Raw genomic sequence first — 72,089 nt, forward strand, 5'->3', positions numbered from 1 at the left:
TTTAAAGATTTTTTTCTGGTTATTTATTGATTAATTCATTGTGTTTAGAAAACATACTTTATATAATTTCTATTATTTAAAAAGTTTTGAGATATATTTTATAGCCTAGCCTATGGATTATTTTGAGAACAATTTGTATGCATTTGTAAAGAATGTGCATTCTGTGGTTTTCGGGTGGAGTGATCTACACATGTTTGTTGACTTGATAGTGTTGTTTGAATTTTCATATATGTTCTCATTTTCTGTATACTTGTTCTATTGATTATTGAATGTTGAAATTTTCAACCATAGTTTTATCTATTTAGCATTTAAGTTTATCAGGTTTTCCCCCCCTGTATTTTGAAGCTCTGTTATTAAGTGCATGGCACATTTAGGATTTTTTACAATTTTTACATGTTTATTTTTGAGACAAAGAGAGACAGCACATGAGCAGTGGAGGGGAAGAACAGAGGAAGACACAGAATCCAAAGCAGGCTCCAGGCTCTGAGCTATCAGCATAGAGCCTGATGCAGGACTTGAACTCACAAGCTGTGAGATCATGACCTGAGCTAAAGTCAGACTCTTAATCCCAGGTGCCTCAGATTTTTACATATTTTTGATGAATTGACCATTTTGTTTTATGAAATGTTCCTCTTTATGCCTGGTAATATTCCTTCTCCTGTGCTCTACTTCATCTGGTATTAATATGGTCACTCAAACTATGTGATTAGTGTTTGTAAGATATGTTATTTTCCATTCTGTGTCTTTATATTGAAAGGGCATTTCGTTTGGGTAGCATATAGTTGCTCTTGCTTTAAAAAAATAATCTTATCAAGTGACCTTTGCCTTTTCATTGTATTCATAAACAACACTTAACATAATTTTTTAATTCTTGGATTTATTTTAATTATATTGTTATTTGTCTCATCTAATCTTCATTTTCTGATGTTTCTTGTCTTCTTTTGAATAGCCATTTTTTAGTGTCTATTTTATCTCCACTATTGGCTTATCAGATTTATTTATTTGCTCACTCTGAAGTTTAAAATGCATATCTTTGCCTCAAATAATATTATTCCATTTCACACATAAGGAAAGTATAACATTACACTCCAAATTTTTTCTACCTTCATCCTTTGTGCAGTTGTTCTTTATTTTCCTTTGACATCTTCCTAATCCCTCAATATGTTGGTACTATTTTTGTTCTTAAATAGTCAATTATATTTTTTTTAATTTAGAAAATGAGAAAAAAAGTCTTTTGTAATTACCCATATTACCTTTTCAACACATCTCATATTTTCCTTCTGTCTAATGAATATCTTTTAAAATTCTATGTCATACACATTTTCTGACAGTACATTCTACCAATCTTTACTAAAAATATCCTAATCCAGTGTACTGTTTGAAGGATATTTTTGCTGGTTATAGAATTCTATGTAAGTTTGTTGACTGTTTTTTTTGTTTTGTTTTAGCACTTCGTATTCTTTGTTTGCATTGTTTCTAATAGGAATTCTACCCCCTCCATGTAATGTGTTTTGTGTCCTCTGACTTCTTTTAAGATCTTATGTTTATCACTAATTTTTGGGTGAGTTTCTTGGATGTACAGGTTTATAGTTTTCATTAAATTGAGAAAAATTTACAGATAATTGCCAAATACTGCTTATCATTGCCTTGAGTACAAAGAAAACAATTTAGTTATTCTTTGGCTTCTGTCTTTTGGTGTTCTAAAACAGCTTATTATTTATTTTAAAAAGAATCAGAGTAGGGGCGCCTGGGTGGCTCAGTCAGTTAAGCATCCGGCTTCAGCTCAGGTCATGATCTCATGGTTTGTGGGTTCAAGCCCCGCGTCGGGCTCTGTGCTGACAGCTAGCTCAGAGCCTGGAGCCTGCTTCACATTCTGTATCTTCCTCTCTCTCTGACCTTCCCCTATTCCCTCTGTCTCTCTCTCTCTCTCTGTCTCTCAAAAATAAATAAAGAACATTTAAAAAAAACATTATATAAAAAAAAAATAAAAAGAATTAGAGTAAGGCTTAGAACAGAGATCAGTCTCAATCAGGTCTAAGATGAGTATTTTTAATATATTTGTCATAATTCTAGATGTAATAACTGTCTTAATGTCATGCCCCAATAGTATACTCCATGAGAAGTTAGGAGAAACAAAGAAGACACTCAGTAGGTTTTGGTTGTTTTTGTTTAGTGTTTGAATGAATAACACATGGGTTTTCACTCAAAGAGTGGAACAATATGGATTTCTCAAAAACACTAAAATGGATGGGGAGATAGTCAAGCCAGAGGAAGGTGAGATTTCAGGGAAACAAGGCACACTAGTCACATGTTAAGAGATATCTCTGCATCTCAGTCCAAACTCCAATAAAGGTGTCTAACTAGGTGTGTGGTATAAGAGCAGAAGAAACTCGGCCCACATGGGCTATGATCCAACCGAAAGGCACAGATTTTGGGAGCCCCGGCTATATTAGTATGCTAGGGCTGCCATATCAAAATGCTACAATATGAGCAATTTAAACAAAACTGTATTGTCTGAGAGTTCTGGAGGCCAGAATTCCAAAATCAAGGTGTCAATGAGTTCATTCCTTCTGAGGTCTATGAGCAAGAATCTATCCCATGCTTTCCCCCTACTTTTTATAGTTTTCTGACAATCTTTGGAGTTCCTTGGTTTTTAGACTATCACCATGATTCCTGCTTTCTTTCTTCATGTAGTATTCTTTCTGTGTACATGTCTGTGTCCAAATCCCCTCTTTTATAAGGATATCAGTCATATCTGATTAGAGATGCCCCCTACTCCACTATGCTTTCATCTTAACTTCACTAATTATATCCTCAATGACTCCATTACCAAATAATGTCACATTTTGATGCACAAAGGGTCAGAACTTCAATATATGAATTTGGGGGGGACACAATTCAATTCATAACACCAGTATACCTGAATTTGAATTCTATCTCTTTTTTCTTACTGATGTAACATGTTTTCACATTTGAAAATGGGGATAATGGTGCTTTACTTGTAGAAAAATTGTAGAGACTACATAATAAAATGTTGGCAATACACTCAGCTTGATCTTGACAGTGGTAAGCACTTAATACATAGTGGCTCTTATTGTTTTATGCTAATTGCTTATCGATTGAATATATTGTGCTCCTGAATATAATTGAGAAATGGGTTTATTTTTTATTTGATTCTCTTGTCCATTAGAAATAGATCTGGCCTCTGTGAAACTTTTGCCAGTTTTCCTCTCAGATTGATTTCTGGAAGGAAGATAACTATTGAATCTCAAGTACTTAAATAATTAAGCCAAAGCAAGAGAAAGTTGATAATAAACACTTTTTTTTGTACATTATAATTGTATAGCAATATCATGTAGATAGTTAACCCTGAAGGCTTTATCGATTTAACTGAAAACTAATCAACTAACAACTCAGAAATACTGTTGGAAGCACTTCTCCAGAGAGCGATTGTAATTAGCAGCTGGCACCCTTCTGGGCAGTGGAGCTGTAACCCTGCTTGCATTTGGTCAAGTAATTTTTCAGCTGAGTGATCATCCCAAAGGACATCATTTCCCTTAATACAACCCCCTCCATTTTACTGGCCACAGCATCTTAGTCCAATCTTGCTCCTGAAAATGGTCACAACTTTAACCTGAGCTTCTCTTCTCTTAGGATGTAAAGGGCATACATTTAGAAATTCAGAGAGTTTGAAAGAGAGATCTGATTATCTTGACTCCTTCTGTGTGGTCAGGTTAGAGCTTCAGTTGCCTGGATCTGCTTCTTATTAGTGTAACAGACTGGTTTTTAGTTTTTTTCCACATTTTTCATTTTTTCCCCACAATTTTCTGGATGGAATGTCTTTCATGAATGAGAATGATGCCACCAACCCCCCCCCCCCCCCCCCCCCCCCCCCCCCCCCCCCCCCCCCGCCGCCTCCCTTTTCATTCCTGGTTTTCATGTGGAGGGATAGTCCTTAGGAACTATCCTAGCCTATCTCAATATATTTACTGCTCCACCCTTACAATGATGGAGGGTTTTACCTGATTGTAAACTTGGAAAGAAATGCAGGGTTTGCTTGGCCTTTCTGTGCCTTTCTTTCTCTGAGACAGGCTGGCCTACAGAGAACATGTCTCAACTCTTCCTTTTCTTTTCTAGAAGAAGGTCAGCCTCTGTCTCGGTAGTGTTCACCTTATTTTGAGGTGGAGTTAGTAGGCCAACGTTGCTTTACACAACACTCTGTGTTCCAGTTTAATTTCTATCAGGAATACGGAGGATATGTGGGATTCCTTCTGATACACTCTTGGTTCTATTTCTCAACACTTTGAGGACTCAGGCAGAGTTGTCTTTTCAGCAATTTGCTGAAATTCTCCAATGGTATTATCATTTCTAGGTGTCTGCCTTTGATATATTTAAGGAAATTCTCTTTAACTGAATTGAAATAATCTGATCAGGAACAATTTTCGTGTATCTCCAGTTATAATTTCAATCAAGGATTAGAGAATTTCTACTTAGAAAGAACAAGTCCAGCAAAAAATTGAATATTAGCCCAAATCCTTAGAAAAAGCAGGAAGAAGAAGTCATATTTATGAGTAGCCATTTATTAAATCCTTGATCCCTGTGGTGTGCATGTTAGTCACATGATTTCATTTAATATTGAAAAGGATGTGGAGCCTAGTAAAAAAATCAGAAAAGATCTCACTTTGCCTTGGCAAGTCTTTTCTGGCTTGTGAGAAAAGTGTGGGAAGCTAATGCTTTGTCATTAAACATAGTCTAGCAAAGAGTGTGATAACTCTTGAGTGGACCATTTCAGACACAGAACCAAGGGTTTTTTCTAGTTTCTTTCTTACGTAAATGACTCTTCTTATACTAATCCTGAATTTGACGTGGTGAGTTCTCATGGTTTGGTGATGGAAAAAATGTCAGAGGTGATGAAATCCTAGTACTGAATTCTTTTTTACAGAGGAGGAACAGACTCAGCTGTTATGGAACTTGCCCACACTGCTTTGAAATAGGAGAGCTAGGATGAGAAGTGAGGTCCCTGAGAAGGGAGACCTCTACTGGTTGCTCATTCTGCTTCGTCCTGTTGTCTCCTTTACCCGGTACTAATCCACGACAATCAGCCACTTCCTGGTTTTAGGGCTATCCTCTGCAAGGGAATGGGGAAAAGTCTGAATCCAAGAATAGCACTATAAGGCAAGCCCTGCACTTAGTAACTATTTATTTCTCTGTAGCTGATAACATTCCTTTGTTGCGAAGAATTAGCATCCACTCCCTTTCCTTTAGGATGTCAGGTGAGGTAGCACACTGCTGCTACCTTATGGCAGCCACAACTTGTCTTTTTGGCAAGACAGATAGTATTTCAGCAGAATAATATTCTGTAGCATTGGTCACTGTGACAGGATATATGATAATAATTGGGACACTCACCGTGCACTCCATTATACTTTTAAGTTGTTCACTGAGGTTTACATTTTTCCTATTACCCTGTCATGCTGGTAATATGTTGACATTCTCCCATGGTATAATCATTTCTTAGGTGCGTTGCCGTTGGTATATTTAAGGAAATTGGTGCATGTGTGTAGTTGCTGACTTATTTTGGAATGATTTGAGAATAATTTGGAAGTAAGTCCCAGCATAAATGCCACCTTCTTTGAATGTATTGAGAAGCTGTTCTCAGTATCTCCAGACTGGACCAGGGCTCACCTTTGTGCTCCTATGTACTTTGCCATTTCCCTCTATCAGAGCCCTTACCACTTTGCACTGTTACTGCTTATGAGTTTTTACTCTTTGTTAGAAAGTGGGTTCCTTTTTTGTTTTTTTAATGTTTGTTTATTTTAGAGAGAGAGGGAGGGAGGAGGGAAAGAGAGAGAGAGTGAGAAAGGGACAGAGAGAGAGAGGGAGCTGTCAGCACAAAGCCTGGCATGGGGCTCAAACTCATGAACTGTGAGACCTGAGCTGAAGTCAGAAGCTTAACCGACTGAGCCATCCAGGCACCCCAAAAGTGGGTTCCTTTAAGGTAAGGTTTTTAGAGTCAGATGTGTTCAAATCCTGATTCTGCCACTTATCAGCAGTGCATTTTGGGGGCAAGTTACTTAAGCTGTCTAATTCCCAGATAGCTCATCTGTAAAATGGGTATAATAATATCCTTCATAGAGAATTTTTGAATATTAAGTGAAGACCCATGTGTCAAATGCAGAGCATTGAATTGCAGAAAGGAAGCATTCAGTGAATGCAAGACAGCATTTACTTTAGTGTTCTTGTTGTTGTCATTCTGGCATAATTACTAAAAATTTCCCTTTCACTCTCTGGACTGTCCTTATTTGAATCATAAGTTATGTGGTTTCCCTTTTTGACATAATCCATTGAAAACAATAGGCATCTTGGGGTAGCAGGGTAGCAGGGTAGCTCAGTCGGTTAAGCATCTGACTTCGGCTCAGGTCATGATCTTGTGGTTCCGTGAGTTCAAGCCTAGCATTGGGCTCTGTGCTGACAGCTCAGAGCCTGGAGCCTGCTTCAGATTCTGTGTCTCCCTCTCTCTTTGCCCCTCCCATGCTATGCTTTCTCTCTCTCAAAGAATAAACAAACATTAAAAAATTAAAAAAAGAAATATATATTATACTGTCCAAGAAAAGCATAAATGTACAGACCATAAATAAACATTTTAATACCTACTCAGATCAATGATTTTCTTGAAGTTAATTTATTTGGCTGACTGAATTTTTGCCCATATATGTTTTATTCCTATTCTGAAGTAAAGACTTAGATGCTGGCTTGTTTTGTTGGCCAGACTCCCATTAAATGCCCTCCATACCCAGAATATGTACCTATGTACAAACCTACAGCGTGGCAAACTAAATAAAACACAGGTAGCAAGACTTCATGCATTTAAGTTCTCATTCTTATACAGAGAAGAAGTCAGATTCCATATCACAGTAATCAAAGGGAGTTAATTTTGTCTGTCTTCCTGCTCCTAGGAAAGATTATACTTACATAACTGCAGATAGATGACTATCATGTCTCCTCTTTTTATTGCCAAGCAAGGCAATATAAAGTACTTCCTAAAGAAAATGAATATGGTTCACTTTGGAATCTTATAAAGTGTTTTGAGTTTTTTTTTTAATGTGTATATATATATATATATATATATATACACACACACATATATATACACTACTATCTTATGTACATATTAAAACACATATATTTATAATAAGCATTTTGAACATGATTCAAAATGTCTATGTTTATTTTACAACTGTTTTTTTAATAAAATGTTTTTAATTATTATTAACCCAGGGCAAAGCACATTGTCACATAGTAAGTGGTGAAAGTGAATGCACGTGAAATAAACAAATGACCTTCAGCACTGTTTGAACTCTTATTTCTGACATTATTTCCCAAACTTACCTAATATTATAGTTGTGTTTACTTATCTTGATCTCTTTCTTCCTGGAGCTTCCAGTCTAGGAGACACTGATTTCCTCCTCATCAAATGGGGAAGTAGGTGTGAGAGAAGTCACAGAAGTGGTGCAGGTGTGATGTCGTCTGGTCTGGCTCCCAGCTTCACCGCTAGCTCCAGCAGATATTAGATGCCTGTCACAGAGTTAGCTCAGCCACCTTCCACAGATGTGTGATAGTCAGGAGGACCAGGCTACAGCCAGTAGGGCTAAGAAGCCTATTCTTGACCCGTGTGGGCTCCTTGTTCCTTCTGAGAACTGACTGGGGTAGGGCTGATGTTCTCTGGTTCACAGTGAAACAACCATACTAGTTCTTAAATACTGAAACACTTTTTCTCCAGAGTAAATAGTTCTGCCCTTAGCTCCCTGAATAACCCCCACCCCTACAGGAACCCTGGCCACTGTCGACCCCCTCTAAGACCTCCTGGACCTCCCATGGCCCAGCAACTGAAGAGTTAATGCCTGGCTTGGCAACGGGCCTCAAGGACTGTACCCATTTTGCTTGCTCCGGTGCTTGCTTGCCAGCTCCTAAATACTTTGAGCACCACCTCTTTGCAGGGAGTAACCAAGCTTCTCCCTGAACTCCCTTTCGGTCTTACAGATTCTCCTTCTTTCCCAGCCTGCCAGTGTTCTGTTTTTACCCTGCCACCTCCACGTCTGAAACTTGGTATCACTCTTCCTGTCTGTACTCACCATCCTCCAGTCCTTTGTCCAGCCTGTTCCCAGTGACCTCCACATATGGCATATCTGCCAATGGCTTAAATCTCCTCCCTTGATCCAAGCTTCTCTCAAGGCTCATGTTAATAGTCTTGGCCTTGTTAATAGACCTTGGCTTATAATTATGGCTGCCTTCCCTTAGGACTGGCTTGCCGGTCATCCTGTATAGATAGCACATGTTCTGTATTTAATGGTTTTAACTTGCATTCCATGTTGACTTTGTCAGGACATTCTAAGTACCTGATTTTAACTTTTTTTTTTCCAAAATATCGCAGAAATATGATGGGCCATTTTCCAAATCAGGCTGGATATTCTGATTCCACTCCTTTCCCTTAAAATCTAACAACTCTACCTTCCTACCCTGAGGACCACAATTTTACTTTCACTTCTTTCTATTCCTATTAGTGCATGCTATTTTTTTTCTCTGTCTGGGCTAAGGTCTCTTCCCTTTGTCTATAATGCTGTGTGGTCTGCAGGCTAGGTGGTCAACACCTATTTCCTGCTAATTAGGACACAAGCAATATTTACTGAGTGAATGAATGAATGGATGAATGGGTGAATAAAAGAAAAGAGTTTGCTCCATAGGATTCTTCTTCCTTTTAAGATCCCATTTAGAATACAATGGGAACTTTGAGTCTGAAAAACAAGTAACTATATATTCTGGGGAAGTCAAACTGCTCTATTGTTGCTTCTCTCTATATTTAATTATTCTTTTGTTTTTCCTTAGCAATTAGTAAAGTGCCAGTCTGTCTCAGATGTGCTAAGCAGAACCAAGAGAAGGTTTTTTTTGTCCACACTTGAGCCAAAGTGTTAAAGGAACAGTGGCACACTTGGGTGGTGGCTGTGAGAGAGTGGAGATGGAAAGTAATTAATATTTATTGAGCAACCATCATGTACTTTTAAAGGTATGATCTCATTTTATCCTCACAGTAACCTTGCAAAGTATATTCTAGATAATCATAGTCAGCCAGGCTAGGTAGCTTGCTCAATTCCTTGACTTATTAAATAGCATAACTTGAATGGAAACCTAGGGATTGCCACAAAATACCATTCTGTCTTCCATTGCTAAAAGCACCACAGTGGTGGCAGAAGCAGGGATCAAAGCCAGAGAACTCAAAGGAGGGTAAGAGTCTAAGACAGAGCCAGGCCTACTCATTCTCTATCTCTTCCACTCGCTTTCTCTCCTTTCTGCCTTCCACTCATTCTAGACCATTGCTGGCATAGTTCTAGATTCTCAGGATAGTGAGGAGCTGGTGAAAAAGATGAACACAGCTTCTACAGCTATATACCAGGGTAGATTATAGAGATTGAAAAAGTAACTTCAAGCTTGATATAATTATTAAAGTTATTTTGGAAGCATGTAAGGAGATACTGGAAGATGGCAGTTGTTGGAGGGGTGGAGATCAGCAAAGGCCTTGTGAAGATAGTAATATGTGGGTTGAAATGTGAAGGATAAGAATAATTTAGCTATGCCAAGAGTTGGGGGAGCAGTTGTTTCAGGCAGAAGAAACTGCTAGAGGATGAAGATGAGATGCATTCATGAGTGTAATAAGAATGGTGTACCTTTCCAAAGTGAAAGCTGGAGCTTCCCAGTTTTATATCATTAAGAGAGGTAGCCTGTTGCAGTAGGGAGAGGTCATGAGTCCTGAGTGCTTAGGAAAAGCTATCACATGGAGAAATATTAACACAGAAAATGGGGCAGTCACACAGGCTGGTGTGATTACAAGCAGTTGAAGGAGGCAGAGGCAGAAAGTAGGGATAATGACACAAGCAAATGAAGGGCTGAGAAGGGACATTTAAGGTTAAGTAATTTGATAAAGAAAATCTCCAACTGCAGTGACAGCTCTGACTTTGCTGGTTTTGAAATTGCATTTGGAACGAGGATACAGTAAAATTGTAAGAAAGCCACTCTGCACTGGCAAAGAATATACTGAGTGGCAGTTGGGAATGTGATCAAATCCAATCTCCCCAGTTCTCCAATTATAAACTGTTTTTCAAAAGTGTAGGTAGGTAGGCTGATTAAAGTACATGCTCTAAAAGAGCCAAATGCTTCCTCCAAAGTTTAAAATCCAAGCAGGTCCTTTATCACAGAACACTCTCTGTGTTAAATATTAATCAAAATAATTTCATTTTGCAGATTCAATACTTAAAACCTCAATTTAGATGATGGATCATAGTCTTTAACGCTGGAAAAATAGTAAATGTATCACTCCCTCCACTCCTTACATTTATAGATGAGGGAACTGGAATCCAAAAAGGATAAGTGAATGCTCAGCATAACAAAGCTAAGTTATAGTAGCTAAAATAGAATATTGCATTTTTCTTAATAAAAGCAAGCAAAGCAGGTTGATACTGAGCTTCAGCTTTAACTGAACTGTCCACTGATAGTATATAGAACTTTTCCTGATATTTTTCCCCTTGATGAATTTTTATTTTTCTGATTTTTACCTCTAATGAAATCTCCATACTAAAGTGATTGTTTCTATTAGAAGTCTGGATGGGCATCTCATTAAAAGTGAGAAGAGACTGTTTGTAAACATAGCAAGTGGATCTGTGGATCATGGAATATCTCAGAATCACTGTGCTCTCCTTTGTGTCATGGCAACATGATCCATAAGCTTCAAAATTATCAGATAGTAGCATGCTTCCCCTCTTTTTCATTTAACCCGAGCTAAGCCCCTACTTTGACCTTAGTTCTATACTGGGTGCCAAGTGTTGGAGGCAGAGTTTAGGGACACACTCTAGTCTTAAGAAATTTACCATTTAGATAATTTGGTAATGAGTAGAAAAAATGGACATTTGTGGGGCATCTGGGTGGCTCAGTCAGTTGAATATCTTGGTTTCAGCTCAGGTCATGATTTCACAGTTTGAGTTTGAGTCCTGTGTGAGGCTTTATGCTAACAGTGTAGAGCCTGCTTGAGATTCTGACTCTCCCTCTCTCTCTGCCTTCCCCCATGCTCACTCACTCTCTCAAAATAAATAAATACATACACTCAAAATAATTTTTAAATAAATTAAAAAATGGACATTTGTATTGAGGATAAAAAGGGTATTTAAAATTGCTAGGAGAGTTGGAAGCAGTTTTTCTGCAGTGCAACCTTGATGATAAAGAAAAATGAGACCACCAGCACCTGGTACATTTATCTTTTTCTCTCTCTGTCAGAGAGGAGAGAGCTGAAAAGCACCTGGAGAAAGCCAGGCCAGAAGGTTCTGCTGGGACCTAATTTGAAGTTAGGAGGGGGCTAAAGGAGCCAATCAGAGCTTTTCCTATCTTCAGGACTCAAGTTACTCCACATTTCTTTACTAACACAGGAGAGAGTAATAGAAATGGGGTATATGAGCCACACACAGAGGTTATATGGAACCGGTGGCCAGGAGCCCATTAGTAAGTGCTAGGTAACTTCTACTTCCTGGTCCTACTGGCAGGTACCCAATCATGGCACTCTTTTCCCCTCTGAGGCTCAGAATCTTTCTCAACATGACTTTTAAGCTAAACCCTAACAAATGATCGGAGTTAGTGCATGAGATGAAACTGAGTTCCAATCCTTGTGCCATGTTGTATGTCACAGAGTGAAGGGACATCAGTAATGCTTGGCGTATCCTGTGTGGCCCAGCATAAGAGATGTCATGAGCTGGGTTTTAAAGGATAAGTACATTTTGGGTAAGATGAAGGTAACCTTGAGAAAAAGTACTCTAGGAACTAAAGTGTAGAGGCAGCAAAGAGTGTAACTGTTTTGGGGAGACTGAAGATGCTGACCTGAATAGAGAAACAGGTGTGTGTGAGGAGTATGAAGAGTGAGTCATATTGTGCCAAACATTCTGAATTTGTTGTGATAGGAATTAGGGAACCATTGCAGGCTGGGGTAGAATTACAAGTCTCTTCAATGCCGGGCTTCCTAGAAAACAGCTGGATTCTTCTATCCTCTGCATTCAGTTGGTACATTCATGAGAAAACAAGTGTGAAAAAAGGCAAATAGCTTCTTAATACTATTATGAAAATAGTTTTGACCTCATGAATTCACCTGAAATTGTGTCCGGGGCAGCGGTAGAACTGTTGTTTTTGACCCTACTAAGGAGTAGGAGAAGTTAAAACAAAAATGGTGACAGAGTTGGACATATATTTCAAAAAAATTAGTTTGGCTGGGTGTGCTGTGAAAAGATTATGGGCAGGCAGTCACACAAGTAGAAGCAAAAAACTTAGTATGTGGCTTTATCATAGTCCAGGGGCTGGCATAATGGAATGGGGATGAATGTGTGCCTGGTTGAATGTGTAAGAGATATTTTATTACTTTATTCTATTTTATTTTATTTACTCAATTTTTAAAATGTTTATTCATTTTTGAGAGAAAGACACAGAGCATGAGTTGGAGAGGAGCAGAGAGAGAGAGAGAGAGAGAGAGAGACATAGAATCCAAAGCAGGTTTCAGGCTCTGAACTGTCAGCCTAGAGCCCAACGTGGGGCTCGAACCCACAAACCATGAGATCATGACCTGAACCAAAGTTGGATGCTTAACCAACTGAGCCCCCCAGGCACCCCAAGAAACATTTTTAAAAGATTTTTTTTAAATGTTTACTTATTTTTGAGAGGGAGAGAGAGACAGAGTGTGAGTTGGGGAGGGGCAGAGAAAGAGAGACACACACACAGAATCTGAAGCAGCTCTAGGCTTTCAGCTGTCAGCACAGAGCCCAACGTGGGGCTCGAATGCATGAACCATGAGTTCATGACCTGAGCCGAAGTTGGACACTTAGCTGACTGAGCCACACAGGTGCCCCCCAAGAGACATTTTACCAGAAGATTCAGTGGTTCCTGAGTCAAACACTTCCTCTTTCTGTTGTTATTGAAAAGAATAAAAGAAGAATCAATAGTTATCAACTATTAATCAATAGTTACTCTACCATATTAACAGTGATTGTTTTGCTTTTTTTTTTCACATTTATTTATTTTTGAGAGACAGAGACAGAGTATCAGTGGGGATGGGGGAGGGACAGAGAGAGATGGAAACACAGAATCTGAAGCAGGCTCCGGGCTCTGAGCTAGCTGTCAGCACAGAGCCTGACGCGGAGCCTAAACCTACAAACCATGAGATCATGACCTGAGCTGAAGTCAGACACTCAACTGACTGAGCCACCCAGGTGCCCCTATTTTGCTTTTTTATATTAGTTATCATGCATAGGTATTTTTATAAAATTGCAATCAATATATATTTTGCCCTGTAATATGCTATTTTAATCTATCAAGTATGTGTGTATGTATGTGTGTATAATTATATATATAATTATCCATATTTCTATATAATTTTAGCTTTGAAGCCCTGTTTATTTGTTACTATGCCCTGATTTATAGAAACTCTCTCTCCGAGGGTTAACATTCCCATCATTTATTTACATTTTTCCTTTTCTAGATAATGCTGTTGGTATTCTCACAAATGTATGTTTTCACTTGTATTAAACCATTCTGTGTTTAAGATAGATTCTTAAGTGTGGAACAAGGGAGTCAAAAAGTACTTCTTGCTTTTTTGTGAACTTTCAAACTTGGGAAAACTTCCCTCTAGGTATTAAGGACTATCCACTTCAGCAAGAGAAATAGATTCCTTACTTCCAAGTCTCAAGCCCCAAGTCATTCTCAGGGAAAAAGGGTGAAGGATTTATAGATGCTCTTTGTACTAACCTTGCAATTTTTCTATAAATTTTAAAATACTTAAATACAAAAAATCAAACAAACCTTTTTCCTGAGGCAAAGAGGCCAGACATAAGTACCAGGAATATAGAGATACTCAGAACGTGGGTGAGTTTCTCTCATTATTTCATATCCTACATCTAGTCCATCAGCAACTCTTATCAGTTCACTTGGGAAAATAAAACAACCAGAATCTGCTACTCCTTCCTGTCTTTACCACTAATATCCTGCTTCAAGCGATCTCCTCTCTTGCCAGAGAATTTGCCCCTCACCCCCACCCTGCCTCCTTGCTTTACCCCTGTGTCTATCCTCATGCAATTCTATTAAAGGTACATTAGCTGATGTTATCCTTCTGGTTGAGACCTTTTACTGTCTCCCCATTTTGATCAGTCAAAGTCAGAGCTCTTAAAGTTCATAAGTAGGGTGATACTATATTATCCAAAGTGGAACTATCTGGGGGCAAAAGAAGATGCTACTAGTAGTTCTGTCCAGACCACAGCCCTGGATGTAAACTTCTAGGTACATAGCCACTGTTCTTTTTAAAGAGCTTTTAATGTATTTAATTTTGAGAGACAGAGTGCGAGTGGGTGAAGGGCAGAGAGAGGGGGAGACACAATCTAAAGCAGGCTCCAGGCTCTGGGCTGTTAGCAGAGCCTGATGTGGGACTTGAACTCACAAGCCATGAGACCATGACCTGAGCCAAAGTTGGACACTTAATCCACTGAGCCACCCAGGTACCCCTATAGTCACCCTTCTTATGTGGTCCTATCTGTGCTTTCCTGTTACCTCTTGATACTACCTTTATCACTTTCTCTGTCTCCACTCATCTCCTTGGGCCACAAGGACCCTCCTGACTCATTCCCTAACACACCAATATGATGCTTTTCTTCCAGACAGCTTCACAGTGCATTCCATTTCTTCCATCAGGTCTCCTTGCAAACATAACCTTATTAAAAATGGCTTTTCTGAGCATTATATATAAAATAGCATCCCCTCTTCCACCCATTCCCACATGTCCTAGCCTCCTTATCTTGCTTTATTTTCTTCATAGCACTTGTCATCCTCTGGTATACTTGCTTCTCTGTATATTGTTTTGTCTCTTTCCACTGGAATGAGTGCGCTATGAAGCAAGGAGATTATTCTGTTCACTATTTATTCCCAGCTTTTAAACAGGGCCTGGTACATGGTAGGAGCTCAGTGAATATTTATTGAATTAATGAAGGAATGTGAGATGTTCGGCTGCTTGGTTGGACCTGTAGCCAAGAATTGTAAACTCAAGGTTCAATTTCTGTTCCTAACCCTGTAGAATCATGTTCATATCACAGGGTGGTTGCACCTTGGTTCCTTCTATTCTTCATCCTGTCTTGCCCAAATATATACATACTCCTGTTTTTCAAGAACATCTGAGGCTTGCCTCTCTCCTAAGCACTTATAATTGAATAATCTGTGTTTCTACATAAACTTTTCCAATATATAGTCTTCATGAAAAGTATGTTATTGTAACAAGCAAACCTCTTTTTAGTTCATCAATTATTTTTTTCAAGTCAGGTTAAGTGTTTCCTAGGAGCCTTATGGAAGCCAGAATCACTCTTTTATTTTTATTTTTTATTTTTTTTCCATAATATTTTATTGTCAAATTGTTTTCCATACAACACCCAGTGCTCTTCCCCTCAAGTGCCCTCCACCATCACCACCACCTGTGAAGAGAGGGATGCAGAACTTGAGAGACTATTGAATGCTGAGAATGAACTGAGGGTTGGGGGGAGGGGGGAGGGGGGAAGACAGAATCACTCTTTTAACTTCTTTGTCACATTCCCTGCCATCTTATTTCATGCCTCTTATATTATAGAGGAAAGGAATGCTCTGATTTTTCATGCTATGGTATCTTTGTAATACTGTTCTTGTCTTGAATATTCTTTGAAACTCTGGTGGTCCTTTGATTCTTTAAAGCTCGACTTAAGTAACTCCATCAAATGCTTCTTTTGACTCACTTAAGCAGAATTGAATACTCCTTCCTTTGTGTCTTCAGTGTTTGTTATTATATATCTGATATACTGGCCCTATTCAGTTGCAAATGTTTCTAAAATATCACCCCCATTAGACAATATACCCTTTAAGGGAAAGCACTATACAGCATTCTCTTTGCTTGACAGTGTCTGGCACATAGTAGACACTACAAGGTCAGAGAAAGTAGAAATGAAGTATCAAGATGGCTCCAAGTTCTAGGAATAGTAGAGGTGTTTTAGCAAGCCATGATTTTTAAGTCTGATGCACATGAAATATGCTCTGTTTCTTTGAAGCTGAGGAGGTGGCATAGAACAAAGAAGAGCTCACCTTTTATGTAGTCCTTGATTTCATGAGCATGTGCAACCCATGCCCTTATTGACCAGACATTTTTGTTAGCTGGCTTTATTTTCCAAAAGTTTTACTTGCTGCTGTTTGTCCTTCATGGTTCAACAGATGATACTTCATTTTCCTGGTTTACAAAGTATTTTACTGTCTAATCTTTGCAAAATGGTATGCTATATCTATTTCTAGAAACAAAAAGCCTTAGCATATAATATGGTCTGTAACATCCAGTGTGAAAGACAAAGGGTATTGTGGTGAAGCAAGGGATTCTTGGTCAGACAGAGCATCAAGTTCTGGCCTTATAATTTTCTTGTGTGTAACTTTGGGAACCTCTGAGCTTTAGTTTCTTCACCTATTAAACAATAACTTTACTTACATAAGGCAGTTATAAGAATTTGGGATAGTGCTTGGCGTATAAGCCATTGAGTCATGGCTATCCCATTTTTTTCAGGGAGCTTGGATTTTAATGGGAAGACAAAGATCATGCCTGAAATATTTGGAAAACAATTATGGCACTGTGCAACTGAGAGAGTTTGTGGAATGCAATGGTCAAGAAAACTTCCCCAAAGCAAAAGAATTCATTTCTTTTGAGGATGAGGAAGAGGAGGAAGATCTCAAAGGGTGAGTAGGAAGGGACTAGGAGATAGAGCATTCCAAGGAGTTTATGGGATGAATAGTTTATGGGAGTTGGCTGAATAGTCATACATCCAGATGTAATAGTAAGATGTTTAAGCCTTGTCTAGTGTATGGAAAACACAGTCTGTTACTGCTATTTTTGCTGTTTCCCTGGTGAGGACATCTAAGGCCAGCAGTGCAGAGTACTGGATCAAAGACAGAACAAGTGTAGAGAGTGCTAGATTTACAGCCTTCCCCGGATCCCTCAAGGCTTCCCTTGGAGCTTCCTTGTCCCAGTGCATCAGAGCTATCCACTCCTCCAGCTGTCAGGCCAGATAGAGAATATCGGTGCTAAGGATCTGTGGGACTTCCTTTCAGCCTGGCCTGGTTACCATACAGAGCCAAGCTGTGCAAATGCTCTTTGTGGTCAGCTACAGGAAGCTTTAGGGTAAAGGTGAGGCGTTGGAGAGCATCCTTCAATTCCTACCCAAAAGAGGCAGAGATAAACTCATATATGCAGGTGGAAAAATACAGCATTAAGCTGTTCTCTGCAGGGTTGAAAAGAATAATGTATGAAAGTATTTTTTAGCACAAGGCAGTGTTGTAGCTCATGAAGTTTATCCAGAGCTCTGTGATCTCTGGGAACAAATTCTAAACTTATGTTTGACTAGAGATGCATGTTCTCAGGTATAAGCACTTACATGTTAACCCTTTGTGATCTTGTCCACAGCGATCTGCTCTCTCCAAGAACACTAGTCAAATAATCTCCAGGTTTCAAATGCAGGGATTTTTCCTCTGTTCTCAGATTCCTTGCTTGAGCTGCATTGGTTTTTCTCTCCTTTGAATTTATATTTTGGAAGTTGATCATGAACTTAGTCTTAAAGCTTTTGGTTGCTTTTCTTACAGTTATTTGAAAGTAGGGAATATATCTTATTCCTCCTCATAACCTGCCCATTACAGTAACTTCCATGTACAAATATTTGAATTGATAGATGGCTTGACTCTTCACAAATGAGTAAAGGAGTTATATAGTGAGTTATGTTGCTTTTGTCTTTCTAATTTACACTCATCATAAATTTCTGATGGGCCTCTTTTCTAACCCGTCCCTTTAATTATGTTGCTATCAACATAGACTGTGCTTATGACCACAAGGTCATCCATAATTTTGGAAGAGAAATATTCTTGCTTGTTTGTTGTTTCTTATAGAAACACTCAGCCATCAGGAAGGACAGAGTTGAAGGAGAGTTTTGAAGCACCTGTGTCTCAGGAGCCAATAGAATTGCAATGTCTCTCTCTCACACATACAACAAGAAAAAAAGAATTACAGTCTCACATCAGTTGATGACTTTCAGCAAGTCATTTGTTTTTACCCTTTCTGGGATGAGCAAACAAAGCACAGGGAAATATTTGCCTGGGAGGTTTGTCACAAGGGTTAAATGAAGAAGTATTTGTGAAAATACTAGGTAATATGTGAAGTGCTGTATAAGTTGGTTTGATGATAAATTGCTCAGGTCCCACACTGGACTATGTCTTAAAATAGAGAAAGTTCAACAGAGAAAATATAGGACCGAAAAGCTGTTCAAAGTACATTTTGATACAAGATATATACTGTTTTTATTAATATGACTTGATTTTATGGGGGAAACTATATTTGTTAGTTTTAGTCAACAATGTCTAAAATGTTTTCTTTAGATATATGTGAATTGGGATTACAGAAGGAAGTATTCTTTGGTTGTATAGACTTGGAAAGTATTGAGTTGAAATCCATCAAATTTCTATTCTGATATATCTTAGACCTTGGAATATGCCAATTTTATTGAGAAATTTCCAAAAAAATTATGTGTGTGTGTAGCACATCTTGCTGTATTTCCTAAACATTTATGAATATGGATTGCCTCCCCTTTCTTTTTTTTTCACAGAGCATCTTGGGTTAGAATTCCATAAAATATGTTTTAGAAAATGCTGCTCCAGAGAATAGCTGGAGCTTTTTTTGTGAACCACATATTTAGCTGAAATATGGACCTGGAGGAATGGTTTGATAACCACAGGTATAATCTATTAAAGTTACTATATGTTCTTGAGATGTGACCCAGCAGCTTGGTGAAGCTTCCATTTAATTTGGCAGAGGAAGTCATCACTAAGGACTTCATTACTCTAAAGCAAAGGAGATCCAGATGATTCAATGTGGATTAGACTGGTTGGAAAGAATTTCTAGGCTTTTCAATGAAAACTTCAATGTAACCATAGGAATTAGTCCTGCTGACTACCCCTAGCATTTACTTCTCAATACTTGACCTTCTCCACTAGACCTAAGAGACAACTTAAAAGAATATCATTTTATAGATTTTTTTTGAGGGGGCAATGTTTTTGCTGTAAAAAGCTACAAGATATATAGACAAAAGGAAGTCACAAGTCTTGGGCTCTCAAAGGCCAAGAGTAATATTTGGGTTAGGGTGGCTCTTACCGTATGACTGATAGGAAGACTTCCTGCCAAGACAAGCTGAGAGCAGTAAAATATCTGAAGAACGGCCACAAACTGGCAATCCACTGGCTGCATCTAGTTTTCAGAAATTTCCTGCTTGGGTCACATGATGTTTATAAAATGAGGCAATTATACTACAATTGAGATTTATACTATCTCTTGAAAATGTAAGAGATTTAGCAGTACATGGCTGCATTGCTGTGTGAAAACCATCAGTGAGAACTGAATAGCACTTGCCCAATTTACATGGGCTGTATGCTTCCAGTTTGCTACATTCCCTACCTCTTTCGTTTTGGGAAATGAGCTACTTAACTCAAATTTGTTTTTGTTTTTGCTTTTGTTTTATAGTTTATTGTCAACTTGGTTTCCATATACCACCCAGTGCTCTTCCCCACAAATGCCCTCCTCCATGCATCACCCCCCTTTCCCTTACCCCTCCCCCTTCAGCACTCAGTTAATTTTCAGTATTCAAGAGTCTCATGATTTGCCTCCTTCCCTTTTCCTAACTCTTTCTCCCCACCCTTACCCTCCCCATGGTGCTCTGTTAAGTTTCTCCTGTTAGACTTATGAGTGAAAACATATGGTATCTGTCCTTCCCTGCCTGACTTATTTCACTTAGCATGACACCCTCTTGGTTCATCAACATTGCCACAAATGGCCAAATTTCATTCTTATTGCAATGTAGTATTCCATTGTATATATAAATCACATCTTCTTGATCCATTCATCAGTTGATGGACGTTTAGGCTCTTTTTATGATTTGGCTATTGTTGAAAGTGCTGCTATGAACATTGGGGTACATATGCCCCTATGCAGAAGCACTTCTGTATCCCTTGGATAAATCCCTAGCAGTGCTACTGCTGAGTCATGGGGGAGTTCTACTGTTAATTTTTTGAGGAATCTCCACACTGTTTTCCATAGTGGCTGTACCCAGTTTATATTCCCACCCACAGTGTATGAGGGTGCCCATTTCTCCACATTCTCACCAGCATCTAGTTTCCTGATTTGTTCATTTTAACCACTCTGACCGGTGTGACGTTGTATCTCAGTGTGGCTTTGATTTGTATTTCCCTGATGATGAATGACACTGAGCATCGTTTCATGTGCCTGTTGGCCATCTGGATGTCCTCTTTGGAGAAGTGTCTATTCATGTCTTCTGCCCATTTCTTCACTGAATTATTTGTTTTTCCAGTGTGGAGTTTGGTGAGTTCCTTGTAGATTTTGGATACTAGCCCTTTATTCTATATGTCATTTGCAACTATCTTTGCCCATTCCATTGGTTGCCTATTAGTTTTCTTGATTGTTTCCTTTGCATTGCAGAAGCTTTTTATCTTGATGAGGTCCCAATAGTTCGTTTTTGCTCTTGATTCCCTTGCCTTTGGGGATGTGTTGAATAGGAAATTGCTGCGGTTGAGGTCAAGGAGGCTGTTTCCTGCTTTCTCCTCTAGGGTTTTGATGGTTTCCTGTCTCACATTCAGTTCCTTCAGCCATTTTTAGTTTCTTTTTTGTATGGTGTAAGAAAGTGGTCTAGTTTCATTCTTCTGCATGTTGCTGTCCAGTTCTCCCGGCTCTACCTGTTAAAGAGGCTGTTTTTTTTTTTTTTCCCATTGGATGCTCTTTACTGCTTTGTCAAAAATAATTGACCATACATTTGTGGGTCCAGTTCTGGGTTCTCTATTCTATTTCATTGGTCTATGTGTCTGTTTTTGTGCCAGTACCATACTGTCTGGATGATGACAGCTTTGTACTAGAGGCTAAAGACTGGGATTGTGATGCCTCCCGTTTTGGTTTTCTTCTTAAACATTAAGAAGAAATGGGTATTTGGGGTCTTTTGTGGTTCAATACAAATTTTAGGATAGTTTGTTGTAGCTCTGACAAGAATGCTGGTGCAACTTTGTTGGGGATTGCATTGAATGTTAGATTGCTTTGGGTAATGATATTTTAACGTTTATTCTTCCAATCCATGAACATGGAATATTTTTCCATTTCTCTGTGTCTTCTTCAATTTCTTTCATATGTTTTCTATAGTTTTCATTGTACGGGTTTTTTACATCTTTGGTTGGGTTTATTCCTAGGTATTTTATGGTTTTTCATGCAATTGTGAATGGGATCAGTTTCTTGATTTCTCTTTCTGTTGCTTCGTTATTGGTGTATAAAAATGCAACCAATTTCTGTACATTGATTTTGTACCCTGCAACTTTGCTGAATTCATGGATCAGTTGTAATAAGCTTCTGGTGGAGTCAGTCAGGTTTTCCATGTCATCTACGATAAGTGAAAGTTTGACTTCATCTTTGCTGATTTTGATGCCTTTTATTTCTTTTTGTTGTCTGATTGCTGATGCTAGGACTTATAGCACTATGTTAAACAACCTTGGTGAGAGTAGACGTCCTTGTCGTGTTCCTGATCTCAGGGGGAGAGCTCTCAGTTTTTCCCCATTGAAGATGATATTAGCTGTGGGCTTTTCATAAATGCCTTTTATGAGGTTTAAGTAAGCTCTTTCTATCCCAACATTCTCGAAGGTTTTTATTAAGAAAGGATGCTGTATTTTGTCAAATGCTTTTTCTCATCTATTGACAGTATATGTTTTTTATCTTTTCTTTTTTTAACATGATGTATCACACTGATGGATTTGCAAATATTGAACGAGTCCTGTAACCCAGGAATGAATCCCTCAAATTTTGTTTTTTAACCTGCTTCACCCCATAAGGCTTCATAGTTGATGGAAACTTCATAAGAAGTAGTCTTCTTTAGAGCCATTTAGCACTGATGTTCTTTCCAACTATTTGTTTAAGAATACAAGAATCATAAAGTGGAGGAAATGTTTATTTAATTCATCAATATGCATTGAGCCCCACCTGCTAGATTAGAAGCTTGAAAAGGGAAGGGCTCTTTCCCTCTTGTTTTCTCTTACAGCTAGTGTTAAGCTTAGTGCCTGCCAAATAGTAGACATTCAGATGTTTGTTGAATGACAAAGAAAAGGGAAAGATTAAAAGAAAGAAAAAAGAAGGAAACACAAAGATGGAAGAAAAGAACAGCATAATGAGAGGCAGTGAAAAGGAGAAGAAGGAAGGAAGAGAAGGGAGGGAAGAAGGGAAGGGCAGAGAAAGAAAATGGAACTGTGTATTAGGGTCTAGTCTGGATACTGCATATTCAAATATACATAAATTTGTGTTTTCTATTCTTGAGTTCATGGTGATTTTTTCTCTTTCACATAGCTACTGAGATAGAGATTTCCTGATCAATTCACTTGCTGCAATAATATGAAGGTAGCCTGGCCAAAGAATTGTTTTTTGCTGTTGAGAAAATATTGTTAGCTTATATGAGAGTAGGGTCATGAGAGGTCAGAATGAGGAGGAGTGTCCTGAGAGTCAGGTGCAATTGTGGTTCATTTTGGGGGCTTTTGTATTCTTTTGCATTATTAGCATTTGTGACTCCTTCTAAACTCCTGTATTTTCACGAGGCTTAGAGATTTTTAATAATAATACAATATGGAAATAATAAAAGATGTTGTTAAAGACTTCTTTTGGTCCCTTCCCTGGCTATCTGACCTCTACCCATGTAACTGCTACTTCTGGGCAATTATGAGTTATCGTACAAAAATGTTTAAAGTCAAATTTATTGAAATATGTACCCAGGGACCTAGATTGGCCCATGAACTATGGCTCCTCATACCTTTTTCTCCATAATGGGGGCAGGGGTGATAATCCATTCTCAGCCCTATGTGCCTGGCTGTGTCTAAAGAATATGATTACAGCAAGCCTCTCTGTAAGGCATGTTAAGCTTTAGGAAGCCCATCAATTAAAGAAGTATCAACATAAAATACTTGAAGACTGTTCCATTAGTGCTGTTAGACTAAGAAAAAGTGCATTGGTGGGGAAGCCAGAAGGTTAGCATGACGGTCTCCTATTAACACAGATATTTGATTATCTCTCAGACCTGTATTGCTTCATATTCCAGAGTACATGCTTCCTGCTAATTGATATAACAGGTGTTTGTAGTGGACCTTTTGGGAAGCAAAATTGTGGATGCTTCATTAAAAAGCCCACTGACTGGGGTATCTGTCTGCCTTCATGGTCCTTTCTGGGTGTTGGAACCTACATTTCCCTGACAAGCAGTAGTCATTCTATATGTGACAACTCAGACTGTCTTGTTGACTAGAAGGTGTAAGAATAAAGAGCAATAACAAAATTATAATAATACTTTCCTATCCTTTAAGTGTAGAAGATGTAAACTAGGTCCTAGAATTAAGCCTGATTTGAATTTTATTTTATTTTTTAAAAATGTTTATTTATGTATTTATATTGAGAGAGATGGAGAGCACAAGCAGGGGAAAGGCAGAAAGAGGAGGCGAGAGAGAATCCCAGAGCCCCACATGATGCTTGATTCCACAAACTATGAGATCATGACCTGAGGCAAGAGGCAGGGGTGTAACTGACCGAGCCACCCAGGTGCCCCTAGGTCAGATATGAATTTTAAATTATTCATTTACTAGCTTTGTGATATCCGATCTCTCTAAGAGTTGTTTATCTCATATTTGAAATGAATCTTTTTTTAACTTTATTTTTTATTTTTAGAATATAACACTATTCATTTAACATATGCAATTATTTTTCATCATTTACAATAAGAAGTTACAATGACACTCCAAATGGATAAGCAAAGTAAAAAATCAGAACCCCAACTTCTATTTCATGTAATTAGACTTATACAGAAATTAGAAGGTTAAGTAACAACTAGTTAATCACCTAATTTCACAGCTATCTGAAGTGGCAATCATTATATAGCAGCTTATCTATGATACATTCAAGATAAATGAATCTTTTTAAAAAAATTCATATTCAAGGTAATTGAAGTTTGTTTTTTTTTAATGTATTTGACATCTAATACTATATTTGTTTCAGGTGTATAGCGTCCCTTGAGTCAACATTATATATGTTACAAAGTGATCACCACAATAAATCTTGCTACCATCTGTTACCATACAAAATTGTTACAATATTGTTAACTCTATTCCCTATGCTGTACAATGTATTGCCATGTCTTAGTTATTCTATTCTGTCTCCTCTGGCAAACACCTAATTGTTACCTGTTTCTATGAGCCTTTGTTTTTACATGTAAGTAAAATCATATGGTATTTGTCTTTCTCTGACTTACTTCACTATCATAATACCCTCTAGGTCCATCCATGTTGTTGCAAATGGCAAGATTTCATTCTTTTTTATGGCTGAGTAATATTCCATTGTATATCTAAGTACTATATCTGTATCCATTCATCTATCAATGGACATTTAGGTTGCTTACATATTGTGGCTATGCACATTAATGCTGTAATAAAGTGAAGAGAGCATATATCTTTTCAAATTAGTGTTTTCATTTTCATTTTTACTGGATCATATGGTAATTCTATTTTTAATTTTTTGAGCAACCTCTATACTGTTATCCACAGTGGCCTCACCAGTTTGCATTCCTACCAACAGTGCATGAGGGCTTCTTTTTCTTCACGTCCTTGCCAACTCTCATTTTTCCTTCTGTTTTTCATTTTTGCCATTCTGAGAAGTCTAAAGTGATAACCTCACTATAGTTTTCATTTGCATTTCCCTGATGATTGGTGATGTTGAGCATCTTTTCATATGTCTGTTGGCCATCTGTATGTCTTCTTTGGAGAAATGTCTGTTCATGGTTTCTGCCCATTTTTAATTGAATTATTTGGTTTTTTTGATGTTGTACTGTGGAAGGTCTTTATATATTTTGGATACTAGCTCTTTATTGGATATATCATATGCAGATATCTTCTCCAATTCAGTAGGTTTTATTTTAGTTTTGTTGATTTTTTTCTTTGCTGTGTAAAAGCTTTAAATTTGATATAGTCCCAGTAGTTTATTTTGGGTTTTGTTTCCTTTGCCTGAGAAGACACAGATCTAGGAAAATGTTGCTGCAGCTGATGTTCAAGAAATTACACTCTATGCTCTCTTCTGGGCTTTTTAAAAAATGGTTTCTATAATTCTATTCAAATTTAGGTCTTTAATCCATTTTGATTTTATTTTTATGCATGGCATGAGAAAGTGATCCAGTTTCACTCTTTTGTATTTTCCTAATACCATTTGTTGAAAAGAAAAGACTGTTTTTCCCATTATTTATTCTTGCCTCCTTGGTTGAAGATCAATTGAATATATACTTGTGGGTTTATTTATGGATTCTCTATTCTGTTCTACTGACATATGTGTCTATTTTTGTTCCAGTACACCATACTGTTTTGATTACTACAGCTTTGTAGTATATCTTGAAATCTGGAATTATGATGCCTTCAGTTCTTTTCTTCTTTTTCAAGATTTCTTTGCATATTCAGGGTCTTTTGTGGTTCCATACAAATTCTCAGATAATTTGTTTTAGCTGTGTGAAAAATGCTGTTAGTATTTTGACAGGGATTGAATTAAATCTGTAGATTGCTTTGGGCAGTATTGGCATTTTAATAATATTTGTTCTCCCAATGCATGGCCATGGAATATATTTCCATTTCATTGCATCATCTTTAGTTTCTTTTAAAGTGTGTTTTATAGTTTTCGAAGTACAAGACCTTCATCTCCTTGGCTAAATTTATTCAAGGTATTTTATTATTTTTAGTGCAATTGTAAATGCAGTGTCTCTTAATTTCTCATTCTTCTACTTTATTATTAGGGTATAAAATGCAATAATTTCTGATATTGATTTTGTATCCTGTCACCTTACTGAATTCATTTATCAGTTCTAGTAGTTTCTTGGCAGATTCTTTAGTGTTTCCTATATATAGTATCATATTATCTTCAAATATTGAAAATTTTACTTCTTCCTTTCCAATTTGGGTGCCATTTATCTCTATTTTTTGTCTGATTGCTATAGCTAAGACTTCCAGTACTATGTTGAATAAAAGCAGTGAAGGTGGACATCTGTGTCTTTTTCCTGATCTTAGGGGAAAAGCTCTCAGGTTTTCACCATTAAGTATGAGGTTAGCTGTAGCTTTTCTGTAAGGCTTTTATTATGTTGATGCATTTTGTTGAGTTTTTTTTTTATTATGAATTGTTGTTGTACTTTGTCAAATGCTTTTTCTGCTTCTATTAAAGTGATAGATTTTATTCTTTCTTTTGTTGGTATGATGCATTATGGATTGAATTGTGACTATTGAACCACCTTTGCATTTGAGGAATAAATCTCACTTGATGATGGTCAGTGACTTTTTAAAAAATATATTGTTGGATTCAGTTTGCTAATATTTAGGATTTTTGCATCTATCTTCATCAGAGATAATAGACTGTAGTTCTTTTTTTATTCTTTTATTTTTTTTTAAATTTTTTCTGAAGAGTCTTTATCTGGTTTTGGTATCAGGGTAATACTGGCCTCATAGAATGAATATAGAAGCTCTTCTTCCTCTTATATTTTTTGGAATAGTTTGAGAAGAATAGGTATTAACTATTTTTAAACGTATGGGAGAATTCACTTGTGAAGCTATCTGGTTCTGGACTTTTGTTAAGAGCTTTTTGATTACCTATTCAATCTCTTTGCTGGTAATTGGTCTGTTCAAATTTTTTGTTTTTTCCTGATTCAGTTTTGATAGGTTATATGTTTCTAGGAATTTATCCATTTTTTTCAGGTTTTCCAATTTGCTGGCATATAACTTTTCATAATGTTTTCTTATAGTCCTTTGTATTTATGTGCTGTCAGTTATTTCTCCTCATTAGTTTCTGATTTTATTTCTTTGAGTCTTCTCTCTCTCTCTCTTTCTCTTTAACTCTGGCTAAAGATTCATCAATTTTGTTAATCTTTTCAAAGAATCAGCTCCTTGTTTCATTGATCTGTTCTATTGTTTTAGTTTCTATTTCATTTATTTCTGCTCTAATTTTTATTATTTCTATTATTTGCTTCCTTCTACTTGTTTGGAGTTTTGCTTGTTCTTTTTCTAGTTCTTTTTGGTGTGCGTTTAGGTTGTATATTTGAGCTTTTTCTTGATTTTTGGTGTAAGCCTGTATTGCTATACACTTCCCTCTTAGAACAGCTTTTGCTGTATCCTAAGGATTTTGGACTGCTGTATTTTTGTTTTATTTCCTCTTTGATTTATTGGTTGACCTATTCATTATTCAATTGCCTTTTATTTAACCTGTATGTATTTGTGTTCTTTCCACATTTTTTTCTTGTGGTTGATTTCTAGTTTCATAGTGCTATGGTTAGAAAAGATGCATAGTATGATTTCATTCTGTTTGAATTGGTTGAGACTTGTTTTGTGGCCTGACATGTGATCTATTCTGTAGAATGTTTCATGTGCACTTGAAAAGAATGTGATATTCTGCTGTTTTAAGAATGAATGTTTGGAATATATGTTACATCCATCTGGACCAGTTTGTCATTCAAAGCCACTGTTTTCTTATTGTTTTTCTATTTTGATGATCTATCCACTGATGTAAGTAGGGTGTTAAAGTCTCCTACTATTATTGTATTACTCTATTACTTCCTTCATGTTTGTTATTAGCTGTTTCATGCATATGAGTGCTCCCATATTTGGTATATATTTACGATTGTTATATATTGTTAGATTGTTCCCTTTATGATTACGTAGTGACCTTCTTTGTTTTTTGTTACAGTCTTTGTCTGAAAGTCAATTTTATGTGATACGACTTTTGCTTCCTCTACATTCTGCTCATTTTTATTTGCATAATAAGTGCTTTTTCATCCCTTCACTTTCCATCTGTATGTGTCTTAGGTCTGAAACCAGTCTTTTGTAGGCAGTACATCGATGAGTCTTGCTTTTTTCTCTATTCTGTCATTCTGTATCTTTTGATTAAGCATTTAGTACATTTGCATTCAAGGGAACTATTGATAGATGTGTACTTACTGCCATTTTGTTACTTGTTTTATGTTTGGTTTTATAGTTTTTTCTCTGTTTCTTTCTTCTCTGGCTCTCTTCCCTCATGGTTTCCTGGCTTTAGTGATATACTTGGATTTCTTTCTCTTTATTTTTTGTGTATCTATTACTGGTTTTTGATTTCTGGTTACCATTAGGTTTGTATACAACATATTATGCATATAGCAGTCTGTATTAAGTCAATACCTGCTTAAGTTTGAGCCTTTTCTAAAAGCACTAAATTTTTACTCCCCCCCCCCCATTTTGTGTATGTAGTATCATATTTTACATCCTTTTATGTATGAATTCCTTGGCTGATTTTTGTATATATACTTAATTTGTACTGTTTTTGTCCTTGCTACTTTCCCTACTTTTACCTGTTGTCTCTTCTTTCTATTCAGAATCCCTTTAACATTTGTAAGACTGGTTTAGTGGTCATGAATTTCTTTAACTTTCTTGTCTGGAAAACTTTTATCTCTCCTTCTATTCTGGATGATAACCTTGCTGGACAGAGTATGCTTGGCTTCGGGTTTTTTTTTGTTTGTTTGTTTTTTGTTTGTTTGTTTGTTTGTTTTTTTTTAGCATTTTGAACATATCATGCCACTCCCTTCTGGCCTGCAAAGTTTATGCTAAAAAAAAAAAATCAACTGGTAGTGTTATGGGGTTTCCTTGGCCTATAACTGTTTTTATTTCCCTCTTGCTGTTTAAAAATTCTCCATGACTACATTTTTAAGTTGATTTATTCAATATGGAGAGGAAGAGGGCACATGAGCAGGGATGGGGCAGAGAGAGAGGGAGAGAGAGAACTCCAAGCAGCCTCTGCACTGTGAGATCATGACCTGAGCCCATATTGAGAGCTGAATGCTCAACCAACTGAGCCATCTAGGTGCCCCATGACTACTTTTTGCCATGTTAATTATTATGTGTCTTGATATAGACCTCCTTGGCTTGATTTTGTGGGGGACTCTCTGAGCCTCCTGGATCTGGATTTCTGTTTCCTTCCCCAGATTTGGGAAGTTTTCAGGTATTATTTCTTAAAATAAAATTTCTACCCCATTTTCTCTCTCTTTGTCTTCTGGGATCCCTATAATGTGAATGTATTACACTTGATGGTCATTGCTGAGTTCTGTTAATCTATTTTTATTTTTTATTATTCTTTTTTCTTCTCCTGTTCAGCTTGATTTGTTTCCATTACTCTATCCTCTAGGTCACTGATGTATTCCTCTGGTTCCTCTAGTCTACTACTTATTACATCTAATTTATTTTTATTTCAGTTATTAAGTTCTTTATCTCTGAGACTTTTTTAGTTTTCCACCTCTTTGTTGAGGGTCTTAGTGAAGTCCAATCCTCTTTTTTCAAGTCCATTGAGTATCTTTATGACCATTAATTTAAATTCTCTATCAGACATACTACTTATCTCCATTTAATTTAGCTCTCTTGCTGACATATTGTCCTGTTCTTTAATTTGGGACATATTCCTCTGTCTCCTCATATTATCTGACTCTCTATATCTGGTTCCATGTGTTAGAAAAGTCAGCCATATCTCCTGCTCTTGAAAGTAGTGGCCTTATGAAGAAGAGGTATGCTGAAGTACCATGTCCCTTATTTACTAGAACCTGGTGCTTCCGGAATGTCTCCTTTTGTGCCCTACTATTGTGGCTGAGCTGCTTTTCTCTTCTTCCACCTGTCTGCAATGATTCTCTTTGCCTGTTGTGAGCAGGGTTGGGTCCCTGAGTTGTTGTTGGGCCAGTCTGGAGCTGCATTTGCCAGAGATGCAGTAGCACAAAACCTCAGGGCATTTTCCCTGTGTTGTCCTCTGAGAATATTTTGTTGTTGTGCAGTCTGACCAGATGTCTGTCCCCAGCCCACAGTTCTGGCTGAAGTTGAACTGGTGTGTGTGGTTACCTTCCCTCTCCCCAGGGCATGAGTCACTTTGGAGTGGCAGTGGCCCCTGTCAGAGCTGTTTGCACATTGTCAGGCTTGTGGCACCAGTCTGGATGGAGACTCTGCCAAGTATGTTGGAAGGCAGGGGACTACAGGAGGAATAAGGAGTGGGATGCATGATGCCAGCAAGATCTGTGCAGGTCCACTGCAAGAGAGGACCTGTAGCTGCCTGGGGAAACTCCTGCTGAGTCTGCTGGGTTGGACGTGGTGGATACAGAGAAGCATGCAGGCAAGCTAGGTGGAGAGTGTTGGTGCTATGCTGGTTCCCACAGGTGTTCTTGTATCTAGGTTAGGGAGTAGGATAGGGAAATGGTGCCTGCCAGCACCTTTACTTTTGGAGAATTCTCCCAAAGATTGCCAAAACTCCCCAAACTCTCAAACTCATGCCCTGGGGAGAGGGAAGGTAACCACATACACCAGCTTCTCAAGCACATGCTATGAAATTAATAAATAAATCTCCTTCCCATGTACCTCAAGTGTTTTTCAAACTGCTGCTTCTGTGCTGTATCTCAGTAGGGCTGTTTGTTGTACTGTCTCTCTATGGATCAGAACTCAGTTTCCTATTGCCCCTCCCCCTGCAACCCCCAGCCCTCCTGGAGCTAAGCCTGCTTATTTTTAAGGTTTTAGGTACTAAGCCCCACTAATAGTAAGAGCTCATGAAGCCAGGCCCCTCTGGTTTTCTTTTTCTTTAATTTGTTTTATTTATTTTTGGGAGACAGAGAGAGAGACAGTGAGCAGGAGAGGGTCAGAGAGAGAGGGAGACACAGAATCTGAAGCAGGCTCCAGGCTCTGAGCTGTCAGCACAGAGCCTGACGCTAGGCTTGAACCCACAAACCGTGAGATCATGACCTGAGCCAAAGCCGGGCCCTCTACCAACTGAGCACCCAGGCGCTCCTCCTCTGGTTTTCAAAGCCAAATGTTAGGGGATTCATCTTCCTGTGTGTCCCCCACGTGTGGGGTGTGGGATTTGTTCCTCTTCCCTATCTGTACCTGAGTCATCCCTTCCTCCTACAGATAGTGTTGCAGGTCTGTTTGGCTCCCCAGTGTGTTTCTGCCCTTCCTACCCTGCTCAGTGTGGCTACATGTAGCTGTGGAGAGTGTTTTGCTGGGCTCTGTGTTGTTTTCTGGGTTATTTACACTGATGTGGGTGTTATATCTAGTTGTGTCTGTGGGATGAGATGAGCCCAGGATCTTCCTACTCTGCCATCTTCTCAGGAAGTCTGTCTTCTGTCCTCATTTCTTCTTAAAAATCTGAGATTCCAACTGATATCATTTCCTTTTCACCTGAAGAACTTTCTTTAATTTTCCTTATACTGCTTATCTACTGGTGGCAAATTCTATTAGTATTATTTTTGTGAAGATGGTAGGTGTGGATTTTTTTAAGACACTTTAAAGGTGTTATTCCACTCTCTTCAGGCCTTAATGTTTATTTGTTTGTTTGTTTGTTTTTAAATTAAAAACTGAGTCATAAATTGAACTTTAATAGCTCCCCTGAATATAATATGATATTTTTTGTCTTACTGCTATAAATATTATCTCTTTATCTTTTGTTTCCAGCATGTCTGCTTCTACAATCTGCCTCTTCTTGTTCTTCAAGTCAGAAGGAGTGAGGGTTTTGACTCCTGTACATAATCTCCTCTACAGAATACATTCTACAGACCCTTTATTCCGTTTTGCTGTTGTTGTTAGTTTCTTTGTTCAGAGTTTACCGTCACTGCCTACAGTCTAATAGGAGCTTTACTGACTGAATCAGAAGTGGGATTTTCCCCTGTACATTGTCATTACTAGTCGGTCATGATACCGGAGACTTCCTACCTAGTGAATCAGTAAGATACCTTGCTTTTGGTATAGAGCAGATAGACCTTAAAATATAAGAACTACTGAGCTACAAATTAGACTTTTGTTTGTTTTTCGTTTTTTGTTTTTGCTAAACAAAAAAATCATAGCAAGTCAATAGTCTTGAAAGACTGGTGTTATTAAGAGAATAAAGAATTTACAAAATTCCAAAAGCTTCCCTTTACATTAACGAACTAAGCTGGGGATCTGAGCACGGAATTTTCCAGAAAGCCATAATGTAGAGAGATGCAGTATGATGACAACAGCTTTCCTGACCGTGAAAAGGAAATAAAATAAAAGAAGTAGACAGGAATGGAAAAAAACCAGAGGAGATTAGATTAAGTTCTTATACAACCTGGGACTCTGAGAATGGTAATGGAATCTGTACGGCTACTTACTCTGCCTACCTTTGCCCTAAGGAAACCAAAGACAGATGGAGGGAGGATCTAAGTTTATGCAGGTTGGTGCTTTGCATCCCAGCCATGTGCAGAATGGTACCAGAACTGTAAAGCAGCCTTAGAGGAGAATGGTGGTGAAACATGAGCCTGAAATGATGTTCCCAGTTGTCCCTAGCCTGGGCAAGCCACTTGGGAAATGCAGAAAATACTTTGTACCCTAATTAAGAGGCATGAGATTGTTTTAGAGTACAGATGGTCTGAATACATTGGGGGGTTAAGAAGAAAAAGGCTGTAGAGTATAGAGAATTCATGAGCAGAGGCAATGGTAAAGTTCATGGTTATCAGCTGTGGATCTGCACAGTGCTGAACACTTGGAACAGGCCAGTCACACCTTATCAGGTATCAGTGAAAAATGTCCAGAGCTAAAAACAAAACAAAACCCAAAGAGAGTTTTTTTTTAAGTGGAAGAGAATTTTAAAGTGACAACATCAAGTGATTATATGCTATCCTGTACGGTTATTTCCATCAGTCTCCTGCAAAGATTAAGCTAGATATATTAAGGACGCAGTATCTTCTTGTCAGTTTGACTTGCAAACATATGAACTGGAAAGCTCTGCACCCTCTTTCCTGCCTCTCTCACACCTTTGACCTGACAGTTGCAGTGCTTAAATATATCATGCAGTTTTACTCAGCCGAAAATACAAAGATTTTTTTTTATTTTTTAAATTTTATTTAAATCCAGGTTAGTTACCATACAGTGTAATAATGGTTTCAGGAGTAGAATTTAGTGATTCATCACTTAAATATAACATCCAAGGCTCATCCCGACAAGTGCCCTCCTGAATGCCCATCACCCATTTAGCCCATCCCCCCACCCAGCACTCCTTCGGCAGACCTCAGTTTGTTCTCTAAGAGTCTCTTATGATTTGTCTCCCTCTCTACTTCTTTTTTTCCTTTCTTTCCCCTATGTTCATCTGTCTGTTTCTTAAATTCCACATATGAGTGAAGTCATATGATATTTGTCTTAAAGGATGTTTTTCGAAGCATAGTTTGTAATTGCCATTTGCCGTCATTTCTGAAAAACAAATGTCAATCCAGGTCTGGGTAAATATATTTTGATTTGTTCATAATATTCATGATATGTGACCACTTAAAAATGAAGCATATTTGTAAGTGTTGTTATAAGATCTCCAAAGTATATTATATGGAAGAAACAAGGGTTTTATTTTTGTTTATATCTTAAAATAGTTATACACATAAAACAGCATAGAGTGTTTCTGAGGATAAAAGTAGGGGAATACTTACTTTCCATCTTAAATTTTTCTATATTTTTATGTTTCTTTTTAACAGTATATGCAGTGATTTTACAATGAAAAGGTAAAATTCATGTCTTAAGTCTCTTTTCAGTGTTCTAATGGGAAGAAAAATAAATGTGAAAAAAATTGAGTCTTCATTATAGCTTTTCTTTATTAGTGTCTCCCTCTCATTTTCACTAAATTTTACCTATAAAATTGTTGTTGTAGAGCTACTGGAGAAAACTAATCTAGAGGGTTAAAAATAATAAAGTACTTAATTTCTACTTTTACATGGATGCCACTGTATATTCCATATCTAGGGTTTTGTGTTTCAGTGGCTTGGGTGAAGGATGCTTTCAGCAAAAACAGCAGTTAGAATTTATTTTTTATTTATTTTTATGTATGAAGGCCCACAATCTTCTCTTTTAACGAAATCCATGGCAAAGCGATGACAAAATGATTTGGTGAAGGTGATCTTCCTGAAAAGATAAATAGACTCTAAAATTGTTTTGTCCTGAAAAATCAATTCCATTTTCTACAGGCTTCATGGGAGGAAAATCACCTTTGCTGAGGAAAATATTGTTTTTGCCTCTGAGAGGAGCAAACCAGCATCAGAGGAAGGCAGACTTTTTAAGGTGATGATACGTTCCTCCAAGTAAGAATGAGCCTCTACAGAGAAATAAGAGACCCGTACTTATCTTTTTTCAGCATTGGATTAAAACCAGGTCATCCTTTATTTTTCTCGCAGTTCCAGGCCAGTACTGGGTTAGATATACAAGATAGAGAGGCAGAAAGCTATCTCAGACTGTGAGGATAATAGGCTAACATCCTGATGAATTAAAACAAAAACCTTTGAAGGTGAGACAACAGGAGAGAAATGTGCAGAAGTATGAGTTGAGCAGATTATCTGGAGTGCAGAGTCAGTATAGCTTGCTACAGCTTTCTTCTCTATGGTGGGTGACCCGTGGGAGGAACAATTACTATAGATTTTCTGTAAGGATCAGATAGAAGCATGAATAATCCTCCAGAAACTTGTGGGAAAAGACTAGCCAGAGATGTCTGACTTGTGATGAATAAAGGTGCCAGTTGCTTCCTTGGGGAGAAGTATCAGAATAGGAGCTTGAAGGGAAGGAATTAAGAGGACTTTGAAGATCCCAAACCCTATTTCAGGTGATCCGGTAAAAAAGGAATGAACTGTTTGAGCCTAAAACTAGCTGAGGGTTTGATGGGGAAGATGGGAAGAGAATTGACATGCATACATGTTTCCTATTTGCAATTATTACCTTTGTTTTCCCATTTAATCTTAAATTTAATGTGAGATAGGCATGGCTATCACCTTTTTATAGCGAGGGAACAGAGGGTAAGCCTCTTTTGTTGTCACCCCACTATGAAGTAGTGGAGACAGATTCTGACCCACCTTTATTTATTCTGGAGCCTGGGGTTTCTCTTCTATACTACTCCATCTCTCAGTTACATTGGAACAGATTTAGGAAGCTCATCACCAGCACATCTTTACCATTTACCATTTTTATTTTACTTTTTATTTTTTTCCTTTCATACTTTATTGTCAAGTTGGCTTCCATGTAACACCTCGTGCTTGTCCTGACAAGTGCCCTCCTCCGTGCCCATCACCCCCCTTCCTCTCCCCACTCCCCCATCAGCCCTCAGTTAGTTCTCAGTATTCAAGAGTCTCTCATGGTTTACCTCCCTTCCTCTCCCCAACTATTTCCCCCTCCCTCTCCCCATGGTCCTCTGCTAAGTTTCTCCTGTTACACTTATAAGTGAAAACATATACCATCTTTATATCAAGAATTTCTCTTTTCTTCTGTCTTTATTCTCCATTAACCATGTACTCCAACTCCAGCATTTAAAAATAATGTTTTCCACATAACAGCCCTGAGAGGTAGCTTGTTTCTCTTCATGTTATAGATAGAGGAGACTTACTGGTCATTGTAATGGCAAAAAATAATGTTTGGTGTACTGGACACCAGTGTTCTGCAGCTTTAGAGATATAATCAGCTCCTTGGCTGCTAGTGTTTGAGCGAGAACTAGAACCCAGTTAATTGGAACTGTTATGCAGTAGTTTTGATTGCCACTAGATGGCACTGTAAAAAATGCTTTGAAAAGTGCATTGGCTTCCTCTGGGATTGCTGTCTTTCCTATTAAGACTTTGTGTTACCCACCAGGGAATCCTGGGGCTGATTCTGAGTGGCTGGCATCCCAGCTTTTACTCAGAGCTCTCTGTTCTGGTGGATCCTTTTTACCATCATTGTCGGGAAGGGGATCATGAATGATTTATTACTAATGACTCATCATTAATGAAAATTACCAATGATTAATCTTTAAAATCTTTCCTTATTGGGAGGTTTGCTTCCTTCATGGAGTTTCCTATGAAAAATAACCATCTTTCCCGCATAACCCTCTTAATCCATGGGGCATACTCTTGACCTAGATTCATTTTAGAAAGTTGGGAAATTGTCTCCAAGTCAGTAGCTAGATATCCACTCTGCTTTCAGTAAGGAAGGAGGTGACTTGTGGGCTTTACTTTCCAAAGATATGCCCTTTATCAAGGAGTCGGGTTAACTCTGGAACCAAATTGCCCAGTCTTACAGATCCAGGCATCAGTTAAAACTGTTGTCACAAATGCATATATATATGATGACTATTTTGCTAGTTCTCAATCATGTGTAAAGATGGATTATGTTGTTTGTTTATTTTCTATATTCTGTGATTTGATCTTACCAGTAAAATCAACTGTCTCACCTTGGAAACTTTGCCTGGAATGCTCTTGTTTTTCTGTTTGCCTAGATGAGGGAACAGAATATGCAAATTTCTGTGTCCTGTTCAGATCTCAGCTTAATTATACATTGTTTCTGTACTCTTGTGTTAGGTTAGAAACCAATGATATATTCTCCCATAATACTCTGTATTCTACCTTCAAAGCATTTTTCACACTAATTAGTTATCTGTATGTTTAAAACTTGTCTGTTTTCCCTAGTAGATCTGAAGGACTATTATTAGTGCAATAGTTTTTTTTTTTTTGTCTTATTCACTACTGATTCCTTAGAATCAGTATATGCATGTACCTTACATATAGTTGGTGACAAACAAATGTTTACTGAAACTAAAATGAATGTGTATTTTAGCTTTTTCTAGTCAGCTGCCTGGGGGATAAGTATCCCTTGATGAGGTCTGTAATATATACTTATAAGGTACATTTAGTTTGAAGGATATGAGAGCCTCCCAGGGTTAAGAGGAGACATACATTATCTTGGTAATAGGATAGGGAAATGCCTCCTGGACTATATGAATGAGCTCCAAAAAGAAATGCTAATCTTTGTGTTATTTGAAGAAAGCACCAAATAATGATTGTTTGTTGGAACTAATATATTGTATTTTTATCTCTTGGGTTCTTGATTAACATGATAATTATGTAAATGCTTCAAAATTCTATTTAAATTATAGTTTTGGTATGATAAACTCATAAGTTCTTATTCTACCACTACTTTTTGTTCTTTTGTTTTTAATTGAGATATTGTCTGTGATGTCTGCAATAGGGATAATGGAGAGAATTTTATAGTGTATAATAGAAAAAGCACTAGGGTTCTACTCAGGGGTATAGGCTAGCTACATAATCTTTTTGAAGCCACCTGCAGTCTCTGAGCCTCATCTGTGAAATGAGGAATTTGGTTTACCTGAGTAGTGTGGCAGATAGCTTTGGACATGGCCCTTAATTATCTCCACTGCTGGTATTCATACCCTTGTGTAATCCTCTTCCCTTGAAGGTGGGTTGAATCCAATGAGTTGCTTATAACCAATAGAATACGGCAAAGGTGATGGGATGTCATCTTCTCAACAGGTCTGCAATGATTGTGACTTCTTTATTGTCAGCACACTCTCTCTACCTCTGTCTTTTGGGCTTTGATGAAGCAAGCTAAACTTTTTGAGAGTCCCACATGGCAAAGAATTGAAGAATTCCTCTGGCCAAAAGGTAGTGAGGAACTGAAGCCCTCACTCTCCAAGCCCCAGGGAAATATATCCTCCCCAAAACCATGTAAGTGAACTTGGAATCAGATCCTTGCCTGGTCAAGTCTTCAGATGAGACCTCAGCCTTACCCACCACCTCAGATGAGACCACTGCAGCATTATGACAGCCCCTGAAGAAAAGTATCTGCATAAGCCATGCCCAAATTCCTGATGCACAGAGACTGAGAAAATAAATGTTCAGTGTTTGAGTTCATAGGTTTAAGACTTCTATACCCCACAGCCTGGGGCCTTCTTCTTCTTGAGGACGTATGACTTAAAAATTAAAAACCAATATGTGTGGGGATGGAACTTGTTACCCAGCAACAGGTAACTAATAGGAGTGGTATTCAAACTGACCTGTATGGCTCCCTGTCCACAGTTATCTCCCCTCCTCTCACCCATTCATGCATAGACATGTATGACACCTGTAGAGCTTATAATATTGCTTTCATTAAGATTGATAAAATGAGATATGTATACAGTCATCAGAGAGGGGCAACTGAGTCATGACAGGTGGGATCAGAAAAGGTAATTATTGATGAGTCTTTGGTCTAATCGGTCAACTCTTTTAATGCTTTGTTCCTCATTTGTAAAATGAGGAGGCTGAAATAGAGCTGGGTTCTCAAAGTGTGACCCCAAATCAGCAGTCATCATCTGGAAACTTGTTAGAAAGGCAAATTCTCAAGACTCGCCACAAAACAACTGAGTTAGAAACTCTGGAGGTGAGGCCTAGCACTTGAGGTTTTCACCAGCCCCCCAGTAATTCTGATGCATGCAAAAGTTGGAGAACCGCTGGGGTGAAAGTTCTCTACACCCTTATAGCTCCATTAATACTGATAACAGTAATTAAAAGAAATGTTTATTGATCATGTGCCAGCAATTACGAAAGGACTTTCTATTCATTATTTTATTTATGTCACAATATACTATGAGGCAGAGACACTGTACTTATCATCTTAATTTCCAGTAATATTTCTAATATCTTTACCTTTTAAGGGCAGAGGCAATTTTTTTCATCTCTAAACTTCTTTAAGCCTTGCATAGGATTCATTTTTTTTATACGTGTGTGTGTGTGTTTCTGTGTGTGTGCGCGTGGGGTGTGTGTGTGGGAGGGTGTGTGTTGTGTGTATTTTAGTTGGTACTCAGTGTTTAAAATGAATAAGTGAATGAATAAACAAATGCATTGATGAATAAAATTAGTAGGAAGGCATAACTGAGATTGTAAAGAGACTTTCTAGAAGGTGGCAAGATGAAAGCCTAGGACAAGTTGGATATTCTCATATACTCTTAAATCAGTATTAAGGGGGCTCCAGCCTGCTTACTATGAGGCTGGTCTTGATCAGAAGGTAACCAACCTCTTGATTCCTAGTGGCTTCAATTTGCAGGCTATAGCTATAGAAGGATTATTTATTCATTTTCTCCCAGTGGCTCTGGGAGAGAAATTATTTTACAGAAATAAATTCATATCCCAAGGGGATAAACAAGGATTTAAAATGGTATTTCAGACATATTAATCAGAGTAAGTCCTGTACCCTCCAGAAACTGGAGAGGGGACCTGGAAATAGTCAATAGGTATTGTTCCTCGTATCTTGAATCTTTCAATTGAATTAGCAAGTTACATGGGTTTGTCTCCACGTCCTTTCCAGATCTGGTCTCCTTGTCAGTTAAAAGAACAGCAGGATATCTGGTACTGTCAAACATCTCAATAACCAAGTACACATTTAGAGCTTACTCTGAATTTAGTAAAGTGTTGCACATTGCTTAGAATCATTGTAATGTGACCATTGGTGTGTGTGTGTGAGGGGGGGGGACATGTGTACATTTCTTTCTTTCTTTTCCTCGTCTATCCTCCCTAACAGAGGTAAACACTGTTCCAATCTCATTGCAGATATTTTCTCAAAATTATCCTGTAAGGAAGGTATTGTTGCTATTGTGATTTTGCAGATGAGAAACCTGTAGCACAATGAAGTTAAAATATCTTGCTTTAAGTCACAGTGGTAAATTGGGGTTCAAAACCACACAACCTGACTCTAAATCCAAGGCTTTTAGCTATTATTTTAAATACTCATCTGACTAGATCAGAATTTAGGATTCTGATTGGGCTTTATTTAATAATGGGTGCTGTCAGTGCCTCAGTCTAGGTTAGAAATCCATAACTTGTAAGTGTGACTCTCTCATTCTCTTTATTTCCATGTAGCAGAAGTTAAAGGTAAGTCTATGTAACAGAATGCTTGGTATTCTTTCTCTCTCTCTCTCGCTCTCGCTCTCTGGCTCTCTCGCTCTCCCGCTCTCCCGCTCTCCCGCTCTCCCTTCCTCCCTCCCTCCCTTCTCATATGCATATGAAACTCTCATTGACTCAATCTTGAGAAGCTAATAGTAAATTTGGCTTTAGAAGAGCTTCCTATTCTGAAGCTTTCCTCTTAGGTTTAAGTTTCAAGCCAAGGCCTGATTACTAGATGAGTTTACATTTGGTGTAAGGAACCAAGCCGAGTTATAAATAAGGTATGTATCCATTTGTCATTGTCCCTTGTTAGCAATATATCTTTTAGAGTCCTGAAGAATAGGAACAAATGTCTGGACCAAAAGTAAAATGGGAACATTTCCTAGGTCCCCTAATCATAGTCTCATTAAAACCCCCACAACTAACACTAAATAATATATTTAATGCAAATATACTTTAAAGCAATTAGAAAATGACATAAGATAATGTGTGTTTAATAGTTGTATTATATGGAAAAGACTAAACTTCTCATGTAAGTTCATAGGAAGAATTAGGTATCAATTAAATTTATAAGGAAAGGATTAATTGAGAAAGTAGAATGTGACCTAACAGGGCTAGGTTATAGGAAGAAGGAAGATGACATCGCATATCAAGAAAGAGAATAGCTTGGAGGTAGAAACAAGCATGGTATGTAGAAGAATCACTTAGAAGATTGTACTCTCTCACCCTTATCTTCAGGACAGTTGAGATTGGCTGTGCATATTATGGGCAACATTAAAGCCTGTGCCATAGAATTTATATGTGAAATAATATGTAATAAAGAGTCATGATGGAAACATTCTACAAGAAAGGTGAATCTGGCAGAGGTGAGCAAAATGGAATGAAAGAGTAGAGGTTCTTATAATTGAATTGGCATGATGGGTCAGAAACCAAGACAAATGGAATGGAGGCAAGAATGCAGAATAGGACACAGATACAAATGGCATTTTGAAGCAAAAAACAAAGGACATGTGATAGAGTAAACATTGATGATGAAGAATTGGCATGAGTAAAAATCAATGTAAAATATTTCATATTGATTATAGGTTGGGTTGGAATTTTATGCTAGTATAGTCAGAAGTCCATAAATTCTGCCTTAATCCATCAAAGTCTCCTGCTTCTGAGGCCACTAAGTAAGCTACATGAAAAGAAAGTAAGAGCAAGCTATTAGCAGAGTAATTCTGCTGTTAGCAGAGACTTCAGCTTGTAATTCCAGTGCAAAATAAGCTAGGATGAACCATGTGAAAAACTTTGTAAGGCACAGAGGCAGGCTATATATAGCTTAGATCCAAAGCAGACCAAACAACTTCTGTGTGTATTAAGTTCAGCCTCAATAGGAGATCTTACACCAATGGTGTGGGAAGACCAATTCAGAGTATACCCAGTGCCAGGGGAAAGGTGCTAGTTGCTCCAGGCATGAATGGAAAGAAAATATTCACAAAGGAGAAAAAAGGTTACACAGAATATCTCTGAGTCTTTACCCTTTTGGCCTGGTTAAATAAAGGAAAAGAAATTGCAGCCTCTAACGCAGTTAATGTTATTTCATTAGAAACTTCAATCTTCGAAAATGTGGCCAACTCATCCTTGAAAGTAACCAATTCCACTAGTTTTTGGTGAGTGGCATTTCTTGCCTTTTTTCTTGGCTCATCTTTAGGGATAAGTAAGGAATAGGGGTGGCATGAGAACCTGCTTTCCCCTAGAGGAGCATCACTTTAAGAATGGTTAATTGGCAAGATAATGGCAACGTTGACTCAGAAAAGGGCAGAGTCAGGAATTCTGTTTGGAGTTGGAAGCTGGCATAATAGACAACATCTATGAACAAGATGACATAGTACACTCAAATTGAATGACTTTTTAAGAGAGTGGACGGGGTTTAAGAACATGAGAGCTATTAACCACTCACTTCTTGTCTTTAAAGGTCAGAATGAGAAAATAGTAGTTTTCGAGAAGGGTGGTGGGCACTATGGAGAGTGCAGGCTAAAGAGGACTATGGCTTTAGGTCATAGTCAACCCTGGTGATTCAACAGGTAGGACACTGGAGGAATATGCACTCCAACCTCACTCTTCCCCTACCCTTGAATCTTTTGTCTCCATTGGCCACTGACCATAAAATGCCTGTTCATGAAGTTCACATAAGTCAGCCAATATGGGCACAGTAAAAGGTGGAGGAAGGTTCTAGAGGGGCAACCAGAAGTTTCTAATCTAGGATAGATTGTGAACCAAATGGCGAAGGAGCTAATAGTTGAAAATACCTCTCAACTAATAAGAAGAACAGGCTTAGTGGGGTGCTTGGATGGCTCAGTTGGTTGAGCGTCTGACTCTTGGTTTCAACTTGGGTCATGATCTCATGGTTTCATGGGTTTGAGCTCCACATCAGGCTCCATGCTGAGAGTGCGGAGCCTGCTTGGGATTCTCTGTCTCCCTCTCTCTCTGCCCTCTTCAACTCTCATTGTTTCTGTCTCTCTCAAAATCAATAAACTTTTTTTTAAAAAAAAAAAGAAGAGCAGGCTTAGTGATAAAGATTTGGGGTACACGTTATGGAGTGTCCAATCAGGAAGAAAAGACAGAATTTTTACTAAATATTTATTTTGTACTGAGCATAGTACTAAGCATTTTCATCTGTTACCTCATTTATTCTTCACAGTAACTCTATACAAGAATTCTGAGAGATTTGCTGGTTCATGGGCCTCAAACTGGCAGCTCAGGGGCTGAGCATCTGTGTTTTCTTTGGCCTGCCTGATGCTTTAAAAGTCAGAAAATTTCATGTAAAAATACAGGTTTCTGGCTTCTCTGGAAAAATCAGAAGACCTGGCAACAGCAAACTTACACTCCTGTAACCTAGAATCATATGGTAACTTTCCTCTTTAGATTGGACATGAACTTTGGCACATTGCCCACCACTCCCTATTTGTGTTGTAACTTCTAGATTAATTGATTGAAATTATCTGCCAAGTATTTTAATTTGCAGCTCTGATCTATGACCTCTTATTTTATAGATGAATAAATTAAATCATGGAGAAATTGGATGACTTGTTCAGAATTTCACAACTAGATAATGCCAAAGTCTGCCCTAGAACTTAAGTCTTAGCCTTCTGCATTAAGATATCTATAAAATGTAAAAGTTGATTACTATAAATTTTGTGATAATCAAGTCAGTGTGGTGCTGCTTAAAAATTGCATCAACAGAAAAGAGAATCCAGAAATTAAACCACACATATATGGTCAAGTGATTTTCAACAAATGTGCCAAGGCAATACAATGGGGAGTGGAAAATCTTTTCAACAAATGGTAGTTGAATGATTGGGCTAAACACATGGAAAAAAGTAACATCTACCCCTACCTCTCACTCTACACACAAATTAATTCAAGATGGATAACGAAATGTAAAAGCTAAAATTATAAAGTTTCTCAAAGAAAACATAGGAGCCTGCCTTTGCCATTTGGAAAAGCAAAAATTTGTTGGAGATGAAGTGATATGCAACAACCATAATATAAAATGAGTATTTAAAAGAATGGATGCAATTCTCATCTGAAAGAAGAGAGTCAGGAGTGCTTAGTGTGGGGATATGAGAAACCAGAGGCATTGAAGAAGCAGCGAGAGGTAAATAAAAAGTGTTGGCAGAACTACAGTGAGAGGTTAGGATATTCTGACTCTTTCCCAAGGCTCCAAGAACAGCCTACTTAATTTGGGTCTATAAAGTTTATTCGGAAACTTACTAAAAGCCTCTTCTTTTAGGCTTCGGTAAACTAGTGATTCAGATTACTGAAGCTATTTCTTTTTTGAAAATTTGAAACTCTCAAAGGTTTTGTTTACTTCTCTGTCTGTGGCATGTTCTGAAGCTTTTTGTCCTCCCCAGTCTTAGTCACATCAGGGTTTTTGGCCTTGGCCACCAAGCTCTGTTAAGAGAATAGCTCTACACAGTGTTGTTTTAAAACAGCCCTGTGTTTATAATGCAGCAGAAACTGCCCTCAGAAACACCCTTAGTCATTTTTCCTGATCAGATCAATTCATGATATGCAAAATATGGTGAGTACAAAGTTGAATGAGGTTGTTTTTCATATTCCTCTGCCATTTAGATATCAGGTCTTTTCAGCTGCATAAGCAGACATTGGGTTTCCTAATGGTGAAAGTTTCCTTTTTCCCTCCTAAGATGTTCACTTTAGTGAATTATTATATTCTTTATTGCTTTGTGACAGTTGTTTTTTCTGTGTCATATAAGAGATGAAAGGAGAGTTCTTCCAAATGAACAAATGAAAAAACAGACAAATACAGAGAACAAACTAGTGGTTGCCTGAAGGAAGGTAGGTGAGGGGATAGGTGAAATAAAAGGAATAGGTACCAACTTCCCATTATAAAGTAACTAAGTCACATGGATGGTAAGCATGGCCTAGGGAATGTAGTAAAAAATATTATAATAAGGCTGTATGGTGACAGATGGTAATTACACTTATCATGGTAAGCACTGAGTGATAATAGAATTGTCAAATCAAAAGGTATACACCTGAAACTAACATCACATTGTATACTAATTATACTTTAATTAAAAATCAATTATAAAAAGAGTAGAGTTCTTTTTGGATTATGCTGCTCTGCTTCTGCAAAAGTATACTAATGAAAACTTAAAAAAATTTTTTTTGTTCTCCTATTGTTTCCAAAATATACCAGCTTATTTTTTTTAGTAGAACAAATCTACCATTTCCACTTATAAGCCATCTCCTGTTTTCTTAATATAATTTCTTGTCCTGATCCTAAATTTGCTCCCTTTCTTGTCTATTCCTTAGATGTTATAATTTCTGTGTTTATTATGCCCTAAAGATTTCTTCTGTCTTTTATACCCTGAAGGTTAGTGAATAGTTGAATTTGGGCAGCAAGATGATGGCCACCATCTAATCTCCTTTTCAACTTCATTTCCTTTTTTAGTTACTTTTTTGAAGGTGGAAACTTACCTTAGTTCCTTGGAGGAACTAGAACAGCCAAATGGGAGTTCAGCTCCTAGGGGAAAAAGAATGTTGGAACACAGAATAGTACACTTGGCATATATATGTTCGCCACACAGCCTTGTGCACAGCTCACCTGCTGTCTTCACAAAACATCTCTTAGCTGTGGTCATGTAAAATATGTCTTCTGATAAATAGCTTAAGAGGTACAAAACCATCTGTATGCTGTCAGCCCTTTCTCACTGTAGAACAGATTGAAGAAAACTGAACTGTGTAAGCAAAGACTATAGATCTAACACAGTGACATTTAAATGCTGGAACTTTCTGTAGAGAGGATTTTTGTGTCTATTGATGCTTGTGTCTTCTATTTGGGCTCTTTTATAAAGCTACTATTACTATTGTCATTTGAAATCACAGAAGAGCTTAGAATGTCAAGGAAAATGTAAATGACACTTCGGAAGAACTTGTGAACTTGCAAACAAAAGCAGACCAAGCAGCAAACATAGCTGCCCTTCCTCAAAGTTTCTCCAGGTTCTATTCTCCATCAGAATGTAACTAGTTTTCCTAAGACATTTTTCCCTAGTTTTGATAAGGTGATATACTCTACTTCTTTTTTATTATATATTTTAAATATTAAGGTAATATCACAGACAATTTGGAAAATAGGAAATCATTTATAAGGCAAAAGCATTATCCATGAATTTGTAGCGGATTGCAGGCTCTGTAATACTGGGTACTTTAGAACCAGTTTGCCATTTTGTCATGACAACTGCTGTGAAGTTTGGTATTATCCTTGGTTTTACAGATGGGTCTGAGAAAATCAAATAACATGAATCAGATCTGCCACTGGTCAGGTACAGGAACTGACATCAAAGGCAAGTCTGTTGGACACTGACGCGCACACATCCTTTCTTCTTTTGCTGGGCGTCCTCATGGCTTGTTGGTCCAAGAGTAAGTGAATATGCTGAGTTCTGTGCTTACAAGTGAGGACAGTTAGATATATGAAGTTGACTTTCTGGGAGTTGCAGCAAAGATGCATTGACCTTTTTCTGAGCAGGGGATGATGACATGATAGGAGGAACATTCTGGGAAGATGAATGTTCCATGCCATTATGCAAGATGGACCGGGGGAAGAGTGACTAGATGCAAGAACGTTAGGTGGAGAGGCTGTGGCTGTGATCCAGGTGTGACTCCATAAGGGTCTCAGCTAAACATTTTATTATGTTACACAGTTTTTACTTTCTCTTTAGAGGTCACTGCAGTTTTCACAAGGATAATAATGCTCTAAGACATACCATTCTGGATATCCTTTGGTTCCAATTTTTTTTCTAATATGTTCTCTGGCCTAATGGTGATTGCAAGTGAAATACTGTCTCTTAGCCACTCTTTTGTTTTAATTCCTCAATCCCACTCATCCTTTAAGCCTGTTCAGTTCACTAATTAGAACACAAGAGACTCCTTTTTAGCATGGGCTGAGCCCCTTGTCCTCAGCCTGATAAGCCCTTTGCTGTTGGAGGTAGAAGTGTTTGGAGACTACCAAAGGAGGTTATTTTCTATTATGGCTGAGACCTAGGGTCTATGTTGGCTTGGAAATTGTGAAACAGAGCTCAGTTCCTTTCACTGTGGGGCTGGGTCCTGGGCAGTCTCTCTGTCATACCCAACCACTCTTCCTGGCATTGCTGTATAGTATCAACCAGATGTGTCTGGGAGCTCGGGGCTGCAGCAGGCTGGTAGCATCACCTCCTGTTTCTCTCCTTCCCAGGCTCTAATTCAGGAGCCCCATTTACCTGCGGAGAATGGCAGTTCATCTATCAGCTGGCAGCCTGAAGCTATACTTTTTCTATCTGATTGTATCAGTGTTCATTATTTGCTGTTCTGTTTAGCTGACTATTACGTGGAAACTTGGAGATGTTGCAGGGAATCAGCCAGGTGTTAACAAATCTAGGAGTTGCAGATTCCACACAGCTGTTTCCCAGTTTCACGTTGGTTAGAGCCCACAAGCCCAACTGCCTGCATCTCATAGGAAACATGAATGTTGGATTGAAAAGGTCCTATACATTTTGGTAAAGTATGAAGTCCAAGTCAAACTGCATCTCTTCATTGTTCTTTATACAGTCTCCCTTTTCTTCAACCATTAACTGCTAATGTGTTATCTAGGTGGAATCAGATATATTAAAGTAAGAATCATGGAAATTTGTGGAGGAAAACAGTTTCCCTTTGAAATGGCTTTTAGAAACTTATAAACCTCTATACTTTGCGAGTAGCCTCCTCCTCTTCATTCTCACAATTTAAACCCAGGCAGTATGTTCCCACATGTAAACACTACTCTATACTATTTCTCTCATGTGCAATAAGTGCAATAAGTATTCTGATCTCTGCAAGGGACCTCTCCCCTCACACACATCAAGGGGCCAATTTTAGTAACTATCTCTCTTTCTCCCTCCATTCCTCTCCTATTTCTCCCTCTCCTCCTCAGTCCCCTTTTCTTCTCTCCTTCCCTCTTCCCTCCCTCTTCCCTCTCCTTCTCCTGTCCTCCTTCTCTTCCTTCCTTCCCTTCCTTTTCTTTTGAGGGAGAAGCAAAAAGATACATACAAACTACAAGACATCTTAACAACTGATTTCATTTTTTTCCTATTAGACTTCCATTAACACTACTTTCTAAGGTTCATATTAAAGTGCATATAAAAGAGCAGAGTCAAGGCAAAGTAACTTGGTAAGTAGTAGAATATTGCCATTTCTAGAATTAGGCAATTTAGGTTATAAAATTAATTGAGTAATCAAGTATTTTTTGTCTACTATGTTTCAGGCATAGAGCTGAGCACTGGAGATAAAAAAAAATGGTTAAGGCATAGTTAATTCCTTTATCTAAGAGCTTTATGCTTATCACAAGGAAATAAATATGTGGAAACAAACTAAACTTTGTGAGTTAGCCTCCTGGTCCTGGCTTCTCTCTGCTTCCTGCTTACTCTTCTCTTGGGAGGAGGGGTGACTTTTTGATTTGGAACTACCCATGTGTGGCTAAGTCCCTAGTAGGATTTTTTTGGTGTCTATCTTCCTGGAAGGAGCATGCATTGTGGTATGCTGTCTGGGCAAGGTTTAATGGGATAGCTCCTGCCCCTGAGAATGAGGCATGTGTAAGGTGACTTTTTAGGTACGATATTAAATAAGACCATTTTTGCCACACACATAAGGCATGTGTTCCTATCCAATTTTAAATAGCAGTGAAGCTAACATTTTAGTTACCATCTGTACCCCTATTCCTAACTTTCAATTATATCTGAACTCACAGAGGCCTATTTCTTGGACATCCTCAAGCCTCAACAGCTTACATAATACTTCTGAGATTTTAGTGAACCCCAGCAGTCCCTCATCTCCACCATTATAAAAATGGGCTAAGGAGATTGATTCATCCCCGGCCCAGTAATATCCTCATTACCAAGGAGAAGCAAGTAATAGTGTATTATTCATGGACTGATTGGCAATTACTATCAGGATTACCAGAAATTCATCTGGAATGTTTTATAAAACTTAAAAAAAAAAACCCTTTAGCATGTGTTTCACTGTTTTTGGTAGCTTGTCAACACCCTAGAAACTGAGGTTCTAGCTGACAAAACTCTGAGGGTGAGTGTGCACTGAATTAGGATAACATTCAGAGAGTGAATACCAGGTACTTTATAGAGGAGGAAAGGACTGTCATAGTTTTTTTCACTGACCTATCTTCTCCTTGTAAGCTCATTTGTCATTCAAGAAACATTTGGGGCATCATAATCATGGAGGAGTCCTCCCTCTCCCCTATTGCTATTCCACACACTCTGTGATACAGTGCTATGGCATAGTGTCCTGATTGTTATCTTGTTTACATTACCAGAGGGTAAACTCTCATAGGGCAGGAATTGTGACATGTCTGCCTTTGTGTTGGCCCTCAAGATGTAATTATGGAAAGGAAGGAATATGCTAATTTAGTTTGAAGCATACTCATCCAGGATGGAAGCAACTATCCAAAGGAGATAGGAGCAGAACAGATAACCAGAACTTTGGAAAATGGACATCAAATGACAAAGGATGAAATGTATGGGTATGTGTGGGGGATGGAATCAGAATCTAATTCATTTTCTTCACCAGTTCAGGTCTGGCATTTGCTGAGTACAATATGTAGAATGAGAACACTGTGGCCAGTATGAACAAGTTAATTCCAGCAACAGTAGTTAGTTAGTAGTGATGGATCCACATGACCAAGTGTACCAAATGAGAGTCTCCAAGAACACTAGATATAGATTTGAGCATGTGTACATGGCTATGGGATGCAAGAACTTGAGAAAACTTTGGAGTGGAGGATGGTGTTAAAAAAAAAAAAGAAGAAGAAGAAGAAGAAAAACCAGCTCAAGATGGAGTCATTTGCCTCCTAAGACAGCAAACTAAGATTTAATTAGTTTCAACCTATCCCAGGAATGTGGCCTTTTAAAAGTCAATCTGAAATTTCCTGATCTGCACTAGGGAGGTCATCTGTGTGATAAATGAACAAAAAAAACTCTGTCATTTTGTCGGGGCCACCATGTTCAGTCTGCCTCAGGCAAGGATTATCACTCCCTTGAGTGAGCCAGTAAACAAGATTTGCATCTGGAGGCTGGAGATTGCCATTTCCTGGTCAAAATAACTTTGGCAACTGTCTTGTGGCCAAGGCACACAAAAGATCAATCTTCATATTCAGTGTTAGTTCTCCATCCCCCAAGATTGCTGAGGCAAAGTTGGGGCGCTTCTTTGATATGCATTTGACTCTGTAGCCTGCCTAGGTCAGCTTGCCTTGTTTTCCCCACTGAAGACTATATAAAGAACAGTTCTTTGAATAAACTCTCTTTTGCCTGATTGGAGAACAGTGAGTTCTGTCTTTACTCTTTGCGTCTCCCTCTCCTGCCCCCTTTTTCTCTCCCTCCCTCAGGAGAAGGACCCGCGGGGATTCTCCGCCCTGCCGGTTGGGGTGGATGAAACAGGTACCGCCGATCGCCGGGGAGGAGCGGCCCGGCCTTCGGGTTACGACATCATTTCCTTCCCCTCCTATGGGAGATGTCCCGGCCTGAACAACCCTTTTCTTTTCTCTTGCTAATAGTTTCTGTGCCCCACTGTCCTGCCTAAAAAACTTCCATTTTCACAGCCCCTAAAAACAGCTCTGTAAGCTCATTCATCATTTTTGCTGAATGGGATGCTACCAGATCATGAATTGCTTAATAAGGCCTATTAGATCTTCAAATTTATTCGATTGAATTTTGTTTTTTAACAATGGATATGAGACCTATTAAGAGGGATGAAAAACCTAGGCTTTCTTGGCATGAAGAAAATAAGAGTGAGTGATAATAATGACTCTAAAATACATGAAGATTTATTCTGTGGGGCTGTAGAATCCACAATGTATATGTGGCTTGATATGTTACTCTACAAACATGTCTCAACATTTATCCTTGAGCGAGTTTAAGTGAAGTATTTTCACGTCTATTTTGTAATGCACATTATTGACTGAGTTAAAGAAGGGAATGGAAACTTGTGATATATGGACCTTGATTTTTTATGGAACATTTGAAATGATTGGCTGACTTACTTGATTAAAAAAGGGCATAATTTAGCATGGGTACTGAGCTACTGTGACCCAGGTAGATAGTAAATGGTTGATGCAGGTAGTAAGAAGGATTGAGTGATTATGAGAACTTTAAAGAAAAAATAATCATCCAGTGTGAAAAGAGAAGAATAAATGGAAAATGAAAAATAAAAAACAATGAAAACAAAAATTAAACACCACCCACTAGGTAGTATTATTAACATACAAAAGAACATAGTCTAGAAACTAAAGTTTTTAATGATTATCAATGGCTGCTTATGATGTCATAGAAACTATAGGTTTATAAAACCTTCACATCTTAAGAATTATTCCCTCAAACAAATCAGCAATCTCAGCAACTCCAAAATCCAATTATCAGAAAGTTGAGCCAATGGCCTTGAGCGGTCACTGTTTCTTTGAGTGTATATTGTTGAGGCCTTTCTTCATCCCTCTGACAATGCTCCCTCATCATTGTCTCAGCCTGTTCCCTAACAATAATCAACAACATATAGGTGTGTGCTAAGCACTTGTGCTGATCAGTTCATTAGTCTTCATATTGTGCTATTGTTCATGCATTTTACGGATTAGGAAAGCCTCAGAGAGGCTAAGAATTCATTCAAGGAGATAAAATTATCAGGGAGCTAAGCTGGATTCAAACCTAAATCTATTTGACTCAGGATCTGTATTTCTAAAGCATCAGATTATGCCACTCCCATACTTGGCCTTATGCCAGCACTTATGTGATTCCTTTTATCCTACCATAGCTAGATTCTGGAGGAAGCCAAAGGAGGTAGACAGGCACTAACAGTGTCCATTGCACTAAGCATCTGGGCAAGCAGTTGGCATTATCAGAGCTTTAATGTCTTGCCAATCTGTTGGCTGTACAACAGTATCTTATTGTGGTTTCAATTCTCATTTCTCTGATTACTAATGAAGCTGACCCCTCTGGATACATTTGTTGGCCATTATTTGTGTTTCATGTGAAATGACTATTTTTAATCTATGTCTCATGTTTTGTTAGATGATTTTAACATTTTTTTATAATTTATTTTTAGGACTTCCTTGTTCATTCTTAATATGTGACAGAAAAAAGCTGATAAAACCTATTTTTATTCCATAATAGGCATACAGCTAAACTCTTCCCATCTTCCTTCTCAGTTAGATGAGATTGTGCCTGACTTGTGATGAATGGAATGTAGGAAAAAGCAAGGCATATCAATTGTCAGGCCTGTCCCAGAAAAGCCATCCCTGTGATCTGCTATTCTTTGTCTTCCTCCATCTGCCAGTCAGGCACTGATGATCAGGTAGATCTTAGAAGCCAAGTATTGAAGATAGCAGAGCCTTCTGCAGCCTGGGGTTCCTGAATTACTGAGTTAAAGAAAACTGTCCCAAGCACAGACTAGAGTTTACATGAGTAAAAAACTAACTGCTTTTGTGTTATTCTACCTTGACTTCAAGATTTACCAGTTAAGTAGTAGCTGATCTTCATAGAGGATGCTGACCTTTTTCAAATTACATGAAGTGCAAATATTCTGGATTGAAACACATGGCTTATGCGTATGGCAAAAATGGTCTTATTAATATTTGACCTAAAAAGTCACTTCATCTACGCAAGCTTAGACAGAGCTGGGAGACTATAGGCCTAGTTCATACAAGCAAGACATACCCAATACATCTATTCATGGCCCAGATTACAGATCAAAAACCAGTTGACTTTTGATCAGTGTGGGAGTTAGGGGACCAAACCCTCCTGCAGTAAAAAATCCACATGTAACTTTTGACCCTTCAAAAACTTAACTACTGATATAGTCTAATGTTGACCAGAAGCTTTACCAATAACATAGTTAACTAACATATATTTTATATGTTATATATATTATATACTGTATTCTTACAATAACATAAGCTAGAGAAAAGAAAATGTTAAGAAAATCATAAGGAAGATAAAATACATTTATAGTAATGTCCTATATTTATTGAAAAGAATATGTATATAAGTGTACCTTGCTGTTCAAACTCATGTTGTTCAAGGGTCAACTATTTGTGTTTTTTCTAGGCAGATGAATAATACCAAGAAGATTCAAGAGGACGCTTAGCCACACAGGATGCAGTTCCAAACTGAAAAGTCACTCTTTCCAGAAGAGTGGGCAGTGGGCAGAGACAAGCGAGGATAAGGAGACTAATTCTGATAGAGGTATGATTAAAAACATATAAACGTCCATACAGATATAGGAAAGTAAAAACATTGATAGGAAAGTAAAAACATTGTTTTTTAGATCAGAGCATTGTTAAACTAAGATCATTAATGACAATAGTAGTTAGGAGTGTGGTCTTTGAAGTTATACATAACTAGATTCAAATCTGAATTCTGTCATTTACTGTTTGTGTGACCTTGGAAAAATTACTTTATTTCAGCCTCTGTTTCCACATCTGTAAAATGAGAGTGATATGGTATGTACATTATTACAATTGTTTCAAGACTCAAATGAGGATTAAAAAGTACAGTACACTTAGCACAGTATCTAGATGTAGTAGGAACTTCATGAATGGTGGCTATTATTACTTTCAGTCATAGGTCAGCTCAAATGAGATAATATATGTGAAAATATTTTGTAAATGAAAATATTCTGTCTCTGTGCTCTTGGAACACTTTTTCCTGCCTCAATTAAAATCACTTTTGACTTTTTCACGATGTAGTTGTTAGATTGGTTTTGCCTTACCACCCAGTGGGCCTGGGACTCTGATCCGGACTGTGGTTTAAGAGGAGGGAGCAGGTGTAAATGTGACTCTGCTATGTGTCAGGGAACACAAGGACCATTGAGGACATCTAGGAGATAGTAGAAGAGAGGGGCAAAAACAGGCTAGAACTAACAAGACTATGTAATTGATTACATTCCAAAATGAGTTGGTATTGCCTTTGGAATAGGCCGGGAGTATGTAAAGATTTTTGAGGCATCAATGCAAAGAGCTTGGATCCCTAATTTTGGGCATAGAGAGAAAAGGAACCCTACTACACACCTTTGTCTACTTTTTCCCCCTAACACCACACATTCAGATATAGATGTCCAGTGTCCAGCCAGGGCCTGAAATGCAGCCATCATTATAAATATTATTCTTTATTCTAACCCTAGCATCCAGCCCAGTACCAAGAAAATGGTGAGTCAATAGTGCGTGCTAATTCAGTACATTAATTTAAACATATAAACATTATGTGTTCACTCTGGTTGGACCCCTTGTTTCTTAGAGATTTCTAGGGAAACTCTGAGTTGCAAGAGTAGAAGCAATCGAGGAAAGCACAAGACCATAGGGTTTTGTCACTTCAACCATTAAAATGACAGAAAAATGCATGTCATGGGGAGAAAAAGAGCTATTCTAAAACAGAACTGGCTCTCATACAAAAGAGTGAGCTGTGGGCAGGGTGCAAGGGACGTGGAGGTAGGGTGGCATCAAGCAGAAGTTGTATGACCATTTGAGGACAATGCAATAGAGGGATGCCTGCACAGAATTAGAGTTGGTCTGTATCATCATCCCCACCCCTGGCTGAAGCAGAATTACCTATGGATGAGACTTTTTAAAAAACTCATTCCTAGGGTCTCCTCTCAGAAATTTTGAAGTTTTTGAAGAAAAATTTTATTTTTTTCTTATTATTTTGACAGAGAGAAAGTTAAAGTCAGGGAGGGGCAAAGAGTGGGAGAGAGGGAGAATCCCAAGTAGGCTCTGTGCTGTCAGGACTCTATCTCACCAACTCTGAGATCATTACCTGAGCTGAAGGTGGACACTTAGCCGACTGACCCACCCAGATGCCCCAGAAATTTTGATTTAATACATTTGAGATGTATCTAGGCATCTTTGAGTTTTAATGAACATACAATAAAGGCACCCGTTAACGTGCAAAGGTTGATGAGTTTTAACATATATGCATGCACATACCTATCATAATCAAGACAGAACATTTACATAACTCTCAAAATTCCCCTTAGGATCTTTGTGGTCAGTTGCTCCCTTACCAGTTCCAGGCCTACAGTGATCTGCTTTTGTCCTTGCAAATAAGTTTGCCTGATCTAGATTTGATATGTGGCATCTATAGTATGAAATCTTTTTTATTTTAGTTTAATTTTTGAGAGAGAGACAGTGCAAGTGGGGGAGGAGAAGAGAGAGAGAGAGGGAGACACAGAAACTGAAGCAGGCTCCAGTCTCTGAGCTGTCAGCACAGAGCCCATGAACCATGAGCTCATGACCTGAGCCAGAGTTGGATGCTCAACACACTGAGCCACTGAGATGCCCTTATAGTATGAACTCTTATGTGTCTGGCATCTTTCCTTCAGCACACTGTTTTTGAGGTTCATTCATATTTCCATGTGTATCAATAGTTTGTTCTTTTTATTGTTGTGTAATATTCTATTACATAGGTATTGAACTTATTTATATATTCATTCATTGATAGGTATATGTGTTGTTTTGAATTTTTTGCCTGTGAAGAATAAAATTGCTATTAACATTTATATGCACATCTTTGTGTGAACATTTTTATCTCACTTGGTGAAAAACCTGGGAGTAGAATTATTATATTGTGTGGTATATCTATAGAGCCTTAAAAACTTTAAGATTATTTTCCAAAGTAGTTATATCAGTTACAGTTTCTGCCAACAATATGTGACAATTCCAGTTGCTCTACATTCTTGCCAATACATGGCCTTGTCATTCTTTCTAATTTTATCTACTTAATTAAGTATCTAGTGGAATCGTATTGTGGTTTTAATTTTTTTTTCTTATGACTAATTTTGTTGAACATCTTTTGTGTGCTTATTAACCATTTGCATATCATTTTTTCTGATGTGTCTATTAAATCTTTTGCCCATTTTTTATTGAATTGTCTTGTTAAGTTTTAAAAGTCTTTTGTATATTCTGAGTACAAATTTTTTGTCATATGTATTAGAAAATTTTATGCCTGTCAATGTCTTCCCTTTAAAACTTCCTTAATAGTGTTTATTATAGGCTGAATCAAATACTCCCAAAATTTAAATGTTGAAGCTAACTCCCAATACCTCAGAATGTGACATTATTTAGAGATAGGGTCTTCAAAGAAGAGATTAAGTTACAATTCAACAGTTAGGGTAGATCCTATTCCAATCTGACTAGTGTCTGTATAAAATGAGGAAATTTGGACATGCATGGAGACACCTGGAAGGCACAGGTACAGAGGGAGGACTGTGTGAGGACACAGCAAAAAGGCAGCCATCTGCAAGCCAAGGAGAGAAGTCTCAGAAGAAACCAAAACTGTTGACACCTTGACCTTGGCCTTCTAGCCTCCAGAATTGTGAGAAATGAACTTCTGTTTTTTAAGCCACCCAGTCTGTGACATTTTGTTATGGCAGTCCTAGCAAACTAATGTAGTATCTTTCAATTTTGATGAAGTCTAGTTTATTACTTTCTTTTTTTATGGCTTGTGTTTGTTGTGCTCTGTAAAATCTTTTCGTACTTCAAATTTTTAAATATTCTCTCTTGTGTTATTTTCTGAAGTTTTATAGTTTTAGCTTCCACATTTTAGGTTCATAATCTATTGAGAATTAATTTTTGTATATGGTGAGAGGTAAAGGTGGAGTTTATTTTCTGTTTCAAGTGGATATTCAATTGCTCTAGCACCATTTGTTGCAAAGGCTACCTTTTCCCTATTCAATTACTTTGGAAATCAATTGACCAGGCATGTGTAGGACTTCTTGGCTCTCTATTCTGTTCCATTGGTCCAGAACCAAAGGTGTGTTTTTTAGTAAGCTCCATAAGTGATTCTAATGCATAGGCAAACTTTGAAACCTTTAGGATGGATGATTTCAAAGAAACCTAATTCTTTAATTCTATGAGAGCTCACTCAACAAGTAACTGCCTTTGAGTCAATACTAAAAAGGCAAGAACTGATAAAATAGATGATCTCCAAGAATCTTAAAGTATTTGTCCTTTCCCTTGGCACTTGAAGTGACTCTGAACTCAAAGTAGGTATTGATTAAAAGAGATTCTCCTGTTAAGAAATGTTGTCCAGTTGGTGAAAAATCAAATTGGGAGTACTCTTTCTTAGAAGCCTCTATTAAATAGAATTAGCATTCATTCATAAGCATTTGTTAAGCTGTGATATGTTGATACAAGCTAAAATGGATATAACTTAGACACAGAAAGATTTTATTCCACTTAATGTGAGAGGAGGAGAAAAACAAGCCCTGGAGATAGAAGCAGATCAACAGAGGAAGTAGGAAAAATCCTAGCTCAGTGTTTAGCATAGAGCATTTTTTTTATATTTACTTATTTTTGAGCGTGAACAGGGGAGGGACCGAGAGAGAAAGAGACACAGAATTTGAAGCAGGCTCCAGGCTCTGAGCTAGTGGTCAGCACAGAGCCTGACACGAGGCTTGAACCCATGAACCGTGAGATCATGACTTGAGCTGAAGTCAGATGCTCAACCAACTGAGCCACCCAGACACCCCTCATAGAGCATATTTTTAATGGATCCAGTATCCCCAGCATGTAGAATAGTATCAAACACATATTTGATGCTGGCTGGTTTAATGAATGTGCTAAGGAATCAAAGGAAAGGGGATTAAAAAATTTATAACAGAATCAGAGTGATAAGGTATTCAGTCAATAATACAAATATATAAAGGGTAGCAATCTAATGATGTAATTAAGAGCAGAATCATTAGACTCAGATGATTCTAGGTTCAAATCTTGATCATTTAATGACACTGACCTTGGAAAAGATATTTGACTTCTCTAAGCATTAGTTCCTTCAGTGAACATTAGGATAATGGACATTTTTTTGTAGTGAAGACTAAATGAGCTAAGAATTATTTATTTGTTTTTCTTTGCAGCTATAAATTCCACCCATTAAGGATAAAGACATGGGTTCATGACCTTATTTTATAGCATAGAGAAATGCTAGACACTTATTTCATAAGTATTTGATAAATGAGTGACAACATATGAAATACTTAATACTGTGTTTTGCATGTAATAAGCCTATAGTTAATAATAGCCCATGGTTATTTTCTTTTCTTTCCACTGCAGGATGAACAATATTACAGTCAGCTAATTCCCCATTGATGACAGAAGCTATCTATTATAAAAACAATCCAATTAGGACTGTTGTAGTTAATGTAGGTATAATTCATTAATGGTCCACCTCTTGCTGGATATTCATAGGGTCACCAACTGTAACTGTGTCATATGCAATTTTCATGCTGATATTTGAAATGGCCAATTATTGGTTCAAATGACATTTCTTTCAACAGGACATATTTCCATGGATGGCTGAACACTGATGAACACATTCCAAATAGAATTAGCACCACATCTTGCTTGTCTCCATTGTGAAATGTACATGAAGAGAGACATCAAAGTCTCTTCCCTAATGTATGTGTGGGCTCTAGTTTCCACAGTCATTAACAAAATGTAGAGCAAGCAGCCCATTCTAAAAGGCTAAGTGGAAAGAAGTCTGCTTGTGAATAATAGCTTGTGGATTCTGAAGCCTCAACTGCTCACAGTCTTGGCTTTCACTTTGTAATTATTTATTAGCCCTTAAATAATTAGACCAGAGGTAGAGAGATCAGAGGCTTTGTAAATTCATGTTACTCTTTTTAAAGGCACAAAAAACAATGTTTTCAGTGTGAATGTTTTCATTGACAAGGTAGCACACGCATATTTTCAGAGAAATCAAAATATTGGCATTTCATTCATTTTTTTAATAAATTAAATATTTGAGGATCAGCAATCCAAGGAGGTCAAATGTTAAACTCCATTATTCTAACAATTTATGGTATAGCATTTGCTGACACGTACAATGGCTTTGAAAGAGTGGGCCTGCCTCTCTGGTTAAGTGGGGTTGGGTAAAACAGACCCTGAATGCTGATTGAATAGACCCAAACACTATATCATTTGAGGGCTGACAGAGGAACTTGGTAAAAATCTCAACCTATTCTCTTCCCTTTCTCTTATCTACTTTTCTCAGTTTGGCTCAAGCATGAGAAATTCCTACCTTTATGTGCAACTTGGCTTCAAACCATTAAAATCTCTTATTGAAATACAGATATATCATCTTAAAGAAGCTGTTATTTTTAAAATCACCAATTAATTATCCAGTCACTGGTAACACAATTTAGGGATTGTTTTGTTTTGTTTTGTTTTGAAGTTATAGGCTTTGGAATCAGAAAGATGATCTGAGTTCAGACCCTAATTTTACTACTTTCAAACTGGGCATGTTATCAAAAAATTCACACTTAGTCTGGACCAAAATACTGAAATTGAGCTGTTCCTGACTAGAAAAAACTTAAATCTTTACTGAATAATCCAAAATCCTTTTGGTTACTAATTTCAGAAACTGTTCATGCCTTTTACCAGGGAATGTTTGTGAGTCTTGAAAAGTCTGAAATGTTGACTTCAGTAACATCTTAAAGGATTGTCTTTGTGACTTGTTTTTATATTATACTCTTGGCTTTGTAGGATGCTACGTACTAAAGCTAGCTATTAGACTAGCTTGGGAAAATGCTATTTGCCATGTTACTTCTGGTCTCCTATAAGAAAAATCCACATAAAAAAAAGTCTTTCAAGACCCAGCACAAGACATACTTTGTTTCTTCTAAGGAAGAGGTATGCTTATTTTTCCTAATATTGAAAAATACACTTTTGCTTTTCATTTGGATGCTACAGAGACAAAGTTAAAGATCAATTCTATCTATTGCATAGGTCCTTCATGACCAACATATTTGTGTTCCTACTTGGTCTTAACCTTTCTCCTCTTATTTTTATTGTTTACCTGAATCTATCTCTATTGTATTGTCATTGCATTTTTGATTTCTCATTATTAGCTTCTTTCAATTCTTTATGAGAGGAGGCAGGAAATAAATAAATAAATAAATAAATAAATAAATAAATAAATAAAATGCATTCTATCTCATACTGTTTATTACAATAAAAAAGAAAGATATATTGTAAAACTTAAAGGAAATGGTGGAACAGGCTGTCAGTCAAGTTGTATTAGTTATCTGTTTCTATGAAACAAACCATTGCAAAGTGTAGTGGCTTAATTTGAAACCATGTAAAAAAGTAATAACCACCATTTTATCTTGCATTAGCCAAGCCCCCCTGCAGTAAGATGGTGGATCAGTTAAGATCTTGTGGTCCATGACCTCCCTCACATGATTGGTAGTTGGTTTAGTAGGCCTCAGCTTGGCAATTTGTCTCTACTTGATCTCTTATCCTCCAGCGAGCCAGCTTGGGCTTCTTTAGAGGATGTCTCAGGAAAGTAAGAGAGGCTAAGTGACTTTGAAGAAGCTATTTTCTTGTCTCTGTCTGTGTCATGTTTGCTAATTTCATAGCCATTCTTAGTTTCAAGGGATGGAGAAATAGATTCCAACCTCTTTATGGGAGGAATGGCAAAACGAACTGCAAAGGGGCATGAAGAAAGAGATGATAATAATTTGTGGCCAGTTGAAATCTACCAGACAAAGTCAAGATAAAACAAATGCAATAGATCTTTAATGAAAGACGTAAGGGATTGCTTCCATTGGTTGGCTATGGTAAAAAATGGTTCAATACACATAGGGGTACATAAGTCTTTTCAAATTCGTGTTTTTGTTTTCTCTGGGTAAGTACCCAGTAGTGTAAGTACTAGATCATATGGTAGTTCTATTTTAAAAATTTTAAGAGACCTTTATACTGTTTCCTTGGTGGCTGCACCAATTTGTATCCCCACCAATAACTCACCCTTTCTTTTTCTCCATATCCTCACCAAAACATTATTTCTTGTGTTTTTTTTTTTTAAATTTTAGTCATTCTCACAGGTGTAAAGTGATATTGTGCTATGGTGTTAATTTGTATTTCCCTGATGATAAGTGATATTGAGCATCTTTTCATGTGTCTGTTGGCCATATGTTAAGGAAAATGTGGTATGTACATAGTGGAATATTACTCAGCCATAAAAATGAATGGAATCTTGCCATTTGTAACAATGTGGATGAAACTAAAAGCTATATTGCTAAATTAAATAAGTCAGGGTGAGACAAATACCAAATGATTTTATTCACGTATGTAATTTAAGAAACAAAACAAATAAGCAAAGAAAACAAGAAACAAGGAAGCAGATGCTTAAATACAGAGAACAAACTGGTAGTTGCCAGAGGGGAGGTGGGTGGGTGAGTAGGTAAAATAGACAAGGGGATTGAGCACTGAGAAATGTATAGAATTGTTGAATCATTATACATCTGAAACTAATATAACACTATATGTTGAATGTATTTGATTAAAAAAAATAAATACATAAAAAAGAAAAAGCAAAAAAGGAAGAAATGGGAATCAGTTATTAGTGTTTATTGAGCACCTACCATGTACAAGATATTTGTATTTATAGAGCACTAGGTTTAAGGGAAAGAGGTTGTTTCAATACAGAATGTGAGTCAGTAACAGAGAGGATTTTCCATGGCATTGTCTGGCCAGGATTCCATGTATCTGCTTTATAAATTCATGAACTCCAGTACTCTCTTCTCTGTCTCAAGGTAGGTTTTGGCATATGGGCAACCGAGAGATGCTAGAAGGTTAAATAGTTGGAATAACAGACTGTGAAGTTCTCAGGATACTACCGATAAGCAGAATCTGTTGATTTCAGGATGTTGCAGCTATGATTTTGCTTTGTGTATGATTGAAGGGTCTGCCAATGTAGGGATTGTGGGAAATTAAAAACCATGGACAGTTTATGGTCTTATCCCCCTTTGTGCATTAAGGATCAAGGGATTAATAGGATCTCAGAATTGGAACAAATGTCAAAAGGTCATAAGAGTCATGTCCTGTTTTGTTGCTTTGTCTGGTTTTTTCACTCTAACTCAAGTACCTGTTTCACTCCAACTCAAGTACTGTGATTGGGCTCTCATTTCTGGTTCCCGACTCAGCTGTCTCTCCCTTTGAATGTGCATGTGCCACTGCTTTCAGATCTTTTTTTTTTCCTTCTCTTTTCTCTTCTTTTCTTTCTTTTTTAAAACTGTTTATTTTTTAGAAAAAGTGAAAGAGAGAGAGCAAGTGGGGAGGGGGAGAGAGAGAGAAGGAGAGAGGATCCGAAGTGGGCTCTGTACTGACGGCAAAGAGCCTAATGCAGGGCTCTAACTCAGGAGCCTTGTTATCATGACCTGAGCTGAAATTGGATGCTTAACTGATTGAGCCACCCAGGCACCCCCTTCCAGGCCATTCTTGGGGCTCTCACTCCCCCTGAATGGGACAGTCCTGGGGGCTCTGCTGATTAGGTAGTCCTGAATGAGGGAGGAGGATAGTATGGGAAGGGTAACTTCTACTACTTAGAAGGAGAATTTCAGGTTCTGATCCAACAGTTATTGAATGCTTTCTCAGTGCCAGAGACTATGCCAGATGATTCCACATTTCTTCTAATTTATTTTAATGTTTTTAATGTTTACTTATTTTTAAGAGAGTAAGAGAGAGAGGCAGAGACAGAGAGAGAGAGAAAGAGAGAGGGGGAGACACAGAATCACAAGCAGGCTCCAGGCTCTAAGCTGTCAGCACAGAGCCTGATACGGGACTCAGACTCATGGACCGTGAGATCATGTCCTCAGCTGAATTCAGTTGTTTAACCAACTGAACCACCCAGGCACCTGTCTTCTAATTTAATCCTAAACACTCTGGCCAAGGTCAAGTGGAAATTCCAGAGACTAAGCTTGTCACTCTCAACTGCTATACGGGGGGGGGGGAAATACATTAAAAATCAGTTGTACCCAACAATTCAGATTTTAAAACAACTAAAAGTAGAACCTTTTCTTTCTTCAAATACTTTGGATTCCTTCTTTTGGGGGTGGTGTGGCAAGGTCTTTGCATTCTATCACAGGGTGAAAGGGGAAGATGTAAACTGGGTACAAACTGATAGCTGTGAGTTGGGCTTTTTAAGGCTATATTCCGTGTGCATGAACAAAGTCTCAACGATGCTCTTCATTCAGACACCAAAACCTTGATGGATGAATATTCAAAATTCATTGACGAGTTCCATACCCTCCTTCAAAGATAAGTGCCAAGTCCTTCCCTTAATTATACTCTGAACCAAATAAGATATGTAGAAGAAGAGAATGCATTTTGCATTTCTATTCACTCTCATCCCTTCTTCTAATTACACAAAGCATCTTTTATATGGGAAACCCAGAGACAATTTTCTGCTTGAGAATGAGGGCAGACTTTTTTGCAAGTCAATAGCACAGTCGTTATGTTGTTAGGTAGAGACAAGATGACACTTTATAGCGACACATTTTGTTATCCATGCCTGAGAAGTTTTAAGTCACGTATCAGCTTCAAAACTTTAAATAGGGAGTTATGTTCATTTCGGTGGATTTCATGAGTTACAGGGTGTGAGAGGTGTGAGATGCCAGCCATGTGGATTCATGTGGGCCAGAAAATAGAAGAGACCTTCTAAGTGTTGACAAGTAGAGGCAACTTTACTAGAGAGAAATCATCCAATAGAAATACTCCATCTGGTGGATGGAGTAAAAGATCAACAGCTCCTGCAACCATCCATTACTGGTTTGGTAGTGGATGCTCTTAAACACCAGACCAGATTTCTGGGAGAGGAGTACTTGCAAACAAAATGTTAGAGAATTTTGATTATATCACCTACTTCAAGCTAGAAAGAAATCTAAAACAATGAAAATGGCCTGACACAGATAACCACAGCAAAAATATAAAGAGATTCTTGAGAAGTATAAGGAATATGAAAGAATTGGGGGGAAATCAGTGTTACTGTCCAGATAAGGCTCCAGGTATGTCTGTGCACATTTAAGATCATCAATATTTAGGGTAAGTAGAATGAACCCCAAGGGGATGCAAGTCACGTTTAATGTGTTAACAAGCAGAAAATGTCAGGCAAAGGGAGAAAACATAGGCAATAAATTGGGAAATGAAGCTGAGAACTGAGATAGGTACTGTAGTGGCTCATATATGGGCAGTGGAGCAGGCAAAAACCCCGAGCAATCATGTGCGTTTCAAAAAAGAATATGGAGAGAGAGGACTATTATAGTAGCTGACAGTTACTGAATTCTTATTGTGGGCTAGTTTCTGTCATAGACAATATTCCTCATAATTCTTTCAGGTAGGTACAATTATGATCCTCTGTTTACAGTGCAGGAAACTAAGGTACAGTGAGGATAAGTAAATCGCCCAAGGTTACATGGCTAGCAGGTGACAGAAGCAAGAGGAGACTGTTTCCAGAGTCTATGCGCCTTCCTATTATGCTGCATTGCTACTGTTATAATCACTCTTGATGCCATGCCATTCATTTCTGCATAGCTCTACAACCAAGGTGAGTCAGGGACATGTTCGTAAAACAACCTCATAGCATTGGATAGATATAATGTGGCTTCTAATACCTTATGATTTGTTTTGCAGGCTTTAGAGAAAATGTTCAAGCCTGAATTGGACTTATCAGTCCATTATTATCAGAACTGAAGTAGAATCGAGGGTCATTTGGTTATTGTATCATTAATTTACTATCCATTACTTGGCGTGGTTTTGAAATGATCATTAACTGAATATGGCTTTTATCTTTAGAGTTCAAAAAACCATAAACTACCTCTGGGTTTAAGAGTTAGTGATCTGCAATATGTGCACTTAAATGACACCTGAAAGATTCTGTTTTTAGGAGGATCTGATTAATTGCTTTTGAATATGGAATAATGGCCCCAGATCTGCTCTGGTCATTGGGTTTTAGTAACACCTGTAAGAGTGTTTGTGAAGCAGAGAGAACATAGGAAGAAACAAAAGAGTAAGGAAAGAGTTGGGACCTTTAAGGCCAGGGCTCATGGAACCAACACGGCAGTTAGGTTGTTTTCTTTTCCCCAAATCTCTATGTTGTCCTCAGGCTTTGGTCAGCATCTGCAGATTCTAATCAAGGAGGCTTGAGTCCTTGGGCAGTTTCATTACCAGGAGGTAAGGCAGCCCATTTGGGTTTGTGCAGAGACCAAGCCAACTGGCCTTGTAAAGGGACAGAGTCTACCCTTATAGGTAGGGATTCAGGAACACAGCCTGCTAAGAGGTGACCAGCTAAAAGACAAAACACATATTTTAAAATCAGAGCTGGATTTGGATTCTGGCTCCACCCTTGATTAGTAATCTATCTAATTACTTTGAGTCTCAATTTCCACATCTCGAAAACAGGCATTATAATGTCTATGTTGAAGACATGTCATGAATATTTTAAAAAGAGATGATATGTATGAAGCAATCAGTTCCTAATACACAGATGCTCAATAAGCTAGTTATTATTATTACCAGGTGATGACAATAAAGATAATGATGTTGATCATTATGATTCAGAGCTGTGTACCATTCTTAGTGAAAAACATGGTGCAAACCAGGAATACAAGTGAGATAGCAGTTGAGGAGGGTATGAATAAACCCAGCTGTTCTATTTGGGCATCCATGGAGGGGTTTAGGATGGAGGTCTGCCTGGAACACAGCCCAGGATTCAACCCCTACACACCCATCTCAGGACAACAGATTGAGTCTCCCCTTACATTTCCCTGTATCATGCATAGGAAAGCCTCTCCTATAATAATGCTAGCTCTAGTTCTCAACCATTCAGAAACAGACAGGCATGGGTTGCTTGTAATAGGGCTTCAGCACCCACAATCAGGCCCTGCTCCTGCAGGGCCAAGAGCAGATAGGAACTGAAAGATTAGCCCACTCCCTCTACTGCTGTAAGGCAGGCCCTCTCGTAAAGAACATGCTATCATTTAATAATTAATGAGGAGCAGTATCTCACGTAGCATCTCTTGTGTGGCACATTCTTTTAAATGACTCAAAGGACTTGAAGGCTGTGTTCTGGTCTGAGATACTACCAGCAGCAGGCTCCTGTATCTTATCACTTCCTTGGTTCACCAACAAGAAACTCCTCTTAAGGATTGATGACAGTGGCTAACATTGATATACAAAGATAGATTAGTACCAGAGGGACATAGTGGAAGAAAGAGAAAAGAGATGATTTGTATTATGATCTTGGTAAAAATGTGGATATTAATAATGATAGTAATAGCAATAATAGTATATTTTTTCAATGCTAAGAAACTATTGATGGTGAGATTTACTATCGTTTGAAGAACAGCTTATTCTAGAGATGGCTGGTAGCAAAGGAGTTGTATATACCAACTTCAGATGCAGTAAAAGGAAAAATATCTTAGTAAATATAATGGCTAATATGTTTTAGCACGTTTTTCTAGGCACAGCTAAATGCTTTACAGAACTTATCACAACTCTGAAGAGCTATTATTATTATTCACTTTTTATAGAATGATCAGAAGCTTAAAGTCTGTATTAGATAAGGTAATGCTGTTACAACTGCTAAAACCTGAAATCTCAATGAATTCTTCCAGTTGAATTGTATTTGTCATTCATATAAAGTTCAACGTCAGAGGAATAAGGAGGTGGTGGTGGTGGTGGTGGTGGTCAGGGGTGGGGGCACCTCACAGTCATTCAGAGATCTAGGCTGAGAGGTTTCACCTGGATACTGTGGTCACCTGCACACCAATATTCCACCAGGGATGGGGAAGGAGACAGCTGAGGGGGTGGGGGATGTACAGGCCAATATAGAAAGTACACTCTCTTGACCAGAAATCATTCACATGGCCCTTTCAAGATTTAATAAAGGATGAAAATGAAGTTACTGGCCGTGCAACTGCTTCTGAACACATTTCTACCATATGGAAGAGAAGGATAGAGTGACAGCAGCCAGTCCCGCCACAAAGTGGTTCAGTAGATTAAAGTAGATCACACAATTAGCAAGGGCCAGGGCCCGGATCTAAATACACATCTGTGTGATAGCAGAGCCTTCATTTCTGGTATTCCAGCTGCACTGGGGTGGGAATAGTTGATACAGAGGGAAGCATGTGTGTGTGTGTGTGTGTGTGTGTGTGTGTGTGTGTGTGTTTAAGTTGCCTTTATTCTCAGCCACAACTTGAGGAGCTCAGAAAGAAACACTATGCCCTGCTGCCTCTTTCTTAAAAAGATAAAATTGCCTGGATGATGCACTGTTTTTTGCAGTGACTCACCCAAGATTGCTTTAGTTCAGCAAAATGTATCACATCATGAAATAGAATGACATCTTTGAAGCCAGAACACAGTACTTCTTGAAGTGACACACAAGAAATGTAAAATGAGGCTCATTTTCTGAAGAAGCTGAGAAAACAACTTAAAAAAAACAATACAAAGTCAAATGAAATTTTTATTAAGACATACCCTCTTCAGTCATTGCTACCCTAATTTTTTGAGGTTCAGTAAATTCTGTGCAAATTTTTCTGACTGATTCATGTGACTGCTGAGTACATTTTTTATATATTACTTTGGTAACTGTGGTATTAGGAGTAATGACATTAGTAGGAAATAATGAGTGCTTACTCTCAACCAGAATCTTGCCTAACTGCTTCTCATGGATTATCCCATTTAATATTTTATAAACTGTGATAAACTCTACCCCCATTAAAAATACTTTATAACATAGGTATTGTTATTATCAAATTCTTGTTTATTTGAGAGAGAGACAGAGTAGGGGTGGGATGAGGGAGAGAGAACATCTGAAGCAGGCTCCACACTGATGGCCTGAGCTGAAATCAAGAGTCTGACGCTCAACCATCTAGCCACCAAGATGGCCCAGGTATTATGTTTCCTGCCTTAAAAGTTAGGAAACTGAGGCTCAATACTGTTGAACTTTGTGCAAGATCACAAATTGAGCAATAGAGCTAGGATGTTGTGACTGTAGAGTCACTACCTGTGAGGGTCCCTCCTACTGCATGGATGGTATACAATAAGCAAGCTGAAGACATGGGGGAATTGGACACCTAACATTCATGGCAAGCCTACATGCTTCCAGGCATTTCATGCATGTAAACAGCTACCAGGTGTTCTCCATATTCTCATATAGTCTTACGGTTTCAACCCTCTCTCCAATGATTTTCAAAATTTAGACACTCACAGCCTTCCCATATCAATGTGTAAGCAGAAGTCTTTACAGTGGTGACATGGCCCAATACAGCTGGATTCTCTGCTCTCTGACCCCACCTAGTTTTCTCTCCCTCACTCCATTTGCTCTAACCATGCTGACTGACTTATCATTCCCCACTCACAGCAGGCAAACTCTCCATCATGGCTTTTCCCCACGCAGTCCCCTTTTCCTGGAATGCTCTTCACACAGGTATCTACATGGCTAACTTCCACTCTTTTCTTTTCTTTTTAAAAACTTTCTTTTTAACCTTTATTTATTTCTTAGAGACAGAGCATGAGCAGGGAAGGAGCAGAAAGAGAGGGAGATACTGAATCTGAAGCAGGCTCCAGGCTCTGAGCTGTTAGTGCAGAGCCCGCCGCGAGGCTTGAACCCAAGAACCGTAAGATCATGACTTGAGCCAAAGTCAGACACTTAACAAACAAAGCCACCCAGGCGTCCCCCCCTCTTCTTTTAGATATTCAGAATTGCTTTTTCAGAAGTTCAGCTTCTATCCATGATGAAGTAGTTCCTCATGGTAAATCCTACTAGAGACAATAAATAAGACCTAATACATTTTAGACACAGGAAAGTGATCAAACGCAAGTAGTTGCTGAAAAGAGACAATGCTCAAAAGAAGAAAAAACATTGACTTCCTACTTTTTAGGAGTTTTCATCTGAGAAAAGGCCTCAGTGTGCCCTGTGTGGAGTAATTAGAACTCTGAAACAAAGCCTACAGTTTTACTGTTTTGAGGCAACCGCAGTCATTCTGGAACATCCCAGGAAAAACAGCATCACAGCAGGGCCGGAGGAGGCACCCAGGTGGCTAGGTAGGTTAAGCATCTAACTCTTGATTTTGACTTTGGTCATGATCTCCTGGTTTGTGGGTTTGAGCCCACTATCAGTGCAGAGCCTGCTTGGGATTCTCTCTCTCCCCCTCCTGTCCCTCTCTCTCAAAATAAATAAACTTAAAAACAAAACAAAAACAATTGCACTGGAGAAAGAGAGCTAAAAATTCTGTGAATAAACTGTCAACGTCTCCAACTGGCCTCTGAAGCATGCATGCTTGGGGCAGACTCCAAGAAGCCCTGTTAACTCTAGAAGAACTGAACGGATGTTTGAACTGGAGCAGAGGCAAAACTTTGCAGTTTGCACACAAAGCTGTGTGGGTGAACCGCTGGCTTACATCAATACTCTATGCAGGAGTATTTCAGAATCTCTACAACATGTCCAGGTTATGTCCCAAAATTATTGAACATATGAAGATTCAGGAGAATGTGGCTTATTTTGACATGAAAAGGAAATCAAGGGACACTGACACAAAATGACCCCGATGTTGCAATTGATAGATAAGGGTTTGAAATATTATAAATATGAAGATTGGAAGGGAAACCACATGCATTCTGGAAAGACAGAAAGTAAATGATAAATTTCTGTTTAGGAATAGAATCATTTTCTGCAGAGGAATAGAAATTATGAAGAAGAAACAAAATTCTGGAGTGCAGAAGTATAGCATTTGAATTTTTTTAAAAGTGACTGGCTGTACTTCACGACAGAAAAAATACAGAAGGAGAAAGATTAGCAGAGATTATCTCATCCAAAGAACAGAGAAAACTGATTTCTAAAATATCTAATATATGTGTAATTGGAGTCACAGAAAGGGGAGAGACAGGTAATGGGACAGAAAAAATATTGAAGAAATAGTGACTGAAATCTCCCCAAATATGATTAAAGATATTCATTACCTTCTCAGTGAGGCCTTCTCAGACCACCTTTAAAAAATTAAAACCTCCATTTCTCCTAATGTTTCACATCCTCCTTCTTGCCTTGTTTTTCTTGATATCACTTATCTCCATCTAAAATACTGAATAATGTCTAGGATTTGAGTTCCATAAGGAGGAGGACAAGCATTTTTGTGTACTTTACATTGTGGTATCTTCAGTACACAGAACAGTACCCGTCATATGGCTGATACTCAATAAAAATCTGCTGAATGTTGAATAAATGAACCTTGCTAATATTTCTGGCTTAGAATATGAAGTTTCTAAGCATCATCACTGAGTACATACATGATGCTTTTCTTCAAATTTACTCTGTGAGCATGACATGGCAGGAGAGTAAGATAGCATGTTTCCCCCTCCTGTTTCCCAAGGTATTTTTCAGAGCTCATCAAATGGAAGTCAGTGAGCTGGGGATCCTTTTCTGGATTCTGCCATTGCAGTTTGAAAGTGGACTGAGTGATTCACTTGAGCAACTGAATTCTTGTCTTTTCTTGTTTATGCATCTCCCCGAGTCATCTTCTGTGGTAGAAACTGAAATCTCCAAATCACATATTTAAGTTTGTGTTCAGAAGATATCCCTAACATTGTGTTACATGTGTCACAATTCATCATGTGTCAGATAAATCCTGGGAAATAGATGAGTATACACCCCACCTGACAGATATCTTCCACCTAATTTTTCCTCAAATATATGAGTTGGGACAGTAACACTTAGGTGACACTGAGTTTACTGTGTGCCATCCCTCTGGGTGAAGGCAGACATATGAGAGGGTTTTTCTAATTTGATGTTGTGAAGATTTTGCCTACTGTGACTTGGTACATATCTTCTGTGTATCATTCTTGACCTGAGGATGCCCCAGCCCTGTTCTTTATAATGAGAAGCAAGTGAACCCAGTCCCTTCCAGGGCATTAATCAACATAGCCAGGTAGTCTCTCCTTTTTCCTGTTTGTTTGTTTGTTTGTTTACACAAAAAAAGTCCCTGGCACTGTGCTAGACACAGGTGTTCCCTGCCCTCATGGAGCTTAGACTTTAATAAGGATCTATTAAAATAAGTGGCCAATTCATACATCATATAGTTAAGTATCATAAGAGATCTAAGAATAAGATTCTGTGAGAGGGTACAAAGGGCCACTGGACCTAATCCTGTGGGAGCAGAGAAGGCTTTCTGGAGGGAGCTGAAGACTGACGTATAAACAGGACTTAGTCAACTGAAGGTAGGAGAATAAGAAGGAAGGGGCAAGGACGAAAAATCTAGCATATGTAATGACACAGATGCAAGAGAATTGGTGTGTCCAGGACACTGGCAGTGAGTTGCAGTGGCTGGAGTTTTCAGTGTTGGAATGAGGAAAAGAAGAGAAAGACAACGTGAAAGAAACAGGCAGCAGGGATCCCTGTCTAAAGGGATGGGTAAGCATTAGTAAAGTATCTAGACTTTATCTTGAGATCAAAGGAAGTCACTGATGAATCTTTGACAGAGCAGTGATGTGGTCAGGTTGTAGTTCAGGAAAACTATCTCATTATGTTGTGTAAAACACATTTGTGCATGCGATATAAAAAGCTGGAGAAATGAAAAAGAATTGGGGCGGTTGTTCTGAACTAATAAAGTCAAGATATTATGGATTCTAAACTACAGAATGAGGTAGGAGAACAGAATAGATTTAAGAGATGTCTAGAGGGTACTTTAACCCCATTGGAAATTAATCTTGGCTGTTTTCATTCAAAGGTTTAAAGTGCAAATGCTTTAAAGATGTCATCAAAAGACTTCCCACTGGCCAATCCTACTTATAGTTGGGACTTGTAGAGGGTCAGGTATGAACAAAGGAGGACTGAGTCAATCCTGACGGCCTGAGATTGGAGGATGCTAGACAGGGCTGGAGGGATAAAGCCACATTTGATAGGCAGTTCTGCTGGGGGCAGAGTTGTCAGAAAGCACAGAGTTCTAGGGATAGGGATCAGGAGCCAAAGGGGTGAAACAAAAAATTTTAAGATACTGTCAAGAGAAAGAGAGCAGAGAGTAGCTTTTTTCTTTTCTTTTTTGAGAGTAGCTTTTCTACAGAAAAGGAGGAAAGGTAAGATATTCTGTGGAATGAATTTCAGAGATACCTAAGCAAGACTATAGCTGACCTTTCATGAAGAGAGATACTCTGGCGTCCCCTTCATTTGGTGTCCCTTTAGCTTCTTTAATTTTCCTCAGGACACTGGAACCTGGGGTGAAACCCTACTCCTTACTCAGCCAGCACAGAAGAGCTCTGCCTTCTGCTTCAGGTGACCAAGGGGTGCCCTGTCTTCTACTGTAGGTAATGGAAGTTGCCCTGCTCTAAACATTAGTTAATACAGGGTTCCCTGCCCTGTACCTCTAATGGATGAATGGCAACCATTTTCTTGTTTTCATTCTGCCCATGTGAGTTCCAGGCCCCCACAACTGCCCAGCCTGGTCTTGTCTCCAGATAGATTTTTCTGAGTGACTCAATGGGGTCTGATATTCCTACTGTTTATTAAGCCCATGCATTGTCACTGTTGAGCCCTCACTCACCTTCTATGAAAAAATACTCATTTTCTGCTTCTTTGGAGCTGAATTGGCTTTGCCCATCACTCTCCATATCTGATCATCAGTGCTGTTTCCTTAGTATTCTGACCTATGCTCCTTCTCACTCTGCTTTTTAACCCCTTAGCCCTCCTTCTCTCACAGCTTGCTTTGTGTGACTGGTTACTGCATCTGGGAGCCAATCCTGTCACTCTCCTTTCTACTCTCTTGAATTTGTTTTTGGTTTCCTCCAAGTCAGAAAACATAAAAATGGAAAACAGTATGGAGGTTCCTCAAAAAATTAAAAATAGAACTAGTCTATGACCCAACAATTATACTGCTAGGTATTTATCTAAA

This window comes from Suricata suricatta, chromosome 11 (assembly GCF_006229205.1).
Source record: "Suricata suricatta isolate VVHF042 chromosome 11, meerkat_22Aug2017_6uvM2_HiC, whole genome shotgun sequence".
NCBI classification, from domain to species: Eukaryota; Metazoa; Chordata; class Mammalia; order Carnivora; family Herpestidae; genus Suricata; species Suricata suricatta.